General features: G+C 53.2%; 18 protein-coding genes across 18 annotated transcripts in view; 9 read left to right on the forward strand and 9 right to left on the reverse strand.

Moving 5' to 3' along the window:
* Positions 1–3,532: 3,532 nt before the first annotated feature.
* Positions 3,533–4,668, reverse strand: CORC01_06643 (chromo domain-containing protein; the record flags this gene model as incomplete). The annotated part of the gene is made up of 5 exons (XM_022618282.1): positions 3,533–3,628; positions 3,680–4,052; positions 4,118–4,197; positions 4,248–4,290; positions 4,346–4,668. The coding sequence occupies 5 exons, from the start codon at positions 4,666–4,668 to the stop codon at positions 3,533–3,535; spliced, it is 915 nt and encodes a 304-aa protein (XP_022475126.1).
* A 4,696-nt stretch (positions 4,669–9,364) lies between these two features.
* On the forward strand, positions 9,365–11,437 carry CORC01_06644 (uncharacterized protein; the record flags this gene model as incomplete). The annotated part of the gene is made up of 2 exons (XM_022618283.1): positions 9,365–9,984; positions 10,060–11,437. The coding sequence occupies 2 exons, from the start codon at positions 9,365–9,367 to the stop codon at positions 11,435–11,437; spliced, it is 1,998 nt and encodes a 665-aa protein (XP_022475127.1).
* Positions 11,438–18,515: 7,078 nt separating this feature from the next.
* CORC01_06645 (exocyst complex component Sec3) lies at positions 18,516–22,904 on the forward strand (the record flags this gene model as incomplete). Its single annotated transcript, XM_022618284.1, has 4 exons — positions 18,516–18,600; positions 18,694–20,753; positions 20,801–21,933; positions 21,989–22,904. The coding sequence occupies 4 exons, from the start codon at positions 18,516–18,518 to the stop codon at positions 22,902–22,904; spliced, it is 4,194 nt and encodes a 1,397-aa protein (XP_022475128.1).
* A 1,151-nt stretch (positions 22,905–24,055) lies between these two features.
* CORC01_06646 (HECT-domain-containing protein) lies at positions 24,056–29,956 on the reverse strand (the record flags this gene model as incomplete). Its single annotated transcript, XM_022618285.1, has 5 exons — positions 24,056–24,252; positions 24,305–24,454; positions 24,506–29,365; positions 29,428–29,534; positions 29,592–29,956. The coding sequence occupies 5 exons, from the start codon at positions 29,954–29,956 to the stop codon at positions 24,056–24,058; spliced, it is 5,679 nt and encodes a 1,892-aa protein (XP_022475129.1).
* A 1,101-nt stretch (positions 29,957–31,057) lies between these two features.
* Positions 31,058–31,165, forward strand: CORC01_06647 (uncharacterized protein; the record flags this gene model as incomplete). Its single annotated transcript, XM_022618286.1, has 1 exon — positions 31,058–31,165. The coding sequence occupies one exon, from the start codon at positions 31,058–31,060 to the stop codon at positions 31,163–31,165; it is 108 nt and encodes a 35-aa protein (XP_022475130.1).
* A 1,289-nt stretch (positions 31,166–32,454) lies between these two features.
* On the reverse strand, positions 32,455–33,911 carry CORC01_06648 (dehydrogenase E1 component; the record flags this gene model as incomplete). Its single annotated transcript, XM_022618287.1, has 2 exons — positions 32,455–33,228; positions 33,288–33,911. The coding sequence occupies 2 exons, from the start codon at positions 33,909–33,911 to the stop codon at positions 32,455–32,457; spliced, it is 1,398 nt and encodes a 465-aa protein (XP_022475131.1).
* A 1,157-nt stretch (positions 33,912–35,068) lies between these two features.
* CORC01_06649 (major facilitator superfamily transporter) lies at positions 35,069–36,609 on the reverse strand (the record flags this gene model as incomplete). The annotated part of the gene is made up of 2 exons (XM_022618288.1): positions 35,069–36,367; positions 36,409–36,609. The coding sequence occupies 2 exons, from the start codon at positions 36,607–36,609 to the stop codon at positions 35,069–35,071; spliced, it is 1,500 nt and encodes a 499-aa protein (XP_022475132.1).
* Positions 36,610–37,482: 873 nt separating this feature from the next.
* CORC01_06650 (aminotransferase class IV) lies at positions 37,483–38,791 on the reverse strand (the record flags this gene model as incomplete). Its single annotated transcript, XM_022618289.1, has 4 exons — positions 37,483–38,337; positions 38,401–38,505; positions 38,572–38,663; positions 38,788–38,791. 4 exons carry the CDS (start codon positions 38,789–38,791, stop codon positions 37,483–37,485), a joined length of 1,056 nt encoding a protein of 351 aa, XP_022475133.1.
* A 385-nt stretch (positions 38,792–39,176) lies between these two features.
* CORC01_06651 (uncharacterized protein) lies at positions 39,177–41,375 on the reverse strand (the record flags this gene model as incomplete). The annotated part of the gene is made up of 5 exons (XM_022618290.1): positions 39,177–39,615; positions 39,683–40,408; positions 40,724–40,892; positions 40,972–41,203; positions 41,298–41,375. The coding sequence occupies 5 exons, from the start codon at positions 41,373–41,375 to the stop codon at positions 39,177–39,179; spliced, it is 1,644 nt and encodes a 547-aa protein (XP_022475134.1).
* Positions 41,376–41,910: 535 nt separating this feature from the next.
* Positions 41,911–42,087, forward strand: CORC01_06652 (uncharacterized protein; the record flags this gene model as incomplete). Its single annotated transcript, XM_022618291.1, has 1 exon — positions 41,911–42,087. The coding sequence occupies one exon, from the start codon at positions 41,911–41,913 to the stop codon at positions 42,085–42,087; it is 177 nt and encodes a 58-aa protein (XP_022475135.1).
* Positions 42,088–42,337: 250 nt separating this feature from the next.
* Positions 42,338–43,342, forward strand: CORC01_06653 (ubiquinone/menaquinone biosynthesis methyltransferase; the record flags this gene model as incomplete). Its single annotated transcript, XM_022618292.1, has 2 exons — positions 42,338–42,618; positions 42,676–43,342. 2 exons carry the CDS (start codon positions 42,338–42,340, stop codon positions 43,340–43,342), a joined length of 948 nt encoding a protein of 315 aa, XP_022475136.1.
* Positions 43,343–45,454: 2,112 nt separating this feature from the next.
* Positions 45,455–47,805, reverse strand: CORC01_06654 (calcineurin-like phosphoesterase; the record flags this gene model as incomplete). Its single annotated transcript, XM_022618293.1, has 4 exons — positions 45,455–47,213; positions 47,272–47,383; positions 47,456–47,597; positions 47,797–47,805. The coding sequence occupies 4 exons, from the start codon at positions 47,803–47,805 to the stop codon at positions 45,455–45,457; spliced, it is 2,022 nt and encodes a 673-aa protein (XP_022475137.1).
* Positions 47,806–49,178: 1,373 nt separating this feature from the next.
* Positions 49,179–52,167, reverse strand: CORC01_06655 (uncharacterized protein; the record flags this gene model as incomplete). Its single annotated transcript, XM_022618294.1, has 3 exons — positions 49,179–49,406; positions 49,461–51,971; positions 52,102–52,167. The coding sequence occupies 3 exons, from the start codon at positions 52,165–52,167 to the stop codon at positions 49,179–49,181; spliced, it is 2,805 nt and encodes a 934-aa protein (XP_022475138.1).
* A 2,539-nt stretch (positions 52,168–54,706) lies between these two features.
* Positions 54,707–55,209, forward strand: CORC01_06656 (uncharacterized protein; the record flags this gene model as incomplete). Its single annotated transcript, XM_022618295.1, has 2 exons — positions 54,707–54,837; positions 54,870–55,209. 2 exons carry the CDS (start codon positions 54,707–54,709, stop codon positions 55,207–55,209), a joined length of 471 nt encoding a protein of 156 aa, XP_022475139.1.
* Positions 55,210–56,371: 1,162 nt separating this feature from the next.
* Positions 56,372–57,554, forward strand: CORC01_06657 (short-chain dehydrogenase; the record flags this gene model as incomplete). The annotated part of the gene is made up of 2 exons (XM_022618296.1): positions 56,372–56,806; positions 56,886–57,554. The coding sequence occupies 2 exons, from the start codon at positions 56,372–56,374 to the stop codon at positions 57,552–57,554; spliced, it is 1,104 nt and encodes a 367-aa protein (XP_022475140.1).
* Positions 57,555–57,814: 260 nt separating this feature from the next.
* Positions 57,815–57,931, forward strand: CORC01_06658 (uncharacterized protein; the record flags this gene model as incomplete). Its single annotated transcript, XM_022618297.1, has 1 exon — positions 57,815–57,931. One exon carries the CDS (start codon positions 57,815–57,817, stop codon positions 57,929–57,931), a length of 117 nt encoding a protein of 38 aa, XP_022475141.1.
* Positions 57,932–61,751: 3,820 nt separating this feature from the next.
* Positions 61,752–63,721, reverse strand: CORC01_06659 (uncharacterized protein; the record flags this gene model as incomplete). The annotated part of the gene is made up of 2 exons (XM_022618298.1): positions 61,752–63,625; positions 63,712–63,721. The coding sequence occupies 2 exons, from the start codon at positions 63,719–63,721 to the stop codon at positions 61,752–61,754; spliced, it is 1,884 nt and encodes a 627-aa protein (XP_022475142.1).
* Positions 63,722–65,761: 2,040 nt separating this feature from the next.
* The window catches only part of CORC01_06660 (WD domain-containing protein), a gene marked incomplete at both ends in the record, with an annotated part of 2,520 nt that continues 903 nt past the window's right edge, over positions 65,762–67,378 (forward strand). The window contains 4 exons of the mRNA XM_022618299.1: positions 65,762–65,766; positions 65,946–66,711; positions 66,767–66,934; positions 66,997–67,376. Coding sequence (XP_022475143.1) covers positions 65,762–65,766; positions 65,946–66,711; positions 66,767–66,934; positions 66,997–67,376 — 1,319 coding nt within the window. The remainder of the gene's footprint in view (positions 65,767–65,945; positions 66,712–66,766; positions 66,935–66,996; positions 67,377–67,378) is intronic.

Here is a 67,378-nt window from a genome sequence, read left to right on the forward strand (position 1 = left end):
GGCCTTTTGGTCCGGTCTTTCTTTGCGACGAAGTAAGTGCCACTTGGGGGTTATAGTTTCTTTCAGGAAATGCCCTTCACGTAGCTGGAGTTTCTCTTCCTTTATTTTTAATTAAATCAAGCGTGAGATAATATGAACAGGGGAAGGTTTAACATTTCATTGTGGTCATTGCGCCCCCCCCCCCCCTCCGCACTTACTCCTCTCGACAAATGCTGCACCAAGACCATCTCTGGGGTTGGCGAACAGTATCCTTGGAATTGAGAGCAGTACTGATACTGGGAGCTTCATAAAGAGCCAACAAAGTCGAGGCTAACCCTCCATCTTTTGTTCTAGCTCCTAAAGAACCCGGTGTGTCCTTGAACCTAGATGTACCACGCACACGTACGAGCTCTTTGAAATCGAGATCAACACTGATGCCAAGGATTTTGCAAAGAGCCAAGAAACTCACGCCAGACCTTTTTATTTTTGGTTCCAGTTCCCTGGGAGTGTAGGGTGTCTTTGGACCTCGTTACGCTATATAGATATAGCACAAGCTTCTTGGTGAGAACAGCACCAACACCATGGGGCTTTCACAAAAGCACTGGGAACTCACGCCCAACCCTTTCCTCTTTTTCTAGCTCCTTTAGAACATGGTGTGTCCCTGGACCTCGACGCGCCACAAAGACATGGGAGCGTGGTGAAAAAGAAGGCTTGTCAGGTGCCGATCTTTGTCTAATCACTTTTCCTCAAAGTGTCTCTCAGTGTCAGAACAACAGAGTCATTCAGTATCCGTCATCTCCCGCTTGAGTGCATTCGTGATTGTTGATCACGAATACATAAACGATGGCCGAGATCGACGGACGGCCTGGGTTGTAGAGAATCTTGAACTCTCAAGGAGCTTTCCAGGCACCGACTGACAAAAGGGACGAAACGGGTGTCCACTTCAAATCCCAACATCTGCCATGCCAATGTCACGATCTCGGGGCCGGGACTGGAACTCGAGTCCGATATACCTGAATGCTGAGCATAAGCACCACCTAGAGGACGAAGAAACGCTTTTCATGTCTTCAAGTTTCGGTCTCCTTCATTAAGACAAAAGGGGTCCGACGATCCGGCCAAGTGTGGTGGTGTCTGGGAGTCATTTCCATTGTCATCTTCAGCCTTGTGAGGCCTTCCAAACTCCTCATTCGTTCTAACTATATCGGCTCATCTCATCCTCCAAGAGGTCGTCGCCAATCCGGCGGAGCCCATCCATATGTACACCTGACTTGTATCATACACTCGTAGATATCCTTCCCCAAGACACATTTTCGCTGCGTCTTTTGCTGAAAACCCAGCCCACGTAACCAATTCTGTATAAGTAAGAAATGCTGTTTAAATGCCAGATAAAATGCTGATATATCATGTCTCATATCCCTTGCCTTGTTTCCGAGATTCCCTCCTCATTATCACTCATACCAGATTCATCCCTTCTTGTTCTCTTCCCTCAACGTCCCTTCATGTCGTAGTCTCAGCCAAAAGCCTTGGCATTACGCTCATAAACCAAAAGCGTAATGGGCGCCTTTTGCATAAATCTTTCATCGCGGTATCTCAGTGTAAATGCCGATGGTAGCAATAGCAGCGGGCATTGGCAAAGGAAGTCAAGCCCCGCGCAAAAAAAAAAAAAGCCCGGTAGATCAGTCGTCGACGATTTCGTCGGAGCTGCTACTACTCGAGCCGGACGTCACGCTCATGCTCTGGCGGGCGACGTGAACCAATCTGTAGATTCCGAACGCGACGAGGGCCAGCACGACGAATAGGACGATTACAATGATCGCGATGACGTCGTTTTGTTTGACCATGGCTGTTGTCTAGGATGGTGATTATTTTGGTCTTGGGTACTTTTGGGATTCCACGTCAGGTCAGAGGTGAGGCTGACGGAGCACCAACGGCCGGTGTTGGGGTTAGACCGCGATTATTTTTGGTGGTGGGGGGGCGGTTGATTTGAGGCGGCGCCGGTGTGGGACGGGCGGGACAGCTTGTGTGGAGAGCTGGTGGCTGGGGGAGAGAAGACACGGCGGTCAGGGCGGAGACGCCGAGGAATGTGGTGGTCTCGGGAAGACGATTGAGTTTGGGGGTATCTTTCAACGGTCCGAGGTTTGTCTATGTCTGTGGGATGACCCGTCAGACAAGTGCCCTCGGTTCAAATTCCAGTGAGAGCTGGGAATTGTCGTCGCTGAGGGTGAGTGAGATTTCAATCCGTGGGCGAGCAACTCGAGAGTCTCCCCTGAGGCGAGCTCACAGAGTACCGGTTTGTATGGGTCCGAAATGTGGGTAAGGTTGACGGTAGAGACCCAGAGGAACAATGGAATTGTTCACTTGTCGATGTAGAGGAGATAGAGGAGAGAATTCAAAAGAAACCTCGTGGTTGGTCAAATAAACCCTTTTCGCAATGCGAGTGTGCAATGTATAAGAGGGAAGAGTAGAGGGGGAGGAGGAATCGATGGCAGTGGTGAGGAATGCAGCGCGGGCAGCTTCACGTTAAAAAGAAGCGTTGCCCCGCCACCAGCTTTCCAGCGTCCGCCCAGCCGCAAACCCGGGAAAGTCAATAGAAATGCGAGAGGCTGGGCCCGTCACCACACTCGCCCAACACCACCCTGGGAAAAAAAAAATCCGCGACAACCTAAGGTACTTGACGCTACCGCGCCTCCCACCCTTCACCCGTGGCACAACTTTCAGGCTTTCCCACTCGTCCAGCCGCCTGCGATGCAGGGATGTAAAGCTGCTTTTCAGTGGAGTATCCGCCGGCTGCTGTTGTCCGAGTCCCCTCCTCCACTTACCCAACCTCGCACACTCACAACCTGCAGGTTTCTACCCCCTGTCGCAATAATCCTCTACCTTGGGGAGTGAGGTCGGATGTATATTTATAAGTAAAATCGTGCCTTTAGTGACCTGATAGACCTAGAAACACTACTCGACGATGACTTAGCTGTACCTGCGCCGTACCTGGATCTAACACTCGGCGGCACCCGCCTGATTACAAGGATGGTGTGTCCTTCATGAGTCTGAGATAAAGATTCCGGCGGATACCGGACCACGTAGGAAGGCCTTATCATATTATATCAAGGCCCAGAGGTTCTTGTCAGTTGAGGCTGCGTTTGCATGTTGCAAATCTAGGTTGGCAATGTAAGTGCCCTAGATTGGTCCAACGCCATCTACCTTACAGTGAGGCGCAACCTAACGCATTGGATGTAGATCGCAGCAACTGGAATCAACTGGAGAACTTGCGGTCTTCCTTTCTTCAGAAATTACGAAGCCGAACCGTATAGAACACCTCCTCCCGCTAATTGAGTCACAATAAAGCAAGCCCGCTACTGTCCGGAAAGTCCTAAACCTGGTGTTAGATGAAACCTGCTGAGACTTCTTCCGAAGACTAAAAGCGTGCAAATATCAAGACGAGCAGAAGCCAAGCGAACGGCGCTCGCGGGCCTGCTGATGATAGCAAATGTATCAAGAGCCCAAACGCCAATCCCTTCCCAAAAAATTCCACGAACGGCATCCTTTTGTTGGTTTCCTATACCTCGGCGTCGAGGACGGCATCCGGCTCCGGGACCTCGGCGTCAGGTCCCGCTTTGATGATGCGAATGTGCTTCTCGTAGAATTGCAGCATCTAAGCATCCGTCAGTGCCATCATCTTGCGTTGGAACGCATAGGGCCATACCTTTTGGGGGCATCGCTTATACACCACCTCCTTGGGATGCTTAGTCTTCTGGCCGTTTCGCCAGTTGAGGTAGATGATAATGGAGCCCGACTCTTCGTCCTCGCAGGCATCAATCGACTCGACGCCATCCTCCCAACTGCCACTGGGCAGTGTCCAGGCCTTAGATTTGGCCTCCTTTGCTGACGCGGGAGGAGTAGCTTCGGCGGGGTGACCATTGCGCTTGCTTTTCTTGCTGCTCGCCGGTGGCGTGGACGACGAGGCACCGGCACGGCCGCGCTTCTTTGTGGTCTTGGCCTTGGTCTTCTCCTCAAACAGCGCCTCGCGCCCACCCAGCTTCCGAAGATATTCCTCCAAAATTTCTGATGCGCCTTCCCTGTTAACGTGTGAGGCGAAGTTCCGAGGTTTGTATTGATCGCAGAGCCACAGCGTTCAACTTACTTCAAGCTGTCTTCGGGTTCCCAGGTTTGATCTGCTTTCTTAGAGTAACCTTCCCATTTGACTCGGAAGTTCACGGTGCCCTATAAAACGCGTTGGAATCGAGGCACCTTGACAATGGAGGAGCACTTACGTCGTCAGCAACTTGATGGTCAAGAATTTTCTCAACAACGTATCTATGGCAGGTCAGCCCCATCATCCCAGCGAAGCCCTTTGCTGCGCTTAACGTACTCATCGGCCTCCAAATTATCGTCCTCGTCGCCTTCCTCTTCTTCTTCCTCCTCCTCCTCCTCTTCATCGCCGGCCTCCGCAGAGTCTGGCTTGACAGGTTTGGCGGCATCGCCATTCAGGTCGCCAGAGATCACGGGAATGTCGTCTTCGCTTTTGGCTTCGCTGACATCGTCTCGGTATTCCGCGGATCGGCTCTTCGCGCGCTTCTCCTTTAGCGGGATGGCGATTTCGCCGCCGGCGTCGGACATCTCTTCGTCGCTAATAGCTGCAGGAGCTGTTAACCTTTTGGGTTCCTTTGACTTGGTTGCTTTGCGACCCGGCATCGTGACGTGATATAGGGAATTGATTGTGTTTTCGCGTCGTAAAGTGGGTTGTCGCAATCTCGACGCGACTTGGCTGATGGCGCGAGATGTGAAATTCGCAGAGATGAGAGCTTACCGGGAGGCATTGTGTAGGAAGTATTTATTCCGAGAGTTATAATCAGTCTTCCTAGGCAGCAGCGGGTCTGAATGGGCTAAAATGGAAGGTTGTGCAAGACAACAAGACAAAAAGGTGGAAGGAAGCTGTGATGCGCTGCCAGAGAAACAGCGTGCAATTACCGGAAGCTGCCCCAGGTTTTGCACAACGCTGGGCAAAGAGGCTGGAGCAAAGGATTCACATTACAGCCAATTGTGGCGTTTCAAAATCACGTGACTTTTTGGACACAAGCCACCTCTCCAGAGGGGAAGCACGGATACCTACCGTCACCAATTCCGGCGCCTTCCTTCCAGTCCGGGTGCCCCCATCCTCTAAGCCTCCACTGAGAAGGAGCTCATGTGGAGCTCCAAACCGGTGGACCAAGCTCCAACCTGTATGATCCGTCTTCCTTCCGTTGATCACGATGGAATCTAAGATGGATTGTCAACGCCGGGAAGGCACAAGCATTTTATTTCATTTTTCAGCTGGAAGCCCCTCGGTCAAAGTTCTGGGGTGAGAAGACATCTCTGGGTACTATTGACACGCGTCGTATTGCACAAGTAAAGAGAGAAAAAACTGCCTTACTCCAGCTCTGAAGACTGAGGTAGCTGATATTCTGCCCATTTTTCACTTGCAGATACCTGGATAACCACAAGGATGATGTGGTCTGCGTGCGACAAGCTTATCATCATAATTCTCAGTGTCACCTACCCTGCTTCGTCTCCTTCGTCTCCTTCGTCTCCTTCCTCTTTTTTTTTTTTGTTACGATGACCTCGTCAAGATTTGCGTCATTGTTCAGCGGCAATCATCATTCAAGAAGGCGAGTCACAGAAGCTCGTCTGCGGATAATCCGACCATCGTCGACAACCAGCTCACAAAGAAAATTGCAGTTACGACATATATTAAGGTCTTTTTGGCACCAGTAGGATGTCTGACATCTATCAGACACTGCCACCTTATCCTCCGGAAAGGCATTTCTCGGCACCAACAAGATCTGTGCCGCTCCAACCAACGGAGAAAAACGACGCGGTATGCAGCGCGTCTGCATGTAACTGCAGAAGCGTAATGAGCATCTCATCAAAATCTCTGCAGCGTAAAAGGGGTTGCGATTTGCTGTGCAAATACGACAACCAACATGATGTTCTTGAAAAGGCTTAGGCAAGCGCTAAGAGACATGGATCTAGATTTCACAGCTGGTAGGCAAGTGGCAGCCAAGCTCGGTGATCATATGCAAGGTCCCAACCGACCAAAAAGCAGTGCCTCGCCTCTCCCTCGCGTCAAATCCAGGGCAGATGGTGCCAGGTTGTGGCATTTTAAGGTCAGAGGACGGGCTAGCGTGTGTCTCCTGCTCTGGATCAGGGCCAAACACGCCGTGACACTGGGTGTCAGCTTCAGCTGCCGTGCCAGAGGCGGCGGGAAATTATCGGCGTCCTGCAGGCTGCTAAGGTGGGTTGGTCACTGGTGTATTCGTACAGTCGAATCGACCTCCCCTCCTTGGTGAGCTTGATGGAGCCTGTACAAGACGGTCCCAGACAGACAAGGTTGACCCAAGATGCTGCGGCTGCGGGAGGCTACACTAGACGACCAGCCTCCAGGGGACAACCGGGACCGGGACCGTCAGCAAATCCAGCACCAGCGGGCGATAGGAAGCGCCGCCGCCGCAGGCTCGAGGATGAGTGGCCTAAACGCGATTATCTGTCCTTGCGTCGCGTCCTGCAGATGCCAACCCCATTATTAGATGCAGGAAAACGGGGTCCTTTACACCGGATGGTATCCCCGGGTCAAACACACGGAGCGGAGGGGAACAAGAGCCAAGGCCAAACATACGGCAGAACACGGCCTTGTTTACGCGTGGAATCCTGCCGTCTCTCGTCGAAACAAAATCTTGCCGACGTTGTCTAAAGCTTATAAGGGACAACCACTCTTTACAGTATGTATAGGTACTGCGCGGGCAATGTTCATGAGACGAAATCCGTCAGGTCTGTCGGCGCCGTTGGCACCAGGTCCTTCACCGGCTCCCCTGGATGATCTCCCGGGAACCCCCTGAGAAATGGATCGGACACAAGCCAGTGGGACCCCAGGAGCCTAAACAAAGGAACCGGGCATGCCAACCCGCGCCCCGGTCGGTCGAACAGTCTGGCCAGGAGTTGTTCAACGCGGTGAGGCGAGTTCAAAGGTGGTGTCTGGAGAATGCAGCGAGACCACTGGGCCAGATGAAATATTGGCTTTGGGCATCTTTGCGTGTCATTGAACAGTGGTCCTGAGGATTCCATTGGGTCATGCCCTCAGCTGCAACCGGTGACGGCTGTCAAGCCTATATCTTCTGGACTCTGGAGCTCTTTCGCAATGGCAAGCCGCAAACCCGCTGAGGGCCCTTGAGGTGGGCTCGAGTCAGAGAGGCCAGGCTGCCCAACGTAATTTGGGCTCAATGAGGCAGCTCGGCAGGGTTGAAGAATTATTTCCTCAATTGCTGAAGGGTCGTCGGTATGGGTGGTACCGTGGTTGGTTCAGATCGGGACCCGAGGGGCAGAAGACAAGACAAGAGGCGGCGTGGAAGAGACAGGCAAGCTTGGTCGAGGCAAAAGTTCACCCCATACACCCCCGTTCCCGACAGCGCTAGACCAGTCAGTAGCATTGATGCACAGGGCGGTGCCGGGCTGTCCCTCTCCTTTCCGCAGGCCAGATCAGCACTAATCAGAGAACAAACAACGGGACATGTGAGAGAGCCAGATAGTGGAATGATGGCGGCTCAAGGCGCCTTTATATTTGAGGTCTAGCTTTGGATCCCAATTGAATACGTCGCGTGCTTGGTAGATTTAGGAGAGCCTTGATTGGCTCCCCGGGGAGATGTCGAGCTGAGGAGTTGGTGGACACCTGGAACCAACAAGAGCGCGTCGTTGGATTATTGGGAGACGGAGTTGCTCAGTGGAGGAGGGATTTTCGGTTGAACTCAAACTCTGGGTGAAAATTTCGGCCATGCCACCCCGAAAGACAGAGTTCCTCGAGATCCAATGGATGAGAATGAGGTTGTGCTGTCGGTGTAGGGTTAAGGTAAGGCGTTCTGGACAGCTCCCTTACTATAGTAAGGTATCCGTAGCTCGAGCCCTCTCTGTCTCTTCCCCGAAGCGGCTGATTACGATGCGCTGGATCTGTGTCCTGGACAGTCTGTCATGTACGGCATAGTATAGTACCTTGGACTTACAATTGGCCTCGAGAGGAGATGCAGGTATACGTTTCCTCTCCCCGTTGGCTGATGGGACCCCACGGCTCGTCTCCCTGACGCAGCAAGCTTCGTGAGGCGTCATTACCTAAGGTAGCTCACCAAGTCATTATTCCACTAATGCTAGGTTGTCCTAATACGGTGGGTGGTATGGCTATTAAAAGGCATCCGTGGATATAAATTAAACAAAAAAAAAAAAGGCATCGGCGCAGAGGTGGGACCACCGTAGGGCCCTGAACACTTGAGCCCGTGGACTTGTGAAGGGGGCTTGATCTGGGCCGTCCTTGGCTCCGTCTGTGCTTGCGCGCGTTGCACCTGCACAGCGGCGGCAATCTGGGGGAAGCGGGCAGGACAGGACAGGATTGGATTGGATTGGGATGGCCCGGATAGGATGAGTGAGGGATGAGGGATGAGGGATGGTTAGTGTGGGTAGAGAGATGGGGGGGTGCAGTAGGGTGCGCCAAAGCTCCCACCTCGTCGTCCTTTTCTGGCGCGGGTCGGTGGTGCTACCCCTGCCCGCCTGCTTTATTAAAAAAACTGCAATAATTAAATCCCGGGTGACATTTTTGCAACTTCCCCTTACTCTTCTGTACTTTACTTCCACCTCCCGTCTTTGCCCTTTTCCCACCCACCCCCTCTTCGTCTCTTTTTTTGCACAGAGGTCGAGAGATTGAGAGAGTCCACGGATGAATTGAGAGTCTGCTCGAAAAGAGATACCGAGAGAGATCGAGTGTGAGAGAGACAGTCCGGAAAAAGATTTTACTACTTGCTTAATACCCGGCATCGTACTTTTTTCCCTCCTCGTCAACCCGCCTCGCTACCTCTCGCCCACTTGTCAAACCGACCCCGAATCTGTCCATATCCGACTCCGCGAACGGCCGCTTCACGTTTCCTCGTCACAAGGATTGGCTTGCGTTCAGTTCTGCTCTGTTCGTACAAGGGTAGCAGCTACTTCTCGACATCTCCCACCGACCTCCTTCTCTTCGCACACTCGTTTAGCTCTTCAGCATCTTGTCCATCTTTTTTTGATTGCCTCTTTTTTCACCTCTCTCTTTGCATATCCAATTGCTCTGTCCATTACACCACTCGTTACCTTTCCTTCCCTTATCTGTCTACTCTGAAATTCGCTGGCTCCTACTTCGACCGCTCTCTACCCGGTCCATCTACATATGACCCTCGATTACATAGCTCCCCTGGAGCAGCTGCAACTGTCTATTCACGCAAGAGAAGCCTTGTAGCACCGCACCGCACCGCACCGAACTCGAATTCGCCCCTACCGTCGATAAACCTTTCGAAACACTCGTTACCCACCCGTCTCTTTACATCCACCACCCCGAGCCAAAATGGCGGAAACCGCGAGCAATGCCGACTCGAGCCAACAGAAACTGGGAGCCCCCAAAGACAAGAATTGCCCCTACTGTGGCCAGGCCTTCACCTCCTCCTCTCTCGGTCGACATCTCGATCTCTACATCAAGGAAAAGAACCCCAAGCCGCCAGATGGAATCCACGACGTTGACGCAATCAAGCGTCTGCGAGGAAGCATCACGCGCAGACAACCTAGGGGATCGTTAGGCGGGAGAAACGCCTCAACTCCAGCCACCACACCTAGACCAGCCGCATCCAAGCGAGATGCTGCGCCAGATAGTAACGAGTCCCACAAGTCCCCGGCTCTGCCAAAGGACGGCCAGTATGCTGTGGACTCGACGCTGAGCAAATATCCTTGGACCCCCTCATGGGAAGCCACGGGCGTCATAAATAACATCCCCGCCAAAAATGCCGAAGTCGCTACCTCCACCGATGGCGAAGGCAGTCAGAATGCAGGGAAACGGCCAAGACAAGTGAGCAAGCAAATCATGCAAAAGGCGCAGTTCGACGTCAAGCACAAGCTTGCAGACGCTATGGATACTGCTCGCGCGGCAGAGCTCGCATTAAGAGAGCTTTTAAGCTCATGGAGGGCGGCCAAGTAAGTTTCTCTGCTATGTGACAAACGCAAAAGAAGGGGGGAGAAATTCATGATGGCTAACCCTAGCTACCTCAGGCAAAATATCGACAACAACTCGATGCCTTTTGACTTTGACCCTCTGGCCCTCGACTTTCCTGCTTTAACCTTGCAATGCCTCGCTTCACCGCCCACCCTCTTCTCTTCTACTCAACATCCCACCTCCACCTCTTGGTCCGTCCAATCACCTGGTCAAAGAGAGTACGATGCACTGAGAGCTTTTTTCCAAGAAGAGTTCAGTAATTGGAAGATTACTTGCGCAACTGCTACTACAGCCGCAATGGAGGACCTCACATATCCTCCTCGGGAGCAGCCAATCAGAGACACCCGCGATGCGGTAAAGAAAGCCGAGAAGTCAGCGGAGAATCTCGAAAAACAGGTGAACGAGCATTTGGTGTCAGCTTTTGCGGTTTGGACTTCCCTACCTATTCAGCGGCGAAACGAGCTGTGGCTCTTGGAAATGGCAAGAAGCGTTGGCAGGAAGCAAACCGAGATCGATAAGATGAAGGATGACCAACATAGGCTACAGCAGGAGAACTCTAACCTGAAGTCTCAGATCGACCAGCTCAACCGTCTTCAACAACCGCGAGAATTCAAGCTATTCTCTCCGGCCACGGTGCCCCTGGAGCGGCAGCTTCTCACTCACGTTTTGGAGGCGGGTATAAAGAGCGGTGGTCGTCATGTCGGACTGCGATTGGAGGACCGCCAGTTGGATTTAAATGACATTGTGATACGGGCAATCGAAAGGTGGAAGACGGTTATCAGCATGAACCGTGTCGCCAACACGGGCATGAATGCTCAGAGGGCATTAGACCAAGCAAACAGCGGCACGCCGACGCCGACGCCGACTCCTCAACAACAGCAGCAGCAGCAACAACAACAACAACAGAACCAGCAACAAGGGCAGCAACAGCAACAACACCAACAGGTGCAAGCGACGCAACAACAGCAGATGCAGCAACAGCAAGTGTCACAGTTCCCAAGCCCCGAGCATCGACAGTCGACAACGAGCACCACTGGCCATAGCGACCCAGGTGCTTCAACAGGTCCGCCTTCGATTGACGATGCAAGCGACCAAGATGCCGATGCAGATGGGGATGCCGACGCCGACGCCGATGCAGAGATGGAGGATGATGACAGTTTTGCCGTAATGAACACACCTACTACGAAACCCATGCCCCAGCAGCCGATTCAACGACAAGTCACCCTCGAGGTGCCACGGACGAGGCAGGTACAGCAGAGGGGTGCTAGTGATGCGCGGTTCATGATGCAGAACGGGAATCCAAATGCGAATCGGGGTGCAATCAATATGAGCCGGTCAATGCCGAATATGCAGGCTACGATGCAGAGCATGCATGGCGGGGATATGGGAATGGCCATGTCACAGGTGAGAGGTGATCCAATGTATATGGATTGAGAAATCCATTGCAATGAGGTTGGATGGGTGGATTTTCACATTCGGGCTGGAGGGCAAAAATAAAAAAGCTGTGGCCTTTCAGTTCATGCCCAGCTTGTTTTCCCGGGCGAAAGCCCATTGTATAAGCTTACATTTACATGGTTGCATCTCCCGAGGCATATACAACGCATACAGAGCGTGGCCCGGCGTAGTCTTTTGGGCAAACTTTTTTTTTGGTGTTTAGTACAAAATAACCTGTCGGATGACACAGGAACTTGTTCGTCACCGCCTTTATTCGTTCATAACTCACGGGCTCGTATTTGATGACCGGGCTCCGGGAGAGAGGGGTTCCTAAGGGACTCGGCCGGAGATTCACCTAACCCAAGACAAGCCGATTGCTACAAGGTTCTTCGGGCCCGACGAGAAGGGTCTATGAATGCCCGACATACCTAGTAACCCACAAAGCTTTTTAATTCCGGCTTGACATTCGAATCCCCAAGCCTTGAGAGTTGGACCCCTCTCCCCGGGGAAGCGAGCTGCCTTCTGGGTCCTGTCAAAATTGCTTGGTGTTACCGTCGCACTGATCACATTATGGGTTGGCAATACGGTGGGTTATTGATTTCCTCTCCTCGTCTTCCGTGTTCCCGCCTGGGGAGGGGTTCTAAGTGTCACAAACTCAAGGGAATGTGACCCAGAAGCGTAAAGCAACTTCATTTTACCCCCTCCCCTCTCCTCCTTGCCTCGAGATGCGTCAGTGATAAGATTCGGTGTGGCTGTGTCCTGAAATATTGGTGGGCTCTGAGCCTTGGGGAAAGGGGGGGTGGGGGGGGTGCTTTTCGGAGGTCACGACGGGTACGGATACAGAAACCGGTTTCCTGGTTATGGTTTCGCAGAGACCTGGTTCTCTTTGGAATGAAGTCTCCAGGCTTGGTTGGGGGCTTCCGAGGTTGGTGATGTGGGGCGTGGAGTTGTGCAAAAGCCTCTTATCAACAACCTCTCTTCTTGGACATAATGGCCAGCACAACCCGTTTTTCTCCAGTGCCAGGGCAGATTGGGTCAATGTACGGATAATATATGGCTTAACTCATCTTGGCCACATGAAGATCCGGGTCATCGTCATCGGGGAGGGGCTATCTGCCGGGATCCGAGGGCCGTTTGCGGGTGTGGGGTGTGCTCGGATATGGTGATTTCGTTTACACGGGGGGGTGTGCGAATTGTATGAGTAATATGTGTTTTTGCTCTTTTTGGGACGATGAGAAGTGTGGCCTCTGCGATGGGGGGGGGGTTTTGTGCCGGGGGCGGGGGGCCGTTTGGGGGGTTGGGGGAGCTTCTGTAAGGGTGATTTGTGTTGCCGGGGGGTCTGATACTTTACTTTTTCGGGCACCACGGCGCCCGGGCCGCACCCCCCCCCCCCGCCCCCCCCGGCGGCCCGTCTCTTCTCGCCGGTATGTTCAGAGTAGGACGGAAATAGAAAATGGGGGAAAGTCTTCATCTCGTGGGACAGTGGGAGGACTCGAGGAGGGGTTTCTTTCTTGTTGTTTTAATTTATCGGACCGATCTCCGCTGTCAACCTCGTTGTCGGGTATGGGGCGTGATCAATGATGAGGCTCGAGGCGCGGATCCTTGCCCCCTTCCATCTTCGGCGTCAAATTCTACCTCTTTTGGGTTTTTCTTCTCATCTCGACTTTTCCTCAATAGGAACCCGAAACAAGCATTTGCCGACGTGAACGGGTGGGAAGAGAGGGGCAAGAGCCTCGAAAGGAACGTGTATCCTGGCTCGACAGGAACCCCCATAATTGAAGCCGCTTATCTGGGAGGCAGGCCGCAGGCGCCGTTAGAGGGGTAGGGAGCCGCTGCCGGCAGGTAATGATGTCTTGCTTGACTTTAGATTGCGTCTCTGGGGTGCTTGGGGGCTGTGTAGGAGAGCGACCCAGAGAATGACAGTGGATGGTTTTGATGATGTGCATGGGCTACCCACTCCGTGAGAGATATATATATATATATATCCATCCATCTCGGCCGTGTCTCCGTTCTCGATGCCGAGCCATCGGTGGAGGGGGAGTGCGCTTAGGAGGGCTACCTTGACGACGTGAGAAGGCGGCGGGGCGTTGTGCTGTATGAAAAGAGTGCTTATGTATGCTTGAGCCCGATGGTGCCGTTCATCTAGTTCGAGCTTGCACAGTTCGAATGCGTGTGTGCGGTGGGTCTTGATACAAGTTTGGATAGATGAGAGTTGTGTAGGTACAAAAGTCTTCGAGGAAGCAATGGCTTTCTTGGTTTACAATCTTTGACTCAACAACTCTCCTACCCTCTGTTGACGATAAGTGGCTGTCTGAATAGCGATTACTCTGGTAGGCTGAATCGAGTTGTTTCGGTGGCCACTTGATAAGCCAGGGTTACTTTGCCTACTCCAGACGGATGACCATGTTCTGTAGGTCTCGTGAGCTCCATGCTTGGATCGTTTGATGGAATTTTCGGGACTCGATTGGCTGGTAGACTCGATGGCGGCTTCTTGATTTTCCGTGACTTGACCTGATTCAGTGGGTGAAGTTGACAAACGTGGTGGGCTCAGTCCTGCTGATGGTGTATGACGCGCCGGTCTCCTTAGACTTCACGCTCACCAACGCTGCGGCATGCTATAGTACATGTCATTATTTATTTCGTAAACTGCGTGAAATAAACCATCTTGCTTTGATTGCTGTAGGCTTAAGTCACATAATGATGGTTGCTTTGGCCACTTTCATGACGACTTGGCTGAAGCAAGCACAGGTCGTCGGGACTTCTCGATCTCGCAACCTCATCCGCAATGTTGAGCTCAGGCACATCATAGCCACCGGATTGAAGGCGGCCGACATCTGTTTTAGCGTTTGTGGGCATGCTAGACTGGCGGATCTATACGTTTCGGAGGACTAGTGTGAAGAGTAGAATGTCACACTACTCGAGAATGAAAATACCAGGTGCATGAAGCATAATAGTCACTAGTATGTTCCTCACAGGTTCTTTTCAGAGGCAAATACCCCCGGGTGGAGTGACAGCCAACGAGCGGATTACGCTTAGTAGGCGCTCAAACTTTTTTGGGGGAGTCAGCTAAAGAAGAAACGAGAATGGCCAACGCAAAGGCAGAGGATCTTAAGGAGAAGTTAGAGTCAGCTTAGGATGATCTCGGACCAGCTTAAGACGAGATCAAGAAGCCATAAGAATACGCAGAAACGCTGAGCATTCAAAGGCTTGACACAGACACGTCCCATCAATTCCACCGCGATATCCTTGGACGATACAGTTACGATTACGATGGTTTTGTCGAGCTTGAGGATGATGAATCAGTCGGCGTTGCTACAGCTCCATACGGATAGGCGTATTGGCTTCCATCCTTACTCAAGATGTTTTGCTGTAAGACAATATCAAGGATAATAATGTGTACAATATTTGCAGTGATCTGCTGTAACAAGTTTCTTTTTATAATCGATAGTCGTCCATAGGTTGGTTCATGGGTTCAGGACCCTTCAAATCTGCGAACTATGCTTGGCTAAGCAGTGACTTGTGTTAGGCTTCGATATACAAATAAACACAGCCGAGGACGTGGCATGCGAAGTTTTTCTGTACTTGATACTACGAGGAGTATGACGGCTCACTGGCCTACCTAAGTTGCGACTTCATCGCTTTTTCGGGTCCTCTATCTCCTGCTCCCCGAGGCTTTCGCGCAGTCTGAACTACCCAAACATATTTGTGTAATTACATATGGAAGTTTGTCTAATCCGAAGAGGCGATATCACACATGAGAACCGGAAAGGATGGGGTGAAGCAACGTCGAGATATTCCTTTGCAAAGATCACGTGCGAAATTGCCCTGATTCAGTGCTACCATGCGATCACGAGTCTTCATAACATAGTCCCCGTCCATCTACCAATAACTTTTTTCTGGATATCGTTTCAAGTCTCTTATGATGAGCTACTGTGTTAAATGTAAAGCATAGAACCGTCCACGTCTCGGTGGCGCGCAGACTCTGAAAGATTCCCACACTCGAGAAGGTTCACTGTGACTTCGTCTCTGAGTACAGATGAATCTTAGACAATCCTGATGATACAAGACAGAAAGTGAGCGTTCAAGCTTGTTCCATTAGTTTTGAGAAGGGCAAATACTGAAGAAAATAGCGTGGTTAGATATTCCCAAGACGTTCCTGACTCTGACACGGTGCTCGTTCCAGTCCAAAGAGGGGTATTTAGTAGTTTGTGCAGAAGAGTGCTCAGGATGTATGCACCGTGATTTGGACAAGCCTGCTGGGTTCCTCAAGAAGAAAGTGACAGGTAGAGCCTAGCCGTGTTTGGAGGATTATAAACCCCAGAGGTCCTGGAATCAAGATTTTGAACGTAAGAACACGATGAGTTTCGCACCAAAACATCATGTTCATGTAATCTGCAAGAGGACAGCGGTTGAAATCGGACTGACCGAGATTTGCAAGACGGCATTCTTGTGGCGTGATAGATTCTTCGTTCACCGGACTAGCACCACCCAGTCATGTGAGGTTTGCACACGTCTGATTTTCTTTCCACGCCTTCTCAGTTGGTTGAAAACCGAAGCGTTAAGGCCGTGTCAGTTTCGACGCCTCAGAGGTAACACTAAGGACGTTGCTCGAAGCCCTTATGCGAATAAGGTTATCGCGTAAACATGTCTGTCTTTGCCGTCTCAAATTGCTTAAGAACCGGAGGGTAAAGTATCTAGGGTGAGTCCAGACTACCATCCGGGCAACGCCTCGTTTGCAATGTTCACCTTGATGTTGTGTGAAGAATAAGAAAGCCACCGTGGGCAGAAGTTGATCAGATGAGTAGATAACTGAAGCAATTGTAGAATGCCATTTCATTAATACAGTTTGTGTTCCCTGAAAGTATAGTCGCACCAGCTACTGATGATGTAATCACACAGGCGTATCAAGCGCCTCGCGCACTCATCCATGAATAGCGTGTCACACCGAATTTCACCCCTCTTTCACTCGCTGTCCTGGGAAAGAAAGAGCAAATTATGAACGGAAGCAAAGTGTCAGTCTTAGGATGTCAAGAGCTACCAATGTGAATGTCGTCTTGACAGAGAAAGTTACTGCCTTAGGAATAGTCCCATTAGTACAGGCAATATTAACACCAACTTGTAATGATTGTCATTCTTTAGGCAAAGTACCTGAGTAGAGATTCTGAGAGGGCCGCGAGTAAGAAGGTCTACTCAAGCTGTCGGTCGTCCTGACGAACTGAGTATGGAGAAGCTCTATAAACTGTGTAGAAGCATGAAGGTTGGATCGTTGTCTGAGTCAAGATCGGTTATGGTGCATTCGACCAATAGTTCATTCTCAAGTTTACACATGAGTGGCATTTGTTGACATCGGTTTCGCTCTGGTGCCCATGGGACTCGAGTGCTGTTGTAAGGTCAGGGGAGGATGCTTCTATTGTGGTTCCACTTAAGCATCTTAATCAACAGGCAAGCTGACTTGCTTTATGAGCCAAAAGGCTAAGATCATGGCATGCGGATATCTGATGGCCTGTGATTCAACCCAGCAAAAGTCTCCTTTGGTAGGTTGTTGGTACAACAGTTTTGATTCGATCATTCACTAAGATTACACCCTTGCTCTCGAGCTGGGAACCGTGGACTGTCGTCGCATTACATTACAAGTTCGGTATCCAGTATAGAACCCTTCCTGGGGTACGCATTTGTGTCTTCCTAGTCGGAGGTTGAAGGCGACCATCTGATGTCGCCCGCACGGTCCACACACCCAAAGTGAGTTGTTGTTCATGAAAGCTTCACCGGCCATCTGAAGATGCTGTCCAAGCACTGCATGCGTACTAGTGGCGAAGCGAAGTAAAAGTCGACGAGGAATCGGCCAAAACACCCGATCGAGTCTTTCGAGTTGGGCAAAACATGGCTGTTCAAGGGGTCACAAAGTTCAATGTCAGAAGTCCCCGAATGCGTCGGCAGAAGAAGAGAGACAGAGACGGCATCGGAACCTCGGATGTTGCAGTGATGGGCGTATCGAGGGGGCTATCTCATTCATGGGCAAGGGCAGCTTGAAACATGTACGAGTGGGAGGCATGACGACGGGCGCCCGAGCTCTCTGAAGGCAACCTTGACGGATGATGCGTCTGATATCGGTTCAGTGCATAGACGGAGACAAGTAAAACGAATATACAGAAATCGTATCCTCATACAAGAATGACTGTTCGTATGAGGTTGAATTATCGTTAAAAAGGCGGTTGTCTGCACGGCAACTTTCGCAAGAAGAGGGATGAGGTGTTCAAAGAGGCACTGAGCTGCACGCCAGCCGTACACGAGCCAGGCGATTGCGGGACAGCAGAAGTTAATCGGTGGCGGTACATTCCACCACCTTACGGATACACGTAGTCAGGTACCTTGGTACGGAGTTAGCGTTGTGGCATTGGGAGGAAGGAGCCACCTAATCCCTCCCAGATCATTTCTCAGCACCCGATTGCTTAGCACAGGGAAGTATGTCGCTGCAAGTTCCCGTCAGGTAGCAGATTGACAGGCATTCGGGCAGGTACCGTTGATGTACCGCGGAGTCGATGCGGGACCGAGATGATAGACATGCTCAACATCGAATGTTCTAAAAGACGAGAACCGACGGCCTTGATACAAAAATGAGGTTGAAAATTGAGCAAGGCGTTGAACCTCAAAAGCGACAGAAATTGATAGATTTCGGCCGGAACCTCAACAGCCACACTGGTCTTGTGGTGGCAGCGCTACCAAGATTGCTGTCAGAGCGCGCTAACAGGAGCCCCAGACTCGAGGGTTGAGATACTTCCGACCCCCATCACCCGGCGGGGCCAAAGGCTGCCCTGGCAGCAAGCTACCCCCAAGGACAGACAGACTCCAGCACACGTCCGCCCGCTCCCCTTCTGGCTTGCATCACGACACGATCTCGATATTCCCACCTCAACCTCATTCAACTCCCTTTCGAGCGCCTTTTCCCCCCATCGCAGCGCCACGACGCCGTCCCGACCCCGATTGCGCGACGACCATGTAAATGGTTCCTTCTGCTGCACTGCGAACACCCTCATGATTGCTCCATTCCACTGCGACGGGACCGCCCAACCGAGCAGCCATGGACAACAGGGCCCAACGATTCGAGGATGAGAAGCGGCGCATCATCGAGAGCTGCTTCATCAAGAAGGATGTAGACGGATCGTGTGCGTTGAATCCCAATGTCGCTGGATTTTCTCGTACAAAAAGGTCTACCTCGTCTACAAATAGTACTGACCCTTGCTTGCTCCCGTCGATAGTGCTCGAGACATACATCACCCACATTCGAATTACCGAGTACTCCTCCCATCCGACCTCTCCCCCGCCGCCTCAAGCACGAACCCCCGAATCACAGAAACCCCGCGTCATTGTCGTTGCAGTGCGAAAAAGTGGCCGAGTGCGTATGCACAAGACAAAAGAGAACGCCAACGGCTCCTTCTCAATTGGAAAGACTTGGAACCTCGATGACCTATCCGCCATAGAGTCCTTCACAGGGCCGCCGGCCAACCCGACCTTCCGCGAATGGGCCGGTGATACCGGCTTCATCGTCACCATCGGCAAGCCGTATTTCTGGAATGCGCAGTCGGACAAGGAAAAGAAGTTCTTCATCGCCAGCCTGGTTAAGATCTATGGCAAATATACGGGAGGTAAGGTCCCCGAGTTATCGGGCTTCGACCAGGCCGAGATGGCCCAAATCCTAAGAAACGAACGACGACCACCACCGCCCGCACAGGCTGCCTTCAGACCTCCTGCGATGCCCGATGCTGCTACTAGTCAGACCAGCCTCGGCGCTCCGAATGCGCCCTCAAACTATGGCACTCCCTCGCCTGGCCCGCCAGGCCCGCGCCGACCACCACCTCTCAATGGAATGGCCAATAGTTCACCAGCGGGAAGCATGGCTTCTTCATTCTCACAAGATCCCCCTACGCTGAGAAGATTTGGAAACAAGAGCCAGGAATCCTTCTCGCCTTCCCTGGGAGGCAGAAGCGACGATACGGGCAGCATGCCGCCACGCTCACGAAATGGCATGCCTGGGCCTGGGGCCTTAGGTAGATTCGGTGAGCCAATACAAGAGCCTGGACTGGGACCACCTCCACCAATCTCCGAAGAGGGAGGTAGACCACCGGAGAGGAAGAGACCACCGATGGACCCGGCAAGGCCACAGGGACAAGGCTTCAACGACAGAGACCTGGTTCCTGCGCCGTTAGTGAGCCCGGGTATGCGACGAGATCAAGTTGCCCCTCCTCCAAGGAGCACAGCCAGGAAAAACTCCCTTTCGCAAAGGTCAGACGCAGGTTCCTACAGGGACAATCGACCAGTCACACCCCTCACACCTGGAGACCCAGGTGCACCAGATGTTCCTCTTGCACTCAGAACCCCGACGCGAAATGGGGCCACGCCCACAAGACAGCCTCCACCGCCTGAAATTCCCGTGCCTCCTGCGCCTGTTTCTCCCATCGCACCGACTCCGCCTCCAGCCCCTCCTTCGGCACCTATAGCTGCGGTCGAGGAAACCATCCCCGAGGAGCCTCCAGCTGCCGATCCTACCCCTGAGCCTGAGGCGTCTGCGGAAAAAGAAGATGAGAACCGGCCCGGTTTGGGACCGATGATCAAAGCGAAGAAATCCAAGAACGACCTTGCTGGTGTGCTCTGGAAGGCTGCCTCCGCCGCCTCAGCTTTCAAGCCTCGGCCTGGTGGTGCGGGTGAAAGACTTCGACAACTGGCAACAAAGAGCACTGAACCCGCTGAGGGAATCACAACAGTCTTTCAACCTCCGCCTCGACCAGCCTCTTCTGACGGCCCCAAAGTCACATCTCCAGATCCTGCAGTCGAAGAAACTGCTCCACCTGTAGAACCTCCCAAACGCACATCTGGCGTGCCTGAGGTCAAGGTCACTGTGCCTAACTCTGATCGACCAACGAGTCTGCAACCTTCGACCCAGGAAGTCATTACTGTTAAGAAACCAGAAGAACCAGCCGCCAAAGAGGAGAACAGCAAATCGATAGTTGCCGGTAATGACGCCAAGTATCTTGCATCACTTGGCATTGATCACACAGTCTTGGATAACAAGGGCGGCGAATTCACAAAGTGGCTCGACTACTTTGGCTGGGTCCCTGGCGAGCAAATGAGATCTCGCAATGTGGACGAGATGAGGACAGACCTCGAGCGAGAGCTCAACAAAGCACAAGCAGGTGGCTGGCTTGCCCGATTCCAGGAAGAGGATGATCGTGTCGAGGCTATCAAACGCGGCATCGATCTGGCAGTCGCTGAGTGTGAAGAAATGGAGAACCTTCTGACTCTGTACAGCGTTGAGCTTTCGGTAGGTTGCCTTGTAAACTTTCAGAGAATTCTGTTGACCTGAAGCAGACTCTTTCTGATGATATCGCGTATATTGAGGCCCAAGGCCAGGGTCTGCAAGTGCAGACTGCTAATCAGAAGTTGCTCAAAAAAGAGCTCGAATCTCTCCTTGAGACAACTACTATTACCTCTGCTGACCTCAACGCTTTGAGAGCGGCACCCCTTGAGGATCTTAACGGTCTCGAAGATATCGAGATGTCTCTGGTTACTCTCTACAAGGCTATGATCAAGATTGATCCCACATTACTAGGGGGCGAACCGCGAAAGAGCGAAGATCTTGGCGGAGGAGTTGATCAAGCCGTGGGTCTCGATAACACTGACTATGGTAAAATGAGAATTGTACAGGAGAAGAAGGAGATGTACCGACAGGAAAGCGCTTTCTTTTCACGGCGGTTGGTCGGTTACATGGCTCAACAATTCGATGTGGCCTATAACGAAGTCAACAGAGCACTTCGCGAAGCTCTTTCCAGAAAGGTGGACTCTCGCCACCACGACACCGGTCGCGACATGTTGTGGAAGTACAGTCCCTTAATCAAATACGCCAAAGACGTCGATCTCGCCAACTGGGATCGCATGATCCAGGTCTACCAAGACAAGAGTCAACCGGTCTACAAGAACGAATTTCGCCAGGTCTTGGAGGCATGGAAGCGCAATGCGCGCAAGATGACCGCTGAAGAAACGTCCGAGCTCCTGTTCACATTTGAAGTCGAGAAGCAACAGGAAGGCAAAGCGACCACTGTCAGGAAGCTCACTGTCAAGCGTAGTCAAACATTGGCCAAGAGTCTGCGTTCGCCTATCGACACCAGCAGCAGGACTAATTTGAAAGAGCCGAGCGAGAACCGAAGCCTCCCTTACGAGGTATTTGGCCAGGTGTTGGACGACCTTTTACCATTGGTTGAGATGGAGCAGAATTTCATTATTGACTTCTTCCATGCCACCACTTTGGAGCAATCCGACTTCCCCGACCTGGTCGCAGCAAGCAGACCGTCAGAACGGAGAGGTGGCGACTTGCGTCGCCATCGCCTGATGGAGCCTGACCGCGATCTTGCTCGACGAGTCACCAAGGGTATGGAGGTGATTTTCATTTCCCTCGAAACAGAGATCGCCAGGCTCATTGAATGGGTCATCCAAGCCGATCCTTTGTAAGTTGATGCGACTCCCCTTTCATCCTCAAAATGTACTAACCAAATGCTTCAGACAAGGTGCTGGTGTCCTGGCTGTTCTTGAGCGGAACCTGGTAGACATCCAACAGTCCAATCAAGACTTTCTCAACGCACTGCTCCAGAAGCTCCACGATGTCCTGGAGTCCCGTTTCAAGAAGTTCGTCGACGAGCAAATCCGCGCCATCGAGGAAACTAAGGTGAAGATTAATAAGCGCAAGGGCGTTATTTCGTTCATTCGCGTCTTTCCGCAGTTCTCCAACGCCGTGGAAAACATCCTATCGGGTATCGACCCGAACCTGGCTGTGCGTAAGACTGTCGACCGCGAGTATGACCGCATCCTCAAGTCCATGTTCGACTCGCTCAAGATCATTGCTCGTGAGAACCCGGCAGTCAGCGTCGGTGCGGCGGGTGCGGATCCAGAAGACAAGGAGGCGCTCAACTTCCATATCTTGCTCATCGAGAACATGAACCACTTCCTCGAGGAAGTCAACACGCACGGCCTCAATGTCCTCGACGACTGGCGCGAGGCTGCGACAGGCGAGCTGAACGAGCACATGAGCCTGTACTTGAACGCAGTAATGCGGCGCCCCCTGGGCAAGCTCCTCGAGTACGTTGAGAACATCGAAGGCCAGCTACAGTCGGGCAAACCCGGCTCGAGCATCGCCTCGCAGCCGTCCAACTCCAAGGCCACTTTCCACAAGGTGTTGGCGACGTACGACTCGCGTGAGGTCCGCAAGGGTATCGAGACGCTGCGCAAGCGCGTTGAGAAGCACTTTGGCGACGCGGACGACCCTGCTCTCAGCCAGAAGCTCGTGATCAAGGTGCTCCGCGAGTGCGAACGCTTTTACGGCGAGGTGGAGCTGCGCATCAGCCGCATCACCGCCGACGTCTACAGCGGAGATGTCCTCTTTGAGTGGCCACGTGCCGAGGTCAAGTCAGGCTTTCGCTAGAGGCATATGCTGCTTGGCCTGAAAGCTGGAACATTTTGATGATATTTCGTGTCGCTGCCAAAGGAAAAGAAAAACCGAGCCAGACGCAGTGGCTTTCTTCGGATTGATTCTTTTCCACCAAAAAACCCCCATTTTGTTTGAGTTGTTTTCCTGACCTGAAGCGTAGGAAGCATGGAAGCATGGCGTGACTGAAGGAGACTGGGGCTTGTGTAACGTGTACCCGTCACTGCTTGCTTCAAACTTCCTTTTCCCCCTTCCCTAGATACCTCACCTCGTGGCGTAGGGGATGGGGAATAGCAAGAGTTTGGAGGAGAGCAGGTCAGGGGGGAAGTGGGAGCCATGTTGTTTTTTGTCATGTTATTTCTATAGGCGGCAAGAAGGCCGGGAATTTTCGAAGGCGACAGGATCCAAGAGAGGTTCTTGGTACCCCAGCGGAGGGCTCAAAGCAAAGCCTTTGTATTGCGCGCAAATAGGGGACATTAGATTCCTGTGATGAAATGAGAGAGAACCTTTACGCCAGGTAGACCACGCGTCATATGACAATTGCAGCATGATGCCCTTAGAATAATTGATTAGCAAGATGACACGACACAGCGTGCCTCGTAGAAGGAACACTGCGGTCATACTGGCAGTCCTGAATTAAAAACCCACATTTCACCGAGACCTCAGGGCGCAACACGCAACAGCGTTCTCTCATATCGATTTTGACCATTCTATCAACTAGACCCCCTTGATACGTCACCCTAGCAGGCTTCAAATGAGTCTGGTCATGGACCCAAGAAACAATGCTGAAATAACAAGAAGTGCCTCGAGGCCATAGCAGGGAGACAAGCTGAAAGCAAACCTGACGCCTAACGAACCTGCAATGCAAGGTCGGGTGGGGGGTCTTCCTATTCTTCAAAGCGTTCCCCGCCCGTCATTCCACCTCACCCAAAACTGGTGTTCCCTATCCCAGGCCGTTACCATCCATCAAGTCTTTGTTGTTGAATGAAAACTATCGCCCGATGTGCAATGCTCGTCGATGTATTCCATGCCACACTCATGTAGATGTGGCGACGTTCGCTGAGACGACCAAATTGGCCATCAGTTTCGCTGTTTGTTTTTCTGTTTCATTTTCCTGGGGTTCGCTGAGTCGGTGGTAGACACGCGGCCTATGACAGATGGAAAGCACCCTGGCCTTCCTTGATGGCAGTAGAGAGTTGTTTGCGCATGGATTCGATGTCTGTGTAGTCAGGGAGTTTGAGATAGTTTACACACGTCATAACACTGGGGAGATAGTCGTCAGACGTGTAGGGGTGTTCACTAGGTTTGCAGACGACTGTGAACATGGGCGTCAAGCTCTTGAATCCTGTTCTTGGTGTGAGCACAGGCTACTTCAGGTTAGCCGAGGAAAAACATACCTCCTATGGGTAGCTTGGGGCTGCCCGTGGTGAATTGCAAGAAATCACGACGCTCAGGAGCTGATAGCTCACTCATTGTCTGGAGCAAGTTCTTGACGGTTTTGCTATCCATATTGTAACCGTGATCCGCCTTGATTGAATCCATGAGGGCTGGCGAGTAGGTCAGTATATCATCGGTCGAAGCTGCAAGAAACCACTTACTCTCAAGAGACCAGTCCTCGTCAACCCGGCCAAACAGAGTCACCAGCTCATCTGGAGTGAAAGCGCTCAGAGCCGAGTAAGGGAAGACTTGAGAGAATCCGAGACGGAAGGCGTCAACCTGGCGGCGAACGCCACTGCCGAGAGTCATGTCGATGACACGTTCCAGGTAAGAGTCCACATTGTCGATGGTGACCCGAACTTGTCCGCCGTTGGGCATCAGCTCGATCTCTGGAAAGCCAGGGAGGGTGAAATCCAGGCAAAGATCGTCCAACTTGACACCGTCAATGCCGATATCCTCGGTATCGGCGACCTTTTGGGCAGGAGTCCTTGAAGGGTCTTCGTCGATTTCCTTCTTTGCAACGGCGAACTTCTTGATGGTCTTCAAAGACCTGGCCAAGCCGGGGTCAACAACCTTGACTGCGCCGAGCGATGGCTTCACGCCAGGTGCCGATGAACCATCTCCAATGCGGAAGAACGTGGGATTAAAGTTCAGGTCAATGATGCGAGAATCGATCATTGAGCGAGCAACAAACTTTCCAAGGGTCTTGAACAATTGCAAGATGCGCTCACCGTTGGGCGCAGTAGCTTCATCGTCGCTTAATGGCCGAGGGAAGAGGCCACTCGCTCCAGAGATATATTCCTCCGAGTCGTTCGAGTCCATCTCTCTCCACAACTTGAGCTTTTTCTTGGAGAACTCCCTCGACACTGTCGAGTAGAATTCGAGTGTAGGGCCCAGGCCGGTTCCGACTTCCTCAAAATATTCAACCTCGAGAATGCTTTGAGACGCACCATACAGCTCCATGACTTTCAAGGCGGATTCCAGGATCTTGGATCTCGAAATTCGTACCTTCTGGCGCTGCAGTCGACCAAGGAATGGTCTATCGTCGCGGCGGTCGCGCCGCGAGTCGTCAGCAGAGTGAGCGTTCTGCCAGCGAGTCATAGAGCGGGCATAACCAAAAGAGGTCGATTGTAAAAACAAGTGCCTAGTCTCAAAGGGGAAGAGGAAAGGATACAGTCGTGCTAAGTCTTCTACCCAGCTTGGCAGGCAGTTGCTTGCGACAATCAACGGCTCCTCGAGCTGCCTATTGAGTTTGGCTGTCAACTTCGTGTTGACGAACTGTGACAAGGGCTCGACATTGAGTCGGACGGCGTCCTTCTCGCTGTTCTCGACCATAACGTCTTCGATGTTGGCATTCAAGTCGTGAAGAATATTGAGAAGGCGAAGAATTGAGGCTGTCGAAGGGTGTTTAGCGAGAGATGCCGGAACGTTTCCTTCCCCGTTCTCCTCCGTGTTGGCCTGGGCATTGGAACTAAACGAAAGGGTCTCCGCCGGTGGCGGACCAGGAGCACGTCGGAACTTGATTGGATGCACTGCAGACCAGACACTTCGGCTAAAGTGCTCATCAGAGTTGGCGGCCGAAGTATGGACGGCACGGTAGATCGTTGTCTCGCTCGTAATCACCTTGTTGTCGAGAGTGAACTCAATGTGCCAGTCCTGAGGCACAGCTTGGATAGCTGCAGCGTAGGACATCGGTCTTGAGGAAGTTGCAGGCGTTGGCGTGCTATGAGCCGGAGGAGGCGGGAGAGCACTAGAACGAGTGGGCAAAGAACTTTGAGATGGCGTGGGCACTCGGGTCCCATCATCCTTTCGTGCGGTGACCTTTCCTCCAGCCGCGATTTCCATATTGACAGCGCCGGGCTCGGGGCCGGGGGACTCGCTCATATCCTCATCCAAATCGCCTACAATAGCATCCAAGGCACTGCTGCCACCAATCTCTTCGTCGTCAGACAGATGCTTCTCGTCTGCACACTCAAGGGCATTCTCCAAATCGTCTTCTTCCGGAGGTGGTCTCGACGGCACTGGGCTGTCGGCAGTGGATGCCGCACTACGACGAGTGGATCTCCTCAAAACACCCTTGTCTCTTGCGCTAGAAGAGGTATCAGGAGTAGCTGCACTCTCCGACTGCGGTGTCGACTTGGACTTCGTCTTGCGAAGAGAGCGCGAGCCGCTGGGTGTGGGCACACTTGGCGGTGGCGGGATCGGACTAGACCCAGAAGCTGCCGAAGCGCGCTCTGCAAGTCTAGCTGCAGCATGGCTGAGTGGCAAGCCAGCAGAGCCTGCCAAAGAGGCGAGAGCCCTCGACAGGTTGTCTGCCCGCCTTGAGGAGCCACGTGGCCGTTCCGAAAGACTGATTCTAGGCCTCAGGTAGTCATCGAGAGACTTGAAAGTGGCAATGGCGTGGATTGAGACCATGATGTTTCGATACGACTTAGGAATAGATTCATCATCCGCAACAAGTCTGAGTCGAATTTGCTTCGCTAGCATGGACGCCGCACTACTGCGATTACCATCAAAGGTATTCTGATGGACGGTAATAACCTCGAAATGCTCAGATCTACTTAGCAAATCTTGGAGTTTGTGGACCATGACACTAAAAGGAGTCGCAGGTGAATCGGCCGTGGCGGTCTTGGGCTTTGACTTGACAGTGTAACCCATGAAGACCTGCAGGAAGTCTGCCTGAGCAGTGCGGGCCAAATCATCATCGGGATTGCTGAAAACATCCAAGAGCACTCTGACGAGCCCAGAAGCCAGAAGCTCTGCACTCGTGACGCTTTCGAGAACATCAGCATCGAACGACGAGGCTAGCTTCTTGAAAAGCTCTACACCATTCTCAGGTGCAAGGTTGCCTGCCGATCTGTTGAGGTAGAAAGCTTCAATCTCTTCGGCAAGATCTGACAGATTAGAAAGAATCTTAGTAGCCTTCTTCTTCATAGCCTTGCCGTGTTTCTCTGTCTCATGGCTCTCCAAGAACTTCTTAGCCACCTCACGAATTCTGCTTCGCATCGATGGAACATCCGATAGGAAATGCTGTGGAGGGCCATCTAGCGACATGGTTGAGCCGCGCGAGCTGACTGGCGACCCAGAGACGTCGTCTGGATGAGGCTCGTTCTCATTTTCCTCTTCATTCTCCTCATCGTCCGACTCCTCATGCTCCTCGTCATCTTCTGACTCTTCGTTGTCTGAAGATTGGTCGCCAGAATCTGCCGCGGCTTGCTGATCAGTGTTGTTGGACTCCTGCGATCCGGCCGGCTCTGGCGCTGGTGGCGGAGTGTGCTCCTCAGTGGCTAGTTTCGTAATTTCCGAAATAACACCTTCACGGTATAACTGATACCGATAAACATCCTCCAAGCGACTGAGGAGGAGTTCCGTAGCTTGGAGTGCGAGCATGACGAGTGAAGGATGGTCCTGTTGAGATAAAATTGAAGCCAGGAAAGAAGCATACGACACCGTCTTCAGCGCCTCTCCGAGGATCTCCTCGTCGAGGTTCGAAAGCATCTTCAGCTGGGCCGTTAGTACCTTTTGACGAACGTTGAGGTTGACCGTGCTCGAAAAAGCGTCGGTCAAGGTCGGGAAAAGGATGAGGGCAAAGCGCCTAACTTCGGATTTGCAGCCGTCGAGAAGCTCGATTCTCTTGTCGTTTGGTGACTTGCGGGTTTTCCCAGTTGCAGCGGATGAAGGAGTGATTGGTTCTGTCGAGTTCATCTCAACAAAGTCGCCATACGACGGGTCCGCGTTACGAGGCAGACTAGGTAGCAATTCGCATATGACATTGAGAGTCTCGATGATCTGCTCCTTTGGTCGATGGATTAAGGCCTGCATGATGACAACACTGTCCAGCTTAGAGGCAACGTCCTCCGTGCCGCTAGGCGGGGAGACGCCGGTCAGGATTTGATACAGTGTCTCGACGATATTGAGCTTGAACAAGTCCGCCGAAAGCTGGGGGCTAGCACGAGCCGTGAAGGCCAATACTCGCAGGAATTGCGTGTGGATATCGGCTCCAATTAGGTTGGTGGTGCCTGGGACAAGCAGCCTCAACACAGCCTTGAGCAGGTCGACGCTGACGAGTTCTTCCAGCTTTGCAGACTGGTATTTGAAACTCTCAACGATTCCAGAAACGCAGATGGAAGCCTTTTCGACCACTCGCTGATCGCTGCTGCCCAAGACGTTGAGTAGTGTGGGCATGACATCTCGAATTACCGGGAAGGAATCCTCTGGGATATTTCGGCAGCAATTTGCAGCCGTGGTTACGGCCGTTCGTTGTGTGCTTGTTGCGAAGAAATCCAAGTAAGATAAACAAGCGGTCAAACCGCCCTCTCGGACAATGCTGGAGGGATACTCGGCGGAAATCTTTTCGAGGGTGCTAAGAGCTTGCTCGGCAAGGTCGATAAAGGATATTTCGAGAAGCTTTTGGCAGAGCACGGGGACAGCGCCTCCGTAAACGACGTTGGCTACACTGGCGGGCAACGCCTCCATCAAGTTTGCGAGGCAACGGCATGCAAGAAGCATGATTTCGGGATTCTCTTCGCCCGTCATCTCGTTTGGCTGCATCAGAGTCACCAGTTCCTTGACGAAAGCATCAGGGGAAAAGTGACCTGACAGGTTGTCCTCATTCGAAACCAACAGTATCTCAGACAACTCTTGTAAGGCGATCAGTTGCACTGAAGGGTCATCTTTCTGACGCAGGCTGTTGAGAAGGTCTCGCAGGCGAGACGAGATGCCCGTCATCATGCCTGTCAGAGCCCGTAAGGTACTTGACAGGCCACCGGGACCTCCTGGGCCTCCAAACCCTCCAAAGGGATCATCGTCCACGTCGTCATCGTATCGCTGGCCTTCGTCATCATCATCGTTGTCGTCACTATCATCCTCGTCGTGATGCTCCGGTGGAGGCGGTGGGGGCGGGAGAGGAAGAGACTCTTTTTCCGCATCGTCTGTGCCCGTCATTGTAGTGTCTGGATCCGCGTTGTTTGCAGCATTTCGTTTCGTCTTACGAGAAGAGCTGGATGTGTTGACAGAAGGATCTATGGAAGCCGAATCAGTACTATGATCCACAAGTACATAACCAGAGGCGACTCGAAGTTACCTGTAGCGCCCGGAGCAGTCCTCTTGCTCCTGCTGCTACTGGATTTGCGGCTTGAAGATGCCGAGGGTGCCGTGTTCTCTGATGCAATCGCAGGATCGGCGGAAATGCTGGCAATTACAGTCAGCTTTGAAGATTCTATAGCTTAAGAAGATCGACTTCCTTACTCTGGGCTCGACATGGCGGCGGTAGATTTGCCCTTTCTCTTGGACCGAAGCGGGGCGGGTGGCTGAGTAAGGAGTTGAGGCGGTGGAACTGCGTCGGCTACCTTTTGACGCTTCGATCGTCTGGAGGAAGCGGAAGCGGGCTGCTGTGCACCAGGAGTAGGGCTGGTAGCTTGTGTTGACGCCTTTCGTTTCCGCGAGGCTGACGTCGAAGGGTTTTGAGGGCTGGAGCTCGGAGGTGCAGGGGCGGTCGCTGCGGGATCGGCGCTGGCAGCGGATTGTGTCGATGAAGCCGCGAGACTCGCTGCTTGTCGGGCAGTAGATCTAGTAATTCTGGGAGACATGAGTAACTGGTTTCTGCGAGGCATGCCGACCGAAGAACGGCAGACAGAAAAACGAAGGTAAGATCAAGTCAAATCAGCCTAGTCCAGGGTGCGGGTAGTGGTGTGTGTCTCCAACGCTGGTCAGATGTGTATGTGTGTGGATGGGTGTGGGTTGGTGGGTGTAGTGGATGTACAGTGTACTAGAGAGAGCGAGACAGGTAAAGCATGCAATGAATTGCTGGGGTGGTAGAGAGAGGGGTTTGCTGGCACAGGCCCGAAGCCGACCAAGCGAGGCAGACGAGAATGAAGGAGAGGGAAAAAAGAGGAGTCGAGTCGAGGAAGAAGACGTGTCGAGGAGGAGATGATCAAGACTTGATGGAGAGCGGGTGAAGGAGCGGTGCGATGCAGTCGTGCTTCAATGGTGGGAGACAAGGCCTCTGTCTGTTTTTTTGCCCCCCCTTCTGCTCTAGGAGGCACGGTGCGGTGGTGCCTGGCAGGATGTACGGTGCAGGGAAGTAACGGGAGGCAGGTATAGGGACCCGACCCGCTTAAGTTCGAGATCCCGCTGTTCGGGTGTTGAAGCCTGAAGGTAAGGTAGCTTCAGGGAGGGAGAGAGGAAGGAAAGCAGTCCAGGCACCCTGAACCCTGAGGCCAGAAAAGGAGACTTTTTTTGTGCCCTGCTGGTTTCGAGTATCCCGCCAAAAGACTCGGGAGGCAGACGGGGAGGTGAAGCAGTAGGTAGACCAGAGAGAAGGCAGGAAGGCACGGGACGACCTGAGTTGGCTGTAGCCGGCAACTACCCCACAGCATCTGGATGCTGTTCCTCCTGCTCCAGCTCCTGCTCCTGTCTCTGTTCCGAACGGATGTGCTTCTGCGCACCTTGCGCCTGGCGGTTGCCTGTTTCTCCTCTCTCCTCTTTGGTTGCGTCTTCTTTCTTCTTCACCCTCGAGTCTCTGTCTCTGTCTCTCATAGCACACACTCCACACGCCCTCTCTCTCTTGATTTCTCCTTTCTTTGTCTCTCGCGAAACACAAAACAGTGTATGGGAAGAGTTGAAATGAACCACGACAAGTACGGGTGAAAGGGCAGCCACCTACCGTTGGGAAGACGAGGTCGAAGCTAGGGTGGGCGAGCCCGAACCGGAGGATGTTGTCGTCGGCGTGGACGGGAGGCGCGCGGGGGGATCGTGGTCGACTACCGATCTGGAGCGCTGGTTTGCAGAGGCGATTCGTTCTGCCATGGGTTACGCCATGAGGCAGGACAGCTAGAGGGTTGCTGGCGATTAGGCGGTGTGGTATTCGATGTTATCAGGACGGTCGGGAAATGGCCAGCAGAAACGATGGCGTAGAGCGTTTGGGAGGTGCGGCAGGTTGGTCCGAATCAACGGATCAAACACGGCGATTCCGTTGCGATGAGAGTCATCGATATGAACGGCGTGTTCAATCCTCGAAGCGGTTGTCGTCGTGTCGTTATCGTCGTTGTCGTCGTCGTCGTCAGAGAAAGAACAGGGTCGATGGCAAGGTTGAGGTGTGGAAGATGTGTGGGTGGTTTTGGACCAGAAGAAGTTGTCTATGCAGCGCCATAGCAGCACAGGAGAGGAAGAGGTGTCGGGGCTGACTATTGGATGGGCCGTGGCCGGCGAACGGGACAGACACACCACCGGTGCTGCTTACAGTTACCACACCTTACGCACAAGGAGTCAAGGACAAGGCCACACTCACGCGTCCAACATGCTCCAAGCGGCTCTGATATCGCAATCCACTTTTTGCTCCAACGGAGCCACTGGGGACACTGGACAGCCAACTCAACCGGTGCAGCCACGAGAGGGGGGATCCCTGCGTTAAGGCCTTAGCCCCCCACCTTCCTCAGAGAGTACTAAGGTGTGTACGGATACCTTACCCTACGTGCCTACCTTACTAGATACGACAGGCAGGACTACCTATGTCATGGAACGGTCCCTCTCCTGTCACGCTTACCGTCTGGCTCCGTCCCGGCCCTCGAACCGCGCCAACGCCAATCATGGACGTGCCGTCGTCCGTCACCCGTCACAAGCCTCTGTTCCATCCGGCCAGGCCAGGCCTGCTATTGTCTCCGAATACAGCATCATTGTATTAGTGTCTGACCGTGCTGGAACGTCTGGCAGCTCGACCCCGCTCTACCATCACAGTAGGTATCACTGTCACTGTCCGTCCCCCGTCTCTCAGGTGCTGCTGACCTTGCACCACAGCTTTGCATCACAAAGCCGCTCATCATTACGGAACCACGTATCCGTTTACGCATCCACACTTCGTTAAGAGGGCCCCAGAGTCTGCCGGAGCTGGTTTTAGCCTGGTGGGGAGTCGGCATTCCTTCCTCCTCTTACGCCATCAGGGTCGATCAACACTTCATTTATAATCAACAAAGTTTTGAAGGTAAAAAAAAAAGCACTTCACAAAACTCCGATAACGACCAATGGCAACATAGGCTTTGCTCGATTCCACAGCGCCTCAGATGTCGCATGTATCATTTCTTCTCTAGCCAGGTATCTTGCCGGGTCCGCTCGTTTATGCCTTCAGGCTGTCCTTGCCTCCTTCAAATTCACCAAAGTCGTACTCATCCGGGTACTTGTCCAGGTGCTCGCGTAGCTGCGCCATCTGCTGCTTCAGATCCGGCGTCAGCTCCTCATAGACGTCCTCGAACATGCCTCGGATCGGCGGCTTCTTCTCCATCTCAGCCTCCTTGAACGCCTTTAGCACCTCCCGCCTAGTCGAGTCTCTGCATTCCTTTTCCTTGGCCTCATCCCACATCCCTTTGGCCTCCATGTACTTGCGCAGGCGCGTGATGGGGTTGTCCCTCCTCTTCCAGTCCTCAACTTCAACTCTGGCACGGTAGGCAAACGAGTCGTCCGACGTGCTGTGGTGGCTCACCCGGTACGTCATGGCCTCGATCAAGACGGGACGGCCTCCGTTCTCGAGCGCCATTTCACGGGCCCTCTTTGTGGCCTCGCGGACAGCCCAGATGTCGTTGCCATCTACTCTGATGGTGTCGATTCCGTAACCAAGACCGCGGCTGGCAATTCCGTCACCCCTGTACTGTTCTAGCGTCGGCGTGGAGATGGCATAACCGTTGTTTCTGCAAATGAAGATTACAGGACATGATCTCGTAGCCGCAATGTTAAGGGCGGCGTGAAAGTCTCCCTCACTCGCCGCGCCCTCACCAAAGTAGGCCGCAACAACTCTGGGAGGTACCGACTGATCTTGCATTCGCTGCATTTTCAAAGCGTAGGCTGCTCCCGAAGCTTGCGGGAGCTGCGTTGCCAGTGGCGACGATATGGTATGCTGTACGGACACGAGTTAGCATGATTTTACACAGGTGCTTTCTCGGTCGTGGAACCCACGATATTCAGCTCTTTGCTGCCGTAGTGCACCGGCATGTTCCTCCCTCTACCGGGATCTTTTGAATTGGCGAAGAGCTGGTTCATGAAATCCGCCGTCGTGAAGCCCCGCTGCTTAAAGACTCCTTGCTCGCGGTACTGGCAGAATATGACATCCTCGGGCGTCAGCACGCTCGCGGACCCGACGCTTAGCGCCTCCTCGCCCGCCGAGACCATGTAGAAGCTCAGCCTGCCCTGACGCTGGGCGTCGAACATGATGAGGTCCATGACGGATATGAATACCATGTCCTTGTAGAGCTTGACGACCCCCTCCTCGCCCAGGTCCGGGACGAAGGCGTCGTCGACGACAGCGCCGTTCTGGTCTACGACGCGGTAGGTGGGCACGGCGGGGTAGTCGCCTGGCGTCTCGAATTTGAGGTTGCTCGTGAAGGCGCTTTTGACAGCCCCGGGGAAGGAAACATGGTTCGCGTTTGGCTTTTGGGAGAGGCTGCTCGCTGCTCGTCGGCTTTGGGGGGCTGCTGCTGCCACCGCTGGGGATGATGATGTCGTCTTCGAAGGACCGCTGCCGGCTCGGGGGACGGCGAGCCTGCCGAGGGGTGCACTGCGAAGGATTTTGGAGGTCCTCATCGTCTGCCTTTTTTTCCGCCTTTGGAACTAACTCTATCAGAGACCAATTGGTAAAAAGGAAATTATCAGAAAGCCTTCCCAGTTACACGAAATTCGGAGAGAAGGGAAAGGAGTTGAGGTCCAGAGGGAGAATGCCGAGACCAGCTATCCCGAGAAAGACCGTCTATCGTCGGCCGAAGTTGTGACGGTATGGCTGAGCCGACGTAAAGCGAAAGCATTGTAGCAGCCAGCGCCTGTTTCCCTTCCAAGCCCCCGAGAGCCGTTGCTGAGCTTCTTCCCCCGCGCCCCCGGCCCCCGCGTGGGATCCCCAATCGATAAGAGACACCGAGCCGTTTTCGGGCAGGGGGTGGTTTACTAATCTAATAAGATACCTTACCATTTGGACAAGGTTATGGTTTGCTCCGTGCTGGCGTCTAGGGACTGTTTTGCCCGTAAGCGAACCAGGACTTGTCTACGGAGTACATGGACGGTTTGATACTACATGAATCTTGAGAAGCGTGCGCCTGGCGTTGTCAACGGCGTTATTCTTTCCCTTTTGACTTTCCTTTGCGTTACCGTCTGTTGACCGTACCTGACGGCCCAGAGGTGGATTTGAGCGATCCATGTATCCATAAGTGTTGGACGAATTGGTTCTTGGCAACGGTGGTTTGGTTTGCCAGTGCTAACCGATGCTTGGCGAGGTTTGTCAATGGCTGCGACATTCAGCTCTCACGTGTTGGGAAGTCAGTTTCCTCGTAGTTTATTTCAACTAAGTAAGGGTTGTCTTATAAAGTGACGCTGTAGTGACGCTCCAGTGACGCTTGTCGAAGAGCTTCCATTAAGTTAGATCACGCTAGCACAACTCTACCTCTCTCTTACTTTGCGGGTTCCCACCTAACTTGCAGATATACCTTACCGCTATGTCCCTGGGCCGATTCTAACCCCACAGCTCTCACCCTCACAAGCCGTCTTCTTGGATTGCTCAAGTCATCCTACAAGAATCCGTTGTACCTTGATTTACTGTCCCTCCTAGGGGCCAAGAATCTAAAAACCGTACTAGTACACAGCAAAGGCCTCTTGGCTGAAATATTATCACAAGGGAATCTCACAGGAAGGAGCTGAACATCGAATTGGTCTTCGTCAAGGCAAAACCAAATCTCGCTTCATGGGCTATCACACTAGTAGGTATAACGGAAATCCGTATTCTCCCAATCAGTCTTGTCCTCCCTCTCCTGGTCGAGACCAGCCTGCAACCTGTCCTCCGGTACCCCATACTTGGAGTTGCGGCGCTTGTTCTCGGCAATGCAAAGCAGATAGTAAACGACCCCCGACGCCGCCATGAGCGCGAACGCAAACATCATGGCGCTGATGCCGAGCGGGTACCGCGGCGCCTGGCTCGACAGGAAGAGCTGAGGCCCGACAATGTTGCCAATCGCGTAGCACACGGCCACCGTCACGCCCATGAAGCTCTTCTTGGTCGCCCCCGCCGTGTTGGACGAGTTGAGGCTCAGCATGAAGACCCAGGGAACATTATAAAAGCCCATGATGTACACACAGGCCAGGCTAGCGTCCCGGTGCTGGGAAATGTCGAGCGTGTGCACCATGACGGCGCCCACGAGCCCCACGACCGCGGAGAGGATCCAGAAGAGACACCGCAGGTTCTGAACAAACATGGAGATGGTCGTGAGCACCACGCCCGCGACCATGGCGACCGCGGCCTGCGGCGTAGCCATCAGGACGGTCTTGGTCTGGCTGAAGCCGTACCCCGAGATGATGAGCGGGTTGAAGTTTGTGATGCCCGCGTTGGCGACCGCGTACCCGATGGCGCACGCCCAGACGCACCAGCATTTCGGGTCCTTGACGGCCTCGAGCACCTGGCGCGCGTCAAAATTCTTCTTCACGTCGACGCCCGTCTGGTTCTCGGCGAGGCGGGCGACAGCGCGCCTCTTCTCGTTCTCGTCAAAGAACCACGCCTTTTGCGGCGAGTCGGGCAGCGCAAAGAGCACGACGAAGCCGACGACGACGGTGACGGCGCCATAGATGATGAAGATGTACTTCCACGTCGACAGGCTGCCCTTGATGTTCCCGATGGCGTACGAGAGGATGCCGCCGAACACGCCTGCAAAGGTGTTGTGCCAGAGCGCCGTTCGCAGGGGTTGCTCCTCGCGGCGGTACCACGTCGCGTTGAGGACCAGCATGCATGGCAGCAGGGCGGCCTCGAAGATGCCGAGCAGCACGCGGATCGTCGCGAGACCGGCAAAGTTGTGGCAGGCGGACATGAGGCAGACGCAGGCGCCCCAGAGGATGAGGCAGGCGCCGATGAACTTGCCAATGGGGAACTTTGTGATGAGGTAGAGAGCGGGAATTTCCATGGACAGGTAGCCAAAGTAGAAGACGGAGCCGAGCCAGCTGTACTCCTGGCCCTTTAGGTTCGCGTCCTGTCGCAGGCCAAAGATTGCGGCGAAGCCCAGGGCGTTCTGTATCGGGCACCGGTTAGGACGGTACAAGGGATTGTGACAGAGGATGAAGAAGGTTGGCTTGCCTTGTCGAGGAACGCGAGGGTCATGCTGATCACGGCGCAGGGGAGGACAACGAGGTCCGTCTTCATCAGCAGGCGCCTGTTCTCAGCGGGCGTCGGCGCCAGAGTCTCGTCGTACTGAGAGCTTCCATCTTGGACGTCCTTGACGTCCGTCTGATCGGTTGCGTTGTGGTCAACCATGGCTGGTTTTGGTGCCATCAAGAAATGCGAAATGCGTTGAACACTGATAATGGGACCGTGTAAGTCGGAGCTTGTGTTGCTGGGCTCCCAATCAACAAAACAATTCGGTCAGCTCATTTAATCGACAAGAAAAAAATTTTCTCGAAGGAAAAGTCAAGTCAAGTCGAACCAAGACCAGGAATCAAAACCCCGATAAACGTTCCATCATGTCGCGGCGGAACCGCAGGTATTTCAATGCTCACTCCACATCATCTACCGGACCTCTGGATATCAACAGGCTCATAGCATGTCGTTGTCGATACGGAGACGGCAGACAGGAACGGCGATTGACGTTATCATTCTGGGGTATCACGCAATGAGAATGTGGAGCTTTGCTCGGTTCCCACCGAGGTAATTGAAGTGGAGAGATCGGTGCAGTCCGAGCTGGAGTGTTGACTCGTGCTCCACCAGCTCTCGCACTGTTGCCGAGATCATCATCCAGGGTAGGCGTCTTTTTGGCTAATGGAATGTCATATGGCTCAAGCTATGGCAAGTGAGAACTATTCACAAATGACCTTTTACATCTCCCGGGTCGTTTCAATTTTTGGCGCTTTCAGATCGCAAGTCTTCAAAGCAAAGGTGATGAGAACACACGGGCATGCAATTCGATGTTGTCTGAGGCAAGTTGATGGTGTATATAGGCCGAGTTCTCGGTTTCATCCCACTTCCCGCCAGAAGAATCGAAGCTAAGAAATCAGACAGTCGACGAATTGAACGAGTTCTGTTGGTGAAATACGTTGGATCACGACCGATTTCTCCTTCTCTCGTAGCATGCAAAGTTGTTCCAAAAAAATTTGGCTACTAGATTAGTTTTATGGAGACTAATACGGAGACTCAAAGCTTCGACTTCAGGCCTTCCAAAACTCTCAAGTCTCGAACCTGCTCGAGCTCAGCCAGGATTTGCTCCCTCGATCTCGAAACATCTCGCTCAACCTCAGCCACGTAAAGCTTCTGGATCGCCTCCGTCACAGCCCCTCTCTTCCCATCTCCAATCTTGCGCCCGTCGACCTCGGTGACGTGGATCTGCGACGGGAATGTGCCGGTGCAGAAAGCCTCGTCGGCCCCGTACACCTCCGTCAGCGCAAAGTCGAGCTCTCGTACCTTGATGCCGGCCGCCCGGCACACGTCAATGGTCTTCTGCCGCGTGATCCCCTGCATCTGGTTGTCCTTTGTCGGCGCCCACACCTCGTCGCCACGGACGATGAAGAAGTTGACCGAGTTGCACGTCTTGACGAAGCCGTTGAGGTCTAGCATGAGCGCCTCGTCGACCCCCATAAAGTTGGCGTGCACGCAGGCCTGCACGTCCGTCGCCTTGGAGATGTGGTTCCACTGCTCGTCCTTGACGTCCGGCGGGCCTCGTCGGACCCAGGTCGTGCCGAGACGTATACCGCGCGACTTGGCCGTAGGATCTACAGCCTTGATCTCGGGTATGATAACGATGAGAGGCAACCCGATGTTGACGTGCGGGTTCTGGTAGGGCGTCGACTTTAATCCTCTGCTGACGACCAAGCGCATATGGACGTGAGGCTCGTTGCCCATGTCGTTGGCATCTAAAGTCTGGTGAAGCAGAGATAGGAGGTCTCTTTTTGTCAAGCCCAAGTCCATGTACATTGCCTTTGCAGACTGGAACAGCCGATTTACGTGCTCCTTGGCGAACTGAACTCGGCCTCTGACAGCACGGATGCCTTCCTATCATGAGATACCACTAGGTCAGCCTTTGCTCTTTCACAGTCGGCTTAACCTGTAACTCACCCAAATCCCATCGCCGATAAGAAAGTTTGAGTCAAAGACTGAAATCGTTGCTTGCTCTCTGGGGACAAGACGGAATTCGCCAGTGACGCCATCGCGTATGCCGACCTTGTATCGAAAGTCAGCACCGTGATTTGGAAAAGAAGAGATTCAAAGATCGAAGACAAATGTTACCAAAATAGAGGCGTTTTTGGAGTTCAGTACAGCCGTGTGGCTAGTGGCCGGCTGGTTCTTTGGCTGAGATTCAGACATGATGCTTGCAATGCCTAGTATGTTGTGATTTCGTGTAAGTCGGAAAGCCACTGTTTGGTAGCCAAGTTCCGAATAATTATGACCTTCCTTTAAGATCAAGAACTGTGGTGATTGTTATGCAAGGCTAGCCGAACATACTCATGGGGTGCTCCAATGCCTTTCCGAAAAGTAGGCAATCGAGATAGGCACAGAGCTCGGTCAAGACCGAAATTTTGTGGACATCGCGCAGGCCGCTCTTCCCTCATCCTCGGTTCAGTCCGAGATCCGTTCGGTCTTTGGCTAATTGCAGCCAATCTCATGGGAAGAAGGGATCAAATCGATGATAATGATTCGATGTCCGCATTTCTTTCTCGACCCTTAGACGTTCGACTGATTTACTGAAGCTGTGTCATGGCATCAGGCTAGCCAGTGTCGATAGCTCATGATCAGGTCACTCAACAAGCACGAACCCCAGTTGCCATGTCAGGGCGGCCCAGTGGTCCCATAGGCTTAGTGTGTTGCTTGGAATCATTGTGGCAATGTATTATTCATACCAATTCCCTATTCTGGTTCGATTGTAACTCATCCATGAAAGTGCCAAACCAGGCGGTCAGGCCCTCATCCAACCCAAGTTGAGTATTGTCGAAATATCCTGTAACCTGGTTCATGTACGTTTCTAGCCCATCGCCTTGGAAGAACAGATGGGACTGCAAGTTGTCTGGGCCAATTAGACCAAGGGTGCTTGATGGATCCACAGGAGCTACGGATGATGCATCTGTGGCTTGTGTCTGCACGCTTCGTGGCTCCCACGTCGTTGGGCCATATACCTTAATTCTCGCTGCTTGGAGAAGGTCACGGTACTTCAGCAGGCCTTCTTCTTTCATTCGAGCTGTTCCGCGTTCGATGAGGTCCATGCATGATGCTACATTACTCCCATGAGAGTAAAGAAGAGGGGATTCTGGACTTTGGGTCATCGCTTTCATGTGCCTGGTAGCTGACGATCAGCTTGCAACCTAAACATTCAAATTGGGCCTGAAGAGATGAAGAAACTTACCAGTCACAATACAAGCCTGCCAGTCCTACCATTAGGATTGAATGCACTTGTCGTACACATCCGCAAATGGCAGTGATGCCATGTTGAAACTCCAACTTCAGCCACTGCCGAACGGTTCCAGACACAGCCCGAGAGCAGATCTCAACCATCTCTTTGGAGGGAATCATGAACGTGGGAGATGGTCGATACATGAGCAACAGGAGAAGTGAATATTCGATCTTCATCTCGGAGTACTCGCGTGTTCCCTTCACGTTGAGGGATTCCATGTCTCGTTTCCAGCTCTCTAATTCTTGCTGGATCTTTCCGACTTCGTTGCAAATCTCTTGGAATGTGTTTCTCGATGCTCGCCCATCAGTACCCCTAGCGATGTAAACGGATTCAAGAATCCGCCCACCAATCTGACGAAGTCCCACTAAATGATTGAAAAGCTTGACGTTAAGCTTCTGAAATACTGGCGCTGCCCGAGCCTCATAATCTGTGAGGTCGTCAAGGGTACTGACACATGGCTTTGGCGCATCTATCGCGTGTTCTCGGACAGAAAGTACCCGGCCGGTGATGACAGCGACCTGTCTCTCCAAGGTATATACACACCACCAGGTCCGATTTCGGATCTCCCGATCATCAGAATTTAGGTCGCCCGGGGTGGTGGAGCGCCGGTGAAGACCCATTTCTATGGCTGTTGACATGGCGTACCGACTCATCTGCCAAAGGTCGTCGCCGTGATTTCTAATATTTGATCCTAGCATCCACAAGCTCACCAAGAGCACGGAATGAAGGCCTTGGAGATCTCTGGGGTGGTCGTGTGAATTCAGAAAGAATTGTAGGCCTGTCTGGAAGTAGTCTGTCGGCCTGTTCAAGTCCATCATCCGTCGGTATTCCTGGGTTTCTGTGCAAGTCGTTGAAGCGAGGGCTAACATCATGAGAATCAAAAATTTTTGATACAATGTGCACCTTGCTGGATCCTCGTACATTCGTGCGAGGCTGCTTCTTAGAAAGGGAAGAGAAATGAATGGCCACCATGGATGTATGCGACTGATGTACGTGGTCAGGAGGAATCTTGCGACAGGCTGCGGGGGAAGTGCAGCGTTGTTCCGGGCAAGTTCATGGTCCTGGCTGGAGAGCTCTTGTCGAGCTGAGCGCGACGTTGATGCCACTAGGTGAATCTGCTTGAAGAAGATTCGGGCAAAGGTCGAGCCGGTTGCACTGCCCACTATAGGATGGAAACATCGATCAATCACATACGTCCAGGAACAAATTACCAGCTCGTGGCCTTGTAGAGTAATACTCACTGTATATTCTGTCCGAGTAGCCGCTCGGCCTTCCAATTGCCAGCACACCAATCTCTTCGGCCGCTTTGCGAACATCGTCGAATTGGCCAGTCTCAGCTACCGGGGCAGGTTGGCTTGCTGTACCTTCAGGACTAGCGTTGAGTCTGAATTCAAGCTGGCTGATTCGGTGTTGCAGACTTTTGACAGCGGCGTATGTGTAAGTCACACAGTCGGTGATGTTGCACTGCTCATTCTGTTTTTGGCAAGCTGAGCATCGTGGAACCCGTAAATCACACTCTAGGATGTCAGCAATTCATTGTCCTTGTGGTGTACGGGTAGCGACCAACCTTGACTTTCCGTGCACGGCAACGACTGCAAGCTTTGGAGACCGTCGGTGGGAATTGTGATTCCCATGTCGGATCCATCACCCGAGGAATAGGAAGTTGGCCGAGAGTTGCTGCTGTCTCGGTATCTCAGGAGGGAGCGTGGTTCTCAACAGCTCGGAGGTGTCCGAGTCTTGACCTCGCAAACACAGTCCAGACACTGTTCTTTTCACTGTCTGCCGGTGGAGACCTAATATGGGTCTTTATCGATATCTCCACTTGCCGTTATCAGCAAATCCCAAGGATGCGGTTCGGTGGCCGGTGTGTCTCAGTATAGAGCTTCTGTTTGCTGGGTGTAAGTCCAACCTGACTTGGATGCCTTCACGACCAGTTCAAGAAATTACTACAAAAAAAAAGTGCACATACTTCTTTTTGCTTGCACACTTCCAAAATACCCATTTCAGCAGAAGAAGGACACCTATTCCCCCCCTTCATCATCCACCACAAACAACGGCCTCTCATCAATAACCTCAATACTTGACTTCGTCGCCAAGGATCAACAACTTTTTTTTCCCCTCTCGGATCAACCCTAGAACAAGATCCAGAAGACATCAAACCATCGATTCAAAGCGTCAATATGAGTCCTGCAGCCAAAATTGCTGTTTTGGTCCTCATGCTTACCTTGCTCCTCTGCGCTATTGTGTACTTCGCCCGCAACCAGATTCACACCTTCGCCACGATTTTGGCCCATCACCGAGCGGCGCGCAAGGAGGCTTCGACAACTGAAGCTGCCTCTAACGAAACTACTGTCTAGGTAGGCTGTTTCTTCGTTTTTCCTAGGAATGAATTCCACACACCCATCTGGATATCATCCTTCACAGACCCTGGTCTTCAAGATGTGGCTTGACCCCAATGTCATCGACTTAGCGCGCACCAGCCACACTCGAGCACCTTCTCCACCAAAAATTAATTCCATCCCGAAAGCTCTCCCAGCACCGATCGACTGACTCCATTGCGCGCGCCCCAGGTCTTCCCTCTCCACGACAACGAGCCATTCCCTAGCAATGGCAACCCGACGCGCCCTCCGCTCCCCCTGGAGCGTAAGATCCCTCTCGTACCAGCTCAGCACATCACCCTCCCCTGTCTCCCGACCCTTCGCAGTCGCCTCCCGCTCCATCAACACCTCAACCGACCCTTCCGCCGATGGCAAGACGACGCACTTTGGCTTCAAGACCGTCCCCGAGTCCGAGAAGGCCGATCGCGTCGCCGGCGTCTTCCACAGCGTCGCCGATTCGTATGACCGCATGAACGACCTCATGTCCTTTGGCTGGCACAGAATATGGAAGTACGTCTGGTCCTCTCTCTCTTAACAACCGTCATGCCACCACTAACACCCTCCCAGGGACCACTTCGTCTCCGGCCTCCAGCCAGGCCTCTCAGCTTCCAACCCACCCACACCGCAACACATCCTCGACATTGCCGGCGGCACCGGCGACATCGCCTTTCGCATGCTCCACACGGCGCACAACATCAACCACAACCCCGACGTCCGCGTCACAATTTCCGATATCAACCCCTCCATGCTAGCCGTCGGCCGCGACAGGTCAAAGTCCCTCCCCGCCTCCCAGCAGGCCGCCACGTCCTGGCTCGAGGCCAATGCCGAAAAGCTCCCAGAGGGCGCCATCAAGGACAACTCGATCGACCTCTACACCGTCGCGTTCGGCATCCGCAACTTCACCAACATCCCCGCTGCCCTGCGCGAGGCCCACCGGGTGCTCAAGCCCGGTGGCGTCTTTGCCTGCCTCGAGTTCAGCAAGGCCGACGACTACCCGCTCTTCAACGCCATCTACAAGCGGTGGTCCTTCAGCGGCATTCCCCTGATTGGCCAGCTCGTCGCTGGTGATAGGGACAGCTACCAGTACCTCGTCGAGAGTATCGAACGGTTCCCGAGCCAGGTGGAGTTCAGGGACATGATCAAAGATGCTGGATTCGTTATCTCGGGTGAGGGCTATGAGAACCTGACTGGTGGCGTTGCGGCCATTCACAAGGGTATGAAGCCCATCGCGTAAATCCGATTCAGGGGCACTCGGCGCGAGGAAGAAATCCACGAAAAAAAAAAAACGGGCTCAGATGAGCTCGCGAAGCTCTTGTAAACTGTATGTATATGTATCAACACGGAAAAGTGAATCATCAGCATGGCTGCATAGACAGAGGGCAACCAGATAGACTCTCTGCACAAAAATGTATACCAAGAAGGCCGTTGGGCCTGGACCACAACTACATAACGCAAGTAGATCGAGAGTTTCCGAGGAGTAGTAAGCGCTGTCTTGAGTATGTGAGAGAATGACAAGCTCCCGTCATTTACCCGTCGAAATTGTCATCAACGAGGATGAGCAACGCCATTTCTAGGGTGTTACAAGATTCATTTTTAGAGAGCAAAATAGCCAAATAACTGGCCTTGGCTAACAACGTTTGAGACCAAATTTTTTTTCCAAATCAACCATGTCCTTGCGCCTGACTTTGGAAGTTTAGCTCCTCAAACTATCGACATATCTATCGACTATCCCCCAACCTTGTTCCTTATACAATTATACCCATCTCTTAGCCCGTGTCGACAGCGGTGATTCCACATATGCCTCATTCTCTCCTATGGATTTGTTGACACACTTTCCTATTTACGAGACAGTCATCGAGTTGAAGACAGCTTTCAGACCTATCTTGTTGAGGGATGGCGAAACTGACGGGTAGCAGGGTCTGGGATGATTGGGCCCATCTCGAAAATCGAGTCTGATTTTCGTCCGTATCCGGTATTCTTAGAACACGTCTGTACCAGAAATTCAATGAGAAGGCAGGAATATCTATTGCTTGGAGTTCGTGGTATGAATCCCATCGACTGAACCAGTGTTCTGGACTAGATTGCAGCTTACCGTCGTAGAAAATCATACCACAGCGGAGTGAATCCCCAGATGCAGACAGGCATCTACGTAGTGAATGGCCGGCCTAAAAGTAAGAGGACGATGCCAGAACGCCAGCTCAAAAGTCTGGTCACAGCAAAAAGTGTGGCACCAAACTACCCCCCGTTCACCCCACATCATCTTTACCCTACCTGTTTATATTACAGCACTCAAATGAAACTCGTTTTATAATAGTTTTCCTCTGAAATTAAAAGGCTGCATTTCAGGTGTCTTATAATGAACTCTGTACTCGATTTGGATAAGTATTCATATTGTTGGCATATAAGACTTCGGTGAGAAAGCCTTATTGCTGTGACCAGACTTTTGAGTAGGCGTTGTAGATCAAGACATGCATGTGACAACCCACAGCCTCATCGTCTTGGCCACAAGCTTGGGATACCTCACTAAAATTATACATTCGTACTTGTGCCGCGCTTCGCCGGTCGCGGGCCTTGCGCGCGCAACTGAGTTGCAGGCTTCACTACAATATTAAGCCCGCTCAAGGGGTTAGAGCCAAGCTTATTTCGCAGCCCTCTCCCAAACCCGCAATTACACAGCAACACACCATCTGTACTCCAACCGCATGTCAACTAGAAACGCCATCTTCCTTCAGTCATGACAAGCCTTCACATGAAGAGTCACTCACGACAGAAGAAACCTAATCCTTGGAGTTGGCATTGGATTGCTATTCCCATCATGACTACCAACCGCACAATGTCTTCCTCGTGTTCCACGTAATCACGGGGTAAATGTAGTTTCCATTCCATCAAGAGTTCCTGGAAAGCCTCAACCATTGGAACCAGAATACGTCATGTCCTAGGTCTGACTTTTTCTCTCTCTTCTCTCTCTCTCTCTCTCTCTCTCTCTCTCTCTCTCTCTCTCGTGTGGCTCAGCCGCCTTTTTTGCGCTTCTCATCGACGAAGAAAACTCCCCAACATGGATGAAAACGGAAAACTGAGTAAAAAGGTCTTTTTTCCCCCTTCCCCCTCAAGTTGTCTCATTAAGATACGCGTACAAGAATTGGTAGCACTTATTTTTCTTTGGCCCCCCTTTCTCCCTTTCATAACCAGCAAAAACGATAAAATCTTTGTCCTTTCATTCCCCTGCTTGCGAGGGGCCAAACTTGGCCATTACAGCTTCAAAGACTTCATTTGATGGACAACGTGGCTTCGATCCCGAGGCCCGTGCCATCTCCCATACTTCATCAAAGGTTTCAGGAGAAGAGTCCTACTCTGCCGGGGTAGCAGGACCAGGGGCGGGGGAGGCGCCGCCTTCGCCCTTGAGGCCACCGCGGCCACCTCGACCGCGTCCTCCGCGCTCGCCTCCACGTCCGCCTCGGCCACCACCGCGACCACCGCGACGGGTACTCTCAGAATCACTGGCGCCACCGGCACTGCGATAGCCGCTGCCAGTGTTTGCAGAGTTACCGCCACCTCTGCTGCTGCCCCAGTTACCGGCACCTCCACGGGGTTGGAACTTGCTCTCTCGGTGTTGGAAAACCTTAACGAGGGGGCGGGATCGGTCCTCTTGGGTACGGGTCTTGAGATCTTCGGGAAGGCTATTGAGAGCAGCATCACGCTCCTCAATCGTCTTGAACATAACAACCTTGTTGGAGTTGCCCCACTTCTCCACCTTGAGGATGTTGTTCTTGTGCTCGCCGTCGAAAAGATCACGAGTCTGCTCCTCGGAATTGACATTCATAATGAAAAGACCGACAATGTCTTGAGCAGGCGTCTTGGGCGCGGGAGAAGAGACGGGGTCAGGGCCGTTGGCTGATCCGTTAGCGGCCGCTGGCGCAGGACGCTCGTCCTTGGGAGGGACCGCAGGCAGTGCTGCAGCAGCAGGTTGAGGAGTCGCAGGCTTAGCTGACGGCAGGGGTGTTGCGACTGCAGGCTTGGGAGGTGCTTGAGACGAAGGCTGTCTGCTGGAGGGCGGGGGCGCCGTAGTCTGTGTAGAGGGAGGCGCCGGGGCAGGTAAATTGCCAGCCCCAGCAGGTCCGGCGGGAACAGGCGCGGCCGCCTTGGCACCTCTGTGTGAAAAGTTGAAGCCTTGGGCGCGCATCTCTGTTCCGATACGCCCGTCCTGAATCTCAAGCACCAACCATCCAAACGCGGCATCAGCCAGGTTGAAGTTCCACATGTTCTTGAAAGCACTCTCGTCAACTTGGCCGAGCTGTGCTTGACCGGCAACGGGACCGCCAAAGGGGTTGCCTCCAGCAGCGGTAGTGGGCATCTTCTCGACAATCTGGAGGGCGTTCTTGAGCAAGTTCTGTTGACCCTCATTCTGAGAGATGGCTGGCTCAACCTCGTTCTTGACCGTCTCCCAAACATCGTTGAACGAGGCCTTGGAGGCAGCGAGCTTGCCGCGGTAGTGGTCAAGGGTGGGGTTTACGCTGAACTCGTTGTAGGAGCTGCCATAGCGGAAATGAAGTCCAGCAGAGATGGAGAAGTCGGCCTTGAGGGTGACGGAAAGCTGATTCAGGATACCCTCACGAGCAGGAGAAGCGTGAGTGACGAATACGCGGGTTTCGGTGGGATCGTAAACTCGGTGCGCGGTGTCGACGAGCTCGCCCATCTGCAACAAGGTAGTCCACATCGTTCCCTGGCCTCCAGCAATAGTGGTTCTACCCTCGCCGTTGTCGAAGAGCTTGTGCATGACGACAGCACCGCCGAGACCCAAGAGGCGCAGCTTGACTCCACCAAGCTCGAGAAGCATTGAACGGGCTTCGTCGATGATGTGCAGGTTCTGTACCTTATACTCTCCGGAACGAAACTTTTCGAGAACGCGAACATCTTCGCAAGCACCCCAAACAGTGTATACTGGAATATCGAGCTTGATCTCGCCGCTCAGGAGAAGAGAGAGCTCGGAGAGGGGGAGCTCGTTGGCAGGGAATCGGCTCTTGACGGGTCCGGGGCCGCCCTGCTGGATCGCCTTCTTGACAGGCTCGGAAATCAGAGGGGAGTACTGAGCAACATGCTTCAGGGTTCTTCGCACCAGTGTCAGAATGACAACGGTCATTTATAGAGTCGCGGAGTGTTCCTTACTTTTCTGCGATTCGCTCCAGAGAGGTGTCGTCGTAGAAGCCAAAGTCGCCAGTGTGGATGATGTGGTCGGCTCGTGCTTGTCTTGCCAGGTCGTTTAGGGATGTGAGGTTTCCTATCAGATATCATGTCAGAGTCAAGCTCCATAGCCGGCCGTTTGACGGGGTTTGATGGAAGAGCGACGAACCTCGAACATCAGCTATGCACAGAACTCGGATGGGGCCAGTCTGGATAACGCGACCCTGATTGGGGAGGAGAGGCGCAGCTCCAGGAGGGATCGAAGAAGCTCCGTTGGGCATGTAGCCCGGGTTGTTGTTGTATGGACGCGGCTATAAACATCGATGACATGTTAGTACTGGGGCCAGAAGCGGGACAAGGAGGAGCTGCCAAGGTCCCGCCCGAGAACCACGAAGCATCGCGGCAACGAGGATAGAGCAGAAGGGGAAGTGCGCAACGAAACAGAGGACATCAAGAGGAAGATCGCACTGGATCAGAGGCTTTGGATGACGAAAAAAAGAGGTAACTCACGGCAGCCATGCTAGTTTTTTGTCGAGGTAATCGCGAGATGGAGATTGGGCGATTGGAGGTCACAGGGGCCGATCGGATTCGGGGGTCGTCGTCGGGTAGGTGACCGGGTGCTCGGCTCGGGAGGTCAGAGAGGGGAGGAATTGGGTATCAACGGAGATGGAAATGGGGTTGGAAGGAGCAGACGGCGATGTTTGCGACGAGAAAAGGAATAAGCTCCCCTTACAAGGCTGGTGATATTTTTCTGGAGGTTAAGGAAAAGTGCAAGGTGTAGGTGGAAGCAACGAACGGACGAATTGGCGCACTGCCAGAAGAGGCTGCTCTTGCCTCAAAGGGTTTAGCGCATGCTCTCACAGCTGGCAGGGGCCAAGGTAATGCTCTGGGCCTTCTCAAGAGCACCTTACTCCTGGCCATTCTGGGGCAGGCAGAACAGCCCAGAGCAGCTCAAAGACTAAAGGTGGGCTCAGAGCTCACTGAGAGCCTGCTGGGCACCTCCAGGCACTACAGCGGGGCTCGGGCAGCTGCCTTCCAGGTTGCGCTAAACACACCTCAGCTCCTCACTTTATTGCTCACTTTTGCCCCGAGTTGGACCTGTCAGGGTTAGACACGACATTCGATTCAAACGGAGGCGAACAGCACCTCAGCTCATTCTCTTTGATCATTTAGACCTGCAGGTCTCGTGGCATTCTCTTCCTCGCAGAGATGCAGCATTGATTTTCCTCAAAGAACGACCATGGTCACCTTAGGATACCTCAAGGTAGGGTACCTTACCTTAGATTGCCCTATGTAGGCTCCCAGCAACCTTGGCACGTGAGATCCAGCTCTGGGATGAGGCCCGGCGGGATGAGGCGGGACTCCAGAGGCCGGAAGCCGAAACAACGGCATCCCAACGCAACCTGGGCAAGGTATTAACTATTGGCAAGTCAGGAGCAAACAGATGGGTCCACCACATGCTGTGGTTGCGCTACTTTATTCTTTCTCCCCGCGCGTCGCAATCGAACCTAAGCAGCCTCCAGAAGATCCCGGTCGCTATGCTAACTGCGTACATGCGCTGCAACAAAATCAATCCACCGTCCACCACAAGTCCACCCTGCAAAATACTAAATATGAAGATATGAAAGATGTGAAAATGAGGGAACTGATGGAGGCTTAGCCAAGCCACCCGCGGGTTCCCGTTTTGAATATAAGTCGCACTCAATCCATCAACTCCGCCTAATGCACATACGTTTGGATGATTACACAGCGCCTTCCAACGGGGTTGAACAGTGCAATCCGAGGCAGGGTCTAGGAGTCGTACCGACCAAGAAAGCCATCCCCGCAAGCAGCTACAACTACAGCTGCCGCTGCCGCTGCTTCTGCCGCTGCATCTCACCACATGCCAGAGATCACCACATGTCCTCTCGGTCGTCCCGGCGCCTTACGTCGTCGCCGCCATCTCGCCCATACTGATCGTGATAATACTGCTTGCCAGGCTGAGGATCATAGCTATCAGGGCCTTGGTAGCCATTGCTGCGTCCATTGTCCATGTCGCCGCCATGGTCGTACTCATAAATCTGAGCATCATCTACGTAGTCCACCTCATCGTGAGGATGGTCCCCGTACTGGTTTTCGCCCTATAAATCGAGTTAGCTTGGGTTTATGAGCTGCCGAGGAGATACTCAACATACCCGATGATAATCAAAATTGTACTGGCCCGCCGAGTCTTGATCCCCCGCCTCTTGCTGCTGCTGCTGCTGCTGCTGTTGTTGTTGCGCCAAGTACTGCTCTTCTTGTTCCTTGCGGCGGCGCTCCTCTTCCAGTCGTCTTTGCTGCGGTGACTGCGGGACCTGCATCTGCGGGTGCATGGCCTGAACGATGGCGAGATAATTGTACATGAAATTACTGAGAAGAACCTGACTCAACAGCGAGCGACGCGGGTTTGCGAGCTTGATGTGAGCCATCCGATAAATCGCTCGTTCTTCGAGCAATGGGAATCTGGTCCAGTGGTAGTCGACGTCAGCCTTGAGTGGGCGGTACGGCACTTCCTCCGAAACCCGCAGATGTTGGTTCTTCTTGCTGCTGCTCTCCTTCTCACTCTTCTTCTTGCTACCGCCAAAGAGGCCTGAGAAGAGACCGCCCTCCTTTTCCTTCTTGGCTTCCGACTTCTTGCTCTCCTTCTTTCTCTCTTCGACCAGTTTGTTGTCGACGTTGTCGCGGTCCACAATGATGCTTTCTCTTCCCTTGGAAGATGCACCCTCGATCGAGTTCTGGAGAACATCCAGTCGAGCATTGTCCTGCCCCTTCTCTGCGACTTGCTGTTTCTTCCTCTTTTCTTCTTCTTTCTTCTTCTTGTCCTTATCATCGCTACCACCCTTGAGCCACTTCGGCCAGCCACCGGAAGATTTGCTGGAGGATACGCTGGAGGCATCATCATCTCTTTCCTTTCTCAGTTTTCTCTCCACCCTCTTTTCTTCTGGCTTCTTCTCCTCTGGCTGCAGAGTGGGGATGAAAGTCAACGTATCGGTTCGAGATGCGCCACTGCCAGGTAAGGCAGATGGGTGCGAAGCCATGTCGCTTAAGGTCTGGTTGGGAGCATTGGTCTGCTGCCTGGGCTGCTGCACCTGTGGCGGCTGTTGGGGGGCCGTAGGAGTTGTAGGGCTTGGTACAGAGTTGCTTGAACCAGGGCGCTTGCTTGAACGAGCGGGAGGCTCATCCATGAGGGACTGTGAAGGAGCATGCTGTGAAGAGGAAGACCTCTGAGGAAACTGCTGCCTTTGCGCGCTCTCATCCGTCGCTGGCGACTCAACGATGGCAGGAACGGAGGGTTTGGCCTCAGCTGAAACTGAAGATGTTCTTGTCGGGTGTTGCTGCTCAGGACGTGTACTCGGGGGAGAGACGGGCTCCTCAACTTCGGGTGAAGCACCGTCGGACGTTGCGCCCAGATCCTGAGAAAACTTGTGCTGGCGTCGGACTGATCGATTGGGACGCGAGAAATTCTCAGACACTGGCTCTGACTGGGCTCTTTGCTGCGTCGGTAACGGAGGCACATCGGGCACGTCAGATGGCAGAGGGGGGACCGTGTCGGCAGAGTCAGACGAATCCGTGTGGGTGTGTCGATTGGTGACCCGCTTGGAGAATGGCAGGCGTTCTGACCGTACACTACCGTTTTTTCGGTATGTTGTCCGGGTTGACCGGCGAAGTCCCATGCCAGGAGCCACGGGCAAGATGGGCAAATCTTCGGCGCCAGCCTCCGGCTGGGCACCCTCGGAAAGCTCACGCACCACTTTGGATGGATCCTTGACTAGTTCGTTTAGGTTGAGCTCCGGCGTTGAATAATCTCTGAGCGAGCTATTTCTTCCGAGTCTCTCAGCGCCGTCCACGTAACCAACGGCGCCTCTCCCCCCAGAATTGTCGATTTGTCGTGAGAGCATGCTCTTTTTCCTTCGCAGGCCGCCGCCAGAATCGCTTCGGCCCATACCACCGTCGCTGGAGTCGCCCGATCGTCGCCGAATAGACTTGACGCGATCCTCCAAGAAGGTCTTAAACTCTGTCGGCGCCAGCTCGGGATGAACTGCTGCTGGGACCCAAAGTAACCTCGAGGGATCATTTTCGTCGTCGTCCCCCGTTGGTGCGATAGGAGGCATGGCAATGAGAGACAGGCCTGAGAAAGGCAGCATATCAGGGTCCGCATTGTTTCCGACATCCATAGACATGCGCCTGAGGGCCTGCAAGTTGTTGAGTTCTTGCGCAATATCATTCGGGTTCTCGATGCTGCCTAGGGGAAACTGAGAGGACTCGTTCTTGACATCTCGCAAGGAGATAGGCGGCGATTTGGGTCCGTTCTCGAACGAAATACTTCGCTGGCTAGGCGACCGCGTAGGCAAAGTCTGAGATTTTTTGAGAGTTGGGGATCCGTTTTGCGTCATCCCCAAGCCCGTCTTGTCCGATGCTGAACGTATCATCTGCCTACGAGGATCGTCGCCGGGGAGATCGGATTCGAGCTTGTTGTTCAGCTGATCCGTGTAGGACTGTCCGAGGTAACTAACGGGTCGGCCATCGCTGTCGTACTCCTCGTCGCCGTATAGGGTTCCGATGGTCTCCGTCACATGGTGGCTGGGGTCTGAAATTGACAGCTGGCTCGCATGACCGCGTCGACTCGCAAAGCTGCCACCAATATCGGCGCGGGGTCTAGATGAGGTCTGCGGATAGCACGGAGAGTTAGCGAAAAGTGACGTCTAAAGAAAGGGGCTCAGCCGGTAAACTTTGGGCCCAAGACTCGAGACACAAGAGAGGAAGCGCGCCATGTTCAACGAGGTTGAGCCAACTGACTTGGAAAGCGCTGGGTGCCGATGATGGCTGCCGTGGCGAGTTGTGATCAAGTCTACGCACCATCATCTAGGAGAGTGAAAGGCCTGCAGGGAGGCTGAATAGCCAGGAGTTCCCTAAAATGCACCACTCGTCTGCCAAGTATCTCGTTCGGAAAGAGTGTGTTGTCGGGCTCTCATCTGTCGAAGGTGTAGGGCAGCATAGGCGCGGCGTGGGAACGACAGGAGTGTCGAAGGCGGGAGATGGAGCGAGTCGGGATCGGGATACGGATACAGGTATGAATTCTCGGTCGCGTCGTTCAAGATCGCATGGGAGGATGGTTTATTGGAGCGGTACCCGGGATGTACAACGATAAGAGTTGAAAAGACTGGAGAAGTCGCCCGTTGCAAACGAGAGAGAGAAAAAGCAAGCGGCAAATTATGCTGTTGAGAGCAAGGAACAGGCGAGGATGGGTCGGTTCAAGACTTGTCCAAGTGGGCAGTTGGCCGGCGTGTATTGTGCTAAGTTGTGTTGTGTCGTAGTGGTAAGGTAGGTAGAGAGATGTTGTTGTTGGTGGTGGTGGTGGCAGCGGTGGCAGTGGTGGAGGACGGGGCGGTGGCAGTTGTAGCGCTCGGTAAGGCAAAATGGTGTCACTTAATGGTTCACCTTGCCGTCCAGTTGTGTCGAGAACTGGACTTTTGGAGAAGGTACTTGGGATTGGTGCTGGTGCAGACACAAGACAGGCAGACGGGACGCAGCCAGTCAAGTCAAGTCCCCCCCCTACTGCAGGTCAGGGGAGCGGGTGAGCGGGCAGAAGACAGAGCGCGAGCGTGGGTGACTGACAGAGAAGGGCGACGGACAGGCCCTACCTTACAAAGTACAGCACCAAAGGTCAAGGTCACGGCGAGGAGATCAGATACCTTACTTGGGGAACTATGGAAGTAGACGGGTACAAGTCTATTTGCAGAGATGATCCATGAAAGTGTGCCGTTGAGAGCGTCGGAAGCGTGCGAAATGCTGGGACTGGCGTAGTGGAGGCCGGAGGGGGGCAAGTACCGAATACTTGGCTCGACCCCCAATCGGCTGGTGTCATTTGGAGCCTGGAGAGGAGGGCGCCAGCCAGACTGCATTAGCGCCAGCCAGACTGGGCTAGGCGTTGCTTTGAAAAAGCGGCCAGTCAAAGTACCTAAGGTAAGGTGGGCTGGCACAAAAGGCCGCCTCCCTGTCACGTGCCCAGCCAATGCCAACGGGCAACTGCCACCAACACGGTCTAATTAGGTCTGCCTTCTCTTTTGAGGCTGCCATTCTCGCGGAATCTGCTTTGACGCATCTTACTAGGTACCTTGGGTGAGGTGATTGATTAATTACGTACATTGAAGGCCCAACCGCCAGAAAATAGATAGTACCTAGACTGGCATAGAAACAAGGACTTCTATTCCTTTATTCTCGAACAGTTCTATCAGGAGACTGAGAGTCGCGCGAGCAAGCAACGCACTGTCGAAAGATTACCTAATGCACTCACAGGCATCCTCTTACCTCATAGTACAGTAGTCTATCATCCGTTCAGCTGAGTTGAAATGCATTTTGAGTCGTGCATGCATCCGTACCCGTGCCTGAGCTTAAGTACGTATCGTCCGTTCACTTTCCACCAGATTGAGGGGAGGGGAAGGAGTCCCTGGGCGGTGGACTGCGAACTGACTGGCTGCGGTTTTGGCGTCAAGTTGGAGGCAGGCACGGCAGGCGGCGCAGCGGCAGGACGGACAACTGCATGGGTGGAGCGCAAAAAAGGGCGGGGAGGAGGAAGAGGGTAGGTAGAAAAAAAGAAAGGAAAAAGATAACGGCAAGCGGTCCGCAACCTCAACCATCCATATCAACGGAACAATACAGAGTACCCAATCAAAACACACATACCATCAATGACATCGCCACTTGTTCTGCGAGCACGGCACCTTACTAGTACTTTCTTCACTGCTCCTACATTCTATGTTCGAATACTCTGCAAGACCCCGACATTTGATGTTGAATGACGGCCCGAATCCACTGTCCGACACAGCTGGCTCCGGCCAACGCTCCCCAAAGAGCACACGCGGACCACGAGGCCCGGATATTGGCAGTGGATGAGACATGGATGGGTCATGGCCGCACTACAAGTACGGAATACAAAATCAGTCCGTCATCTCAAGTCGCCAAAGATGAAGAGAATCTCAGTCTTTCAGATGGCTCGCAATGAAACAAGGAAACCAGAAGACGGGTTCGAGGCGCCTCTTGCTTCTCGCCTCTAACTCGAGCTGAATCTGTCATGCTTAAAGCGCGTTTCTCCTGCCCGTCACTGCCACTCAACCGGATGCGGGCATGGCAGGGACAACCCAAGCAGCACAAGGGAGGCTCGTGATGTGCACCTAGGCCTAACATTGTCCTTCCATCCGAGCCTGTGCGGGATACTACTATCCCTTCAACTTCCTTGGAGTCCTCTGTATGATGGTACACAGCTGCGCGAGGACAACGGTTGGCTCTATAAAGGCACTGCGCCTTTCTGACAATGCTCGCTCCCTCAATGTACCACCTACCCAGCCGACGTCAAAACAGCATCCGTCTTCGCTGCTGGCTGCTGCCGAGAATCGACACTAGCATGACCCATTTGCCCAGGATTACAGGGCGATCCCAGGCCCCCAACCTGGCCAAAGACAAAGTCCCCAGAATCGCTCACTCCTTTCCGTATGCCAGGGAATATCGGATCTCTGGACAAGGTTCGGGTGCCTCCTAACTCCCGTCTGTCGCCAATGTGCTTTTTGTCCGAAGCGTGACTTTACCTTCTCCACGGTGCCCGAGTCTGTGCGACCGAAGACTCCCGACTTTGAGGGCTCCCTTAGCATTGCGTGGACTGCAACCCATGCACTCAGGCACCATGGCTGTGGTTTTACAACTTTACACCGCGAACACAGCGAACTGGCCTTGGCCCCCAGTGTTCCATATCCTTCTCGAAGGTCTGGACACTGGAGAGATTCTGGAGACCGAGGGCTGGTCAGATGCAGGGCCAGTGGACCGGACCCCATCGTCACCGCCTCGGGCCCCTATTCACCACCGGCGGTGCCGGCCAGCGTCTCCGTCTCATCGGCCACTCTCGCCCCTTGAGCCCCCTTTGTGCCTAGGAATTTTTTATTTCGAGGCCCAACCGGCTTCTTGGCTCCACTAATACGCCAAAGTGACCTGAATCGGCAATCTCGTTTCCAACACCCGCGGCCCAACGTCTTTCTTTCATTTTGCCGTTTGCGACTTGACTAGCTGCCAAGTTGCCATCCTCCAAGACGTCGAGAACCTTCGCCCCTGTCTACGGTCCAACACCCTCAGAACGAGCTACGGTTCACGGCGAAGCGCCCCAGCCGGATCGAAAAAAAAAAAAAAAAACCGTCGGACGGGGACGACCAATCAGAGGCCGCCCGACTGCGATCGCAGCGTAGCATGTCATCCCATCTGCCGCTTTCTAGCAAGGGTGTCGCCATCTAGTGATGAAGACCCAGCAGCCGGTTATCGGGTGGTCGCTGGACAGTGGAAACTGTGTGCACCGAGAGATAGCGCTGCTGAGGTGCAAGCAACCCTCAACTATCTGTACCTACGGCTACCTCTCGGCTTCCTCTGGTGATTCTCTCCCTGACTTCAAGGTCGCATCTGTGCGCTGGGCGCTTTACGGTAAATACTTGAACCAGCAGTGTGACTCACAACGATTGCGCAGCCTCAGTCTGATTCTCTTAAGTGTCGCTCTCGATGGCAAATGCTGATGGTCAAGCGATCGACAATGAAGCTCTCCCACTCCCATACCTGTGGATTCGTTCAGGCGCGCTGCGGGCTGCAGCGATTTGCCGTTGGTCGTCTGTCACATAGACGTCTGGACCCCCGAAGTAACACCAATGGATCACGATTCTCATGTCCAAAATACCAGTTTGTGTGTGGCTCGTTGTCCGAATCCTCACCCTTACGGTTGCAACAGCCAGGGTCCGCGTTCTTCCTTGCAGGTTGGTCGACATACAGAGCCCAAGAGCCAAAGAGCTTGCACGAGCTATTGGAATTGTGGCGGAATGGGTAGATTTGCAGCAGAAAGTGTGGACTAGACTTTCTCGAGCTTTGTCTTACATTGGTCATCCAGCACGATCGACACGTCGAGTTTCCCCGCGCCGCCACACCATCTCCAACGCACGGGAGACCTTGGTATGCATGATCAGGCTGACGTTCAACTGTAAGGTGTGTGTGTGTGTCAGCCTTCGACAGCCTTCGTCATCGCCTCACACATCTCAAACCGATGCAGCATATCTGCATGGACGTCGCACCTACTGAAGAGAATGCCATGACTACGGATCCCAGTCAAATGGCTTTCCGAGCCGTTACGCACTGGCTCCAGAGCCAGACTCTGCCGGTATTCTGCTGCACTACACCGGCATTCCGGCCGCGGATGCCAACAGACATCGACGCTGACAGTGTGCCTTTATCACAGTCTCATCTGACCAATGCGCTGAGCCAGCAGCAGCAGCATCAGCAAAGCCAGTCGCCTCAGATCAGCGACGGAGAAACCAGCGAAAGTGTCGCGCGGCGCGCATCATCTGCCCTGTGGACGAAACCGCTGCCACAGCTCCCGCCGCCCAATATGTCCTTGTCAGGCAAAGTCGCCATCGTCACCGGCGGCGCGCGAGGCATCGGGGCCGCCATCGCGCTGAAGCTCGCACGAGAAGGGGCCAGGGTGCGTCTCTACCGACTTTAATCCTCTTGAAAGGAGAACCTCGGCTAAAGCTAGATTTCCATGATTCGCGTGACTGAAGGTCGCCTTCACTTTTGTAAACACTTCATCAATAGCCAAGGCCCATGAGGTCATATCCGAGATCGAGGCCTGCGGGTCCTCGGCGACCGCCATCCAGGCCGACGTCTCCAAGCATCAGAAGAAGGTCATCGAGCGGACCATGATGGCGTTTGGCGTAACCAAGATCGACATCCTCGTCAATAACGCCGCCGCGACGCTCAGCGCAACGCTCGACGATACCACCACCGAGGATTACGACCGCATCTTTGACACCAACACGCGCGCTGTGTTCTTCATGATGCAGGCCGTCAAGCCGCACATCGCGCCGGGCGGTCGCATCATCAACATCTCGTCCGTCGCGGCGCGCGCCGATTCGCCGGGCAGCATGGCCTACGCGGGGAGCAAGGCGGCCGTCGAGGCGTTCACGCGCGTCGCGGCGCGAGAGATGGGGCAGGCGCACGGCGTGACTGTCAATTGTATCAGCCCCGGGACAGTCAAGACGGAGATGTTTGACTCGCTGCCCGACGATCAGCGCAGCGCCGACTTGGAGAGGGCTTCGCTTACGCCTGCTGAAGCGAGGCTAGGGGCCGTCGAGGACATTGCCGACGTTGTTGCGTTTGTTGCGAGCGATGAGTCAAGGTGGATTACGGGGACAGTGATTCCGGTCAACGGGGGCCGTCTGATGAACTGATTGGCGACGGCTGAGTGAGTCCGTCTAAGAGGATATGACTGATGTAGGTGGGACGAAGGGTGGGAAAAGTATTTATATGCCGGGCTTATGGGACAGAGGAGGGGTTTTGACAAGGCTGTATAACAAGTCAAAAGTGTACGATGTGAGTCTGGGTCTGAGACATTGGGATGATTTTCTTGTATTTCTTTCTCGCGCAACAATACGGGTGTCTCTGGGTTTTCGGGTTCTGGCTTGGGTTCTCTCTGGTGCGAGTGTCGGTCATGCAGTGTTACATGAGGCTGTTTGTTTATGGGATTCCCTGTCAGCTTGTTCGGGAGCTGCCTTGTCTTTTTCGTTGCTTTACTACTTCTTCTTCGTGTATGGTAACGACTTATTAGTTCTTGAGTATACGGCCGGAAACAGTTTGGAATGAATACCACTGATGAATATTGTATTCTTTATATCTATCGGTCTTGAGGATGTTGTGAGGCTAGATGAGGCTGGTGACCGGGCCAGTGGTTCTAGTATATAAGGACGGTTCTAGCTGTCGACGAGGCTCGTTCGTTAGGCCTACATTCTTCTATCTCGTCTTGTTGAATGCAAGAGGCAGTCGACGGCACATTAGTCCACCTAGATTGTGGCCGAATGATGGGTGGTACTCGGGACTGTGGATACGAGAGGAGGAAGGGCTGGGCATTCGCTCGTGTGATCGGAATACATGTCTCACCTTCCCTCTCGTCTTATAAAAGTCTTCGGGTATTCATTTACGCGGAGCGAATATTGAGGTAACTATGATGAGGGATTTAGAGAGCTGGCGGTCTTCTAGGTGGGAGAAGCTTCGAAGGGATCCGGGGCTACAGCCAGCGTAGGAACATCAGCCAAGTCGAGTTTGAAGGTGTGGATGGACGCATTTGTTACCGAGACTCTGGTTGAACAAGTAGTGGTGCCTCAACGACTCCCATTTCCAACACGAAATCACAGAAGCGTGATTTGCAATCATAAAGAAAGGTCCTAGGCACATCGTTGAAGCCAAGGATCGAACACGTCCGGCTCCAACGCGGAAGCGCCGCATTTTCTTTGCCGGCTCGTGCTGCTCTGCTATAATACTTGATCCTTCCATTCCCTCCTCTTATACCTTAAGGCGGGTGGCGCTATTTATGATTGCCACTCTCAAGATAAGTTTCGATGAAGGGCTGTAGGTTGCCACACCCTATTGCCCCGTCTCATTCCGATCCTAGGCTTGTTGAAAGACCTTCGACTCCACAGACCGAACTGGATGAGACGTAAGTAACTATGGCTAAAACCCAAGATCCGATAAACAAATTGAGAGGCAACTTGAAGAATTGGGAAAACATACTGCTTACTTGCAAGGGTCATGCGGCGATGTAGGAGAAGATGAAAATGAACAATGAACTACCGTGGCATGTAGACAGCCTACAAATGCGAAAGGTTGTAGCCTGCTCAAAACTGGGCTTGCATTTGGTGATACAAATCACACACTGGACGAGATATACTCAAACTTTTGCCGATGAAGGCTGTAAACGACTACGAGTACACAGAAGACTGTAACATGTCATAGATGAATCTATATCGAGGGAAAACAGCGGAAGGAGAAACAGTTCCCCGGGTGAAAGAACCGTAGAGCTGGGGCTCCCTTTTGCACACCTCGGCGATGTCTCAGAAAACTGGTACCCAGCAGACAAAGCAAATCTCTTGCGCCAGTCGCGCACATGACGGCCCCTATAGTTGGGCACAACACCTTGAATCGTTTCCCCCCTTATAAGCTTGGTGAGATCATGGATGCCTAAGCCTCGTTCATATGAGCAGGGCGCCGAGCGAGAAGGCAAAAGCAAAGGTATCAGATTAGAGACCGCCAATATATTCTTCAGGCGCTTCTTCTCATAAGCTTGAAGAATCAATAATGAAGCGATCGCAGAGATGACTTTCCGGGATCAAGAAAGCATTAGTCAGGCAAATCAAAAGTAGTATAATCTGAGGCGGATGTGGCCCAGTCTTCCTGCTCAATATGTCACCGGGTTGCACAGTCTGTGAGTGTTTACAATTTAGAACGGGACCCCGAGGATAAAGATCATTCTGATAGATACGAAAGTACAGCAGTGGTAATGCCCCCTCTTAATGCCCATAACTAACGACAACTCATTGTTGCGCATGACGCAGGGTGCGGTAGGGAGACGCACGTCTGCCATATCTCTTGACGCAAAAAAACAAGTTGGAGCTGGATGCCTCGTTGTAAAATGAACAGCTTGATCTTGATTATCTCAAGCAGAATTGTAGAAATCCGAGTGCAGCTACACGTCACTTGACAACGTACAAAGAACTGCTTATTTGAACTATAAAAGCTTTGCTCATCATACTATCTTCGATACTGCGAGAATGGCAACGCCAAATCTGATCCAAACTGCAGATATCTGACCGTGGTGCGAATATCATCAACTGGTCCCAGTGACGTATGTGAGCGATTAATGAGCCACTCAGCTGCTTTATGAGTGGGCCACCGTGGTAGTAGTCACTGGTGAGGATGACGGCCGTGTTTTAGTCTGATCGAACTGGCCACGCTGGAACGGATTCTCTCCAAAGGAGGGCGACTTTGAGAAGTCGAGTTTTCAAACCTTCAGGAATGAGGCCTGAACACTCCCGACCTGTATAGAAACCTAACAGAACAGTTTATCTCTACCAGCAATGAAGTATATGATACAGAGTAGTATAGCGATGTGAGATGCTGCCAAATGACGTTGGATTTTTGTTTCAAGAAACGGACGTTGCATCTTCCTTAGCTGAAAATATTAGAGAGTATTTAAAAAGAAGTAAGGCACTCGCTGCTTCGACTGCACGGGTTCTAGGAGATCTATGTATGAGAGAAGGGAACTAAGATATCTCACGGGTATTCATTATACACTGCTTATAAAGTTTTGTTAGCCAGTCACAAATAGAAGCATTACAGACCAACCATGTCCGCAGAGTCGCAGGCGCGCGGAGCCGGGAAAGCCAGCGAGCAGGCTTAACTCACCAGAGAGAGAGAGAGAGAGATTGAGAGCTTTTGAGGCCATGGAAGAAGGAAACGCGTGAAACGTTTTTAAGATATGTCACAAGTAGAGACAAGCTGTTGGGCTTCAAGGAACATTTCGTACTAGGTGGGTTATATTTCTGTTTTTTCCCCTAGGTGCCGAGGCAAGGAGAGAAAGCTCGAAACTAACATCTCGGGAAACTCTTGTAACATTAACGTGTTTGTACCGCGAGACAGTATTCCGATTTCATGAGGATAAAAAATATGGCCCCCAGCACTTAGGTGCTTTTTCGCTTCAAATCACATAAAAGCTAGGGAGACTTGCCGTGTTTATAACCCTCATGGTAAGTTAAAAAGTATCTGATAGGATGAACTGATTGCTTGAGAGGGCTCTCTGTAGTACTCTTGTTCAACCCGCTTCGTCAGCTTCATCGTTCATTGTGCCCTATTCGTGCAGAGGTATTTGTAAATTCGTCTCTGAATGCTCTGCCTTTCCTTTCACTGTGGTGCTCAGGGTCAGACGACGTACAACAAAGAGGCTCTCTGCCTTTGTCCTCTGGTGGAACAAGAAAAGGGCCCAGCCGCTCATCACCTGAGCCCAAGTGTTCTGCCAGGTGTTTGATGACGATCTCGTGTGCCATGTATCTGATTCCTGACGGAGTGGGTGTTTTAATCCTAAGTCTATAAACAGCTTGAGCGTTCTCTTCAGACCCTTTGCAGCTGATAATATCGAACTTAGAAACTTAGAGCAAAAGGAGAGTAGAGCGGAATGAACAAATGGCAGGTGTCGAGCCGGACGTTCGTCGGGCGAAACATCGGCCTGGTATTTGACATATCGCTAGTACCCAGCATGGGTGAAAGAGAACTCCAGCAGGAATGGGCAGGCTGAATTAAGTGACAAAGGGCGATAATCTTGAGAGAACGTGAAATCATCCCTTCAATCAGTGGAGCTTCTTCATCAAATAGACTTGGTGCGATAGGAAACAAAGGTTATGGAATAGGGGGCATGAGATGATCAACCCGACAGAATATGGTTATATTACATTGATTAGAGACTAAGCTCCTAGTATATGTGTAGGGCGGAGTTGGGTATCATAATTGTATTTCACCGAGTGGATGACGAGACTCCGAAATCGCGCCAACTCCGAGCAGATGCAAGCGTGAAATCAAAGCGCCTAGACTATGGCCCCCTTCTAAGCGGACGTCGTCGATCGCCGCCAGATCATGAACGCCGCAACTCCAGCGCAGGCCGTTGCGCCCAAGGCAAGATAAAGACTCGTACGGTCTGGTGGCGGTTCCTCGCTCCGAGGAAAGGCAGTGCTTGGATTCGTCGCCGCCTCGGCAAGGGCAATGAATAGCTCGCTGATGCTGGTCCACTTCACCGTGACGTGAAGAGGCGTGCTCATCATAAGGCCCGACGTATACATATCTGGTTGCGTCTCGCTGCGCTGCGTCGTCTTATCCTTGTCCGCCTTCAGTGCTGTGTAGATGTTGGGAAGGTCGTCCAGTTGCGGGTAGCGCTTGCGAAGGTCGACAATATGAGAGAAGGAGTCGGGATCCGAGGAATCATACGTATAGCAGATGAGATCGCAGGCGTCCAGCTTGGCCTGGTTCTCCAAGATGGCGGGCTCGAGCTCACCCAACTCTTCCAGGATCATGTAGCACTGCTTGCCACCAGGAAGCTCGACGCTGTTGACAGCTCGGCGCGGCTTGATCGTTGGTCGGTGGAGAGTGTCAAAGGGCCGGTTCAAGAAGGCATCCAGTAGTGAAGACTTGCCAGCTCCGGAAGCACCCAAGACGTAACACAGTACGACATTGCGCTCCACCTTGCCCGGGCGTCTCCTCCGCTTGCGCGACTTGGTCACCTTCAGAGCGGCTGTTGTAGTTTCCTTGGCATTTGCAGGCTCGAAGCCAAGGTACGCCAAATACTCGAGCGTAATCTTGGGCTCCATGAAGGTAGTCATACTCCACTGTGCGAGCCATCCTTGCAAGGTTACGTGTCCCGCTTCGTTACGTACGGTTGACGATGGGAAGGATGTCTCAATCCAGGAGGCAGGAAGTCCTGGCGTCGGCGCGAAAAGAGCCTCTAGCTCTTTGTCATTGAGACCGCCATCGTTATCCTTGTCAAACAGCAAGAACAGATCTACGAAGAAGCGATAACCTGCGGGGCTCAGCTCTGCCGACGAATACTCGGGCACATCAAACTTGGGGCGCAAGAAGCTATCCTCCAAACTCAAGCTGTCTGTATAGCGGAACTTGCGCAGTATGATCCATATCGTCTCGTGCCGACCCTTTTCGGCGTAGAGTTTGTTTAGCTGCAAAAACCCTCTCTGGTCGATACCCCTCTCGGTCGATAAGTGCGGGACTGACTTGCCAATCGACAGCTTGATATTCTCGAGATCTTCGGGAGTGAGGGGCTTGTCAAAGCACTTGGCCTGGAAATTGTGCATCTCCTGATCATTGAGCCAACCGTCCTGGTCCTTGTCGCACAGGTAGAAAATGCGTTTGAGGGCGTCAACACAAGCCGGCTTCAGGTTGCCCTCCTTGTAATCAAACAGCGGGGCAATGGGGTGTGTGACGGCCTTTTGGCATAGGAAGAAAACTTCGTTGACGTTTCGGTGCTCCCTCGCGCTCGAGCGGATGCAGGAATCGATCTCGCGGAACTCAGACATGACGGGTAGCATCTCGCCTTCGACCACCTGGGGCGTGTTTCCCTCGCCCGTCAGGTCGGACTTGTTCGCGCAGAGAACGACTGGAACATTGACGCCGAGGGAGCGGAAGTAGGGCATCCAAAAGAGGGCGACGCGCTCATAGCTGTAGTGATCCGAGTAGACAAGGAGTATGACGTTGCACTTTCTTATCTCCTTCCTCAGAGTGGTCCGGTCTTGAGGGCGGGCAGAGGTGTCGACAATGGTGGTTGTCACGTTCTCGGGGGTGCCCAGCTGGGGAGGAATCGTGATGGAGGGGAGGACCGATTGGATCTTGTTGGAGATGAAAACATCCTTGACTAGCGAAGCAATGAGGCTGGACTTGCCGGTGCTCTCATCACCGCAAACGCAGACGCGCACTATGTTGGAGCATTTGTGGTCAGTCGGAAGCTCAACAACGCGAATGGCGGCGGGATGGCGCTCGGCTCTTGGTCAGGCCACCTACCAGAAGCCATGGTATGGTCACGGTATTTGTAGCTTCGACAAATGGTTCTATTACGAATCCATGGCAGGCTTTATGCTGAACGATTGCTGCAGGAAGATCGATTTGATGAGACGGATCGCCGCTTGATGTAGGAATTGCTGGCTGAGGAAGTCTGCTTTTCGTGGTGGAACTGGCCCAACGGGCTTGTAGGAGCTTTGGAGCGGGTAGGACGGGAGCTGCAGGTCGACGGGGATGACGACCTGGTCTGCAAGGATGACTCCGGTGGGGGTGGGAAGGCACTGATAGCTCGGCGGACAGCGCGCGATGCAAGACGGACGCAGTGTGAAGTTCTTTGATGGATTACGTAAGTCTCGGTGGAATGAGATGAAGTATCTATCCATAGGTAGGTATTAATGGGTTCGTTCTCGCAAATCAATTTCCCGTCCGAATTGAAAAAGGAGAAACGACTAGATCTAATGGGCAATTCCAGGTCAAGTGTTAGCCCCGTGCACGACTTGTAGAATCATCATGCCTCTCTTTTCGAGTTGTGGCGACTGTAGACTGAAATATCTTCCTTACAGCTGGTGATACTTATAGAGCTGCGCCGTTGTCTGCTACGTCTGTCTACCTTCGGTTTGAAAAAGGCGACGCTTCAAAGCAGTCAGTCTCGGATAAATGCCTCCGTGACTTCAACCAAGAGATGCCATTACGCAAGGTTAGGAACCTAGACGATCGACTGGCATGTTTTCTTCCTAGGATATTTGCCTACTGTTCTTTGTTGAACCAGGACAACTCACTCTTGCTAGACGACGTGACGACACCTCAATCTCTCTGATCCTTACGTTAAAACAAGCGGCCTACGAACCGTTCTGGACATAAGGTACCACATACGCCGCCTCTTGAACTCTCTCTCAGTGTACCTACAACGCCCCTGGCCTCCTTCTTCATCTTCTTACCCCGCACTTTCAGGCTCAGGTTCCTCAGCGATCAACGTGTCGCTCTCGTTATCAATCCCCAGATTAACAAACCTGACAGACTGGAACGACGAACGCTCGCCTGGCGCCGGTCCGCTGACGATGATGCTGCTAGGTTTGGGTAGTACCTTTCCCGGGCTCCCACCGCCCTCCCCACAGTCTGTTCGTCGGGGATCCTCCACTCTCCCCCTCTCTCCCCCTCCCCTCCTGTTTCCCCATCCCACCACTCACGTCGCGGCAATCCTTCTCCGCGCAAGACCCGGCCCTCTTCGCCTGGGATAAGCCATGCCCCAATACCCCCCAACCTGCAGCGCCGCTCTCCCCTGCTGCTGACCTGCCCATGAAGAAAGAGGCCTGCCGCCTGCCTGTGTTGGGAAAATGGAGACATTGAGTACGCCCGGGGTAAGGTGAGGTATGAGAAAGGGTGGGGGACACGAATTGGAAACGAGAGACGCAGCCTTGGGCCCTTGACTGATTGTGGTTCGTTGTGGTTGGCGCGCACTGCTGTGGCCTGGGACGAACCAACCCCGGACCGGGACCGAACCTGGCCAACGACATCTGCCTACCTACACCTTCAACCTCTCTCTTTCTCTCACTCTACTAATAAGGTGCTACACCACCACCACCACCACCACCACCACGTCCCTCTCCGCGCGCACATGAACTCCCCTTAGGTTCATCTGGTTATTGGTGGCGACGCATTCTCTACTCCTTCCACACCTACCCGTCGCGCCTGACCGACTCACACCGTCCGATAGTCGAACCTCACCCAAAAGCCGACCACCTCTCTCGATCTCTCACGGGGTCGTGCGACTTTCCCAAAACGTCGACTTTGGTAGCCTCTGCCGTCGCTCGTCGCCGGTCGCCCGGTTCCTCTCATCATCAAGGCCCAGAACCTCCACCTGCGGGACCACCAGTGACGTGAGGCGGAGCCGACAGAGCGAGACTACCGTCCCGAGCGCCCGACGACAACCACCTCACGTCCCGACATCGCGGTTCACCTCACGTGCCTGCTCCCTGACAGCTACTGATCAACCTTGCCCACGTAGCCATTGAAATACGTAGTAGATCTGGATCGTACATAATACTAGCCCATCATGTTGTGAGTTTGCCCGAATCTTGGTCCTTGCCTGCGGGCAAATCCAGCCAGCGCCATCCACCCCATCTATCCAACTTGCGCGAGGTCAAACATCACGCAGGCGCCAGACAACCATTCCCGGCCTCAATAAGGCACCCAACCCCATAAACCCTCCCCCATGACATTCCCATCCAGCACGACAGAGCAGCGGCTGACAATCGCCGCCTGCGCGACAACCACAGCGTCCTCCCCCCTCCCCCGCGATACCCCTCGCACTCGGGCGCCTACGGCGCAATCGGAGCCGGCATCGCCCCCATGATCGAGACCAATAACATACTCTCCAACCCCGAAGGCCCAGAGTACCAGTTCCTCGTCGGCGAGGGCACCTACGTCCTCAAGGAAGACCTCCACCTCGCCACGCCGCCCCCGCACCCCTCCGAGGCCCCCGTCGTCAACCCGAACCCGCTCGCCACGATCCCCCAGCCCGCTTCCGCCGGCACGAAACTCTCCCTCATATCCCTCGACGTCCGCGCCGCGCCCCCCTTCTTCTACAAGGGCGCCACCTCCGCCACCACGCTCTCGTCGCTCGGCGGCGACATCCAGGAGCACCCCAACGAGAGCCGCTACTCCACCGAGGCCGGGCTCAGCAGCGATGGCGGAGACGGCCGGGGCGGCAGCGCCTCCCTCAGCGACGGCGCGCCTCCGACCTCGTCGTTGACCATGGTCTCTGCGCCGGCTTTCGGGGACGGCAATACCGCGCTGGCGCCGGCCAACACAAAGGACGCGGCCAAGAAGAAGGTGGCCAAGCCCAAGAACAACATGACCAAGAGCAACTCGTCCTTCATTTCTAGGGTCATTGTCAACGAGAGCTTGGCCAAGAAGCTTCAAGAGCGGCCGACGGACGGCGTCTTTGCTTTTGCCAACATCAACCGAGCGTTCCAGTGGCTGGATCTATCATCACCGACAAAGGTCAGGCTCTCTGACATGCCAACTTGCTTGCGGACTAAAAACTGACTTGTTCAAGGCCGATTATCTTACCAAGATTTTGTTTACCAAAGCTCACTGCCTATGTCACGACGTCAATCCCATCACCAAGAACATTGCACATATTGATGTAATCATGGGCTTCTCGACGGGAGAAATCATCTGGTGGGAACCTGTGTCGCAACGGTATACTCGATTGAACAAGAATGTAAGTTTCAAAACGACACTGCTTGAACATAGAAACCCAGGTGGTGGGCTGACAATATCCAGGGCATCATCAACGGCACGCCCGTGTCAGAGATCCGGTGGATACCGGGCTCCGAGTCCCTCTTCCTGGCGGCGCACATGGACGGTTCGCTGGTGGTGTACGACAAGGACAAAGAAGACGCGCAATTCTCCCCCGAGGAGGAGCTGACGACAAATGGGTCGTCAACAAATGGAGAGAGCGAGTCTACCAACGGCGTCAACCACAACCTCAAGATTCAGATCAGCAAGTCGGTCCACTCAAAGAACCAAAAGACGAACCCCGTGGCATCTTGGAAGCTGTCGAATCAGCGTATCAACGCCTTCGCCTTTAGCCCAGACAACAGGCACCTGGCGGTGGTGTCGGAGGACGGCTCGCTCCGCATCATTGACTACTTGAAGGAAGAGT

The sequence above is a fragment of the Colletotrichum orchidophilum genome, assembly GCF_001831195.1.
Source record: "Colletotrichum orchidophilum strain IMI 309357 chromosome Unknown Scaffold_51.1, whole genome shotgun sequence".
NCBI lineage: Eukaryota > Fungi > Ascomycota > Sordariomycetes > Glomerellales > Glomerellaceae > Colletotrichum > Colletotrichum orchidophilum.